We start from the raw sequence: 72,089 nt of genomic DNA on the forward strand, positions 1-72,089 counted from the left end.
GAGAGAGAGAGGGAGATAAAGAGAGGGAAAGAGAGAGAGAGAGAGAGAGAGAAATGAGGGTTAGAGCAGCCACCAGGTGGCGACATCTCTTCCTGCATCTGGACAGCAGGTGGACTTTAGCTCCTGCGCCGGGGGGATGCCCCAGACCTGCCAATGGGGCCCCTGATCGAGCTCTCAGGGGAAGCTATCGAGATAGGATGACCGAGGCTGCGCCTGGAAACTTATATCCAAGAAAAATTATGAGTCTGATACCTGATTGGTGATTATTATATGAGGAGAGAGGGTGATAAGAAAGAAGTCTAGAATGACATGCAGGTTTCTGGTCTGAGTTGCCAGGCAGTGCTCGGAGGAAGGTCTGGAGGAGGAGGCTATGGGGCATCTAAGCAGGAGCTGCTAGGAAGCAGACATAAAGGTAACTCTCGAGCGGAAGGAAACGAAAGGCAGAGGACGGTATCTGGAGGCCGGATGACCCTCCCTAATGTGAGGCCCAGCATAGCGTAGTGGTCTAGAGGAGGGGTTGGCAGACACCGCCCATGGAAGTGGCCTGCCACCCACCTTCTGTAAAGAAAAATTGTTTTATCGGAACAAAGCCACACCTATGCATTTACGTGTTGTCTATGAGTCATTTCACACTACAAAAGCAGAGTGAAGTCAGTTTTGGACAGAAGTCATAGGGGCTGTGAAGCTAAAATATTTCCTGTCTGGCCCTTTGGAGAACAATCCTGCTGATTCCTGGTCTCGGGCAGCACTGCTTAACTTTCAGTGTGAATTATGACTGACCTGGAGATGATGTGAGATGAAGAATCTGCTTCAGGAGGTCTGGGACCGGTCCTGAGACTCGGAGCTTCTATCGGGCCCCGGTGCTACTCATTGCTGCTGGTCCGGGGACCATGCTTTGAGAAGCAAGGACCTAGAGCAGCGCTGTCCAATGGAAATAAAATGTGAGCACGCAAGTAATTTGCAAGTTTCTAGTGTCCACATCAAAGAGGTAAAAAGAAACATATGACATTAATCTACTATTTTATTTAACTCAGTATAGCCCCAATATATTAGGTCTTATGTAACCAATACAAACTGAGATATCTTCCTTATTTTGTGGGGGATACAAAGTCTTTGAAATCTGGTGTGTACTCTGCAGCCCATCTCACTTAGGACTGACCACACTTCCTGTGGCCGGCAGCTGCCATACTGGACAGCCAGCTCTGGAGTAGATTGGAGCCAGGCTGCCCGACGCCAAGCCCCAGCCCCACCACTGACTAGCTGTGTAGCTGTGGGCAAGTGAGATCGCCTCTCCATGTGTGTTTCCCCACCCTATAAAGTGAGAATAATAAATGCATCTCCTCAAGATGTTGTCTTCAGGATTACGTGAGGTGATAAAAGTGCAGCCTGCCTGGCACATCATAATCTGTTGCTATTAGCATGATTCTGTCCAGGAGGTACTTTCCATACAGTAAAGGAAGTCCTTTGAGCCTGGTTTCCCTCCCCCATGCCCCAGGGACAGAGGGTAGAGTTAAGCATACACACTCCTCAGTTCTTAGCCCATTGCTGCCCCTTCCTGCAGGGATCTTCTTTTCCTTCATCCCACAAATGTTTATTGAGCCTTTTTTTGTGTATTAGACCCTGTGCCACATACTGGGGATCCAACACCGAAAGCAACACCGAGACCCTCCTGCCCCTGTGGATTATATTCCGGTAGAGGCCTCACAAAGAACACAATGAATAAAGAATATGCTAGGAGGTAGTACCTTGGGGAGAAATTAGAGCAGGGTGAGGGGCACGGAGAGGGCTGAGGAGGGGTGGAAGTGTCAGCTTTAAGTAGGTGGCCAGGTGGGCTTCCATGGGACAGGAAGTCAGGGGAGGTCCTGAGGCCAGTGGGGCTGGAGCAGAGTGAATGGGGAGAGAAAGAGATGTGGTTAGAGAGGGGTGGAGTCGGCGGAGGCCCATTGCGTAGGGCCTTACAGGCCATTTTAAACACTTTGCGTTCTTCCTTGGAGTGAAACAGCCAACCGGATGGGTTTGGCCAAACAAATGTCATGATATGAATTGCATTTTTCACAGCTGTCGTGCTGAAGAGAGACTGGGTAGGGATGGGGCAAGAACGATCTGTGCGGGCCCGGAACTGAGGCTTCACTGGGATGTGAGAACCAGGGCAGACCTGGGCAAGTGGGTGTGGTTGGTCAGCCTAAAACCAGAAGACCAGTTTTTCTTTTTTTAATTTTTATTTTCGATCGGAATGCAGCTGATTAGCAGTGTGGTGTTAGTTTCAGGTGTACAGCAAAGTGATTCAGTTACACCTATATCTGTATCTATTCTTTTTCAAATTCTTGTCCCGTTTAGGTTGTTACAGAATATTGCGCAGAGTTCCCTGTGCTCTACAGTAGGTCCTCGTTGGTTTTCTGTTTTAAATATAGCGGTGTGTATGTGTCATTCCCAAACTCCCAATCTATCCCTCCCCCGCTTCTCCCCTGCTAACCATAAGTTCATTCTCTAGGTCTGTGAGTCTGTTTCTGTTTTGTAAACAAGTTCATCTGTACCACTTTTTTAAATATTCCGCATATAAGCAATATCATATGATATTTGTCTTTGTCTGACTTACTTCCCTTAGTATGATAATCTCCAGGTCCATCCATGTTGGTGTAAACAGCATTATTTCCTTCTTTTTAATGGCTGCGTAATATTCCATTGTATATATACCACATATTCTTCATCCATTCATCTGTCGATGGACATTTAGGTTGTTTCCATGTCTTGGCTATTGTAAAGAGTGGGGCAATGAACATTGAGGTGCATGTATCCTTTCAAACCATGTTTTTCTCCAGATATATGACCAGGAGAGGGATTGCTGGATCATATGGTAGTTCTTTTTTTAGTTTTTTAAGGACCGCCATACTGTTCTCCACAGTGGCTACACCAAATTACATTCCCACCAACAATGTAGGAGGGCTCCCTTTTCTCCACACCCTCTCCAGCATTTATTATCTGTACACTTTTTGATGATGGCCATTCTGACTGGTGTGAGGTGGTACTTCATTGTAGTTTGTTTTTGTTTTGTTTTGTTTTGTTTTGCGGTACACAGGCCTCTCACTATTGTGGCCTCTCCCGTTGCAGAGCACAGGCTCCGGACGTGCAGGCTCAGCAGTCATGGATCACGGGCCCAGCCACGCCGCGGCATGTGGGATCCTCCCGGACCGGGGCATGAACCCGCGTCCCCTGCATCGGCAGGCGGACTCTCAACCACTGCGCCACCAGGGAAGCCCTCATTGTAGTTTTGATTTGCAATTGTCTAATAATTAGCGATGTTTAGAATCTTTTCATGTGCCTCTTGGCCATCTGTATGTCTTCTTTGGACAAATGTCTATTTAGGTCTTCTGCCTATTATTTTTTTTTAACTTTTTATTTTATATTGGAGTATTGTTGATTAAAACGTTGTGTTAGTTTCAGGTGCATAGCAAAGTGATTCAGTTATACATATACATGTATCTATTCTTTTTCGAATTCTTTTCCCATTTAGGTTGTTACAGAATATTGAGCAGAGTTCCCTGTGCTCTACAATAGGTCCCTGTTGGTTATCCATTTTAAATATAGCCGTGTGTACATGTCAATCCCAAATTCCCTAACTATCCCTCCCCTCCACCCTTCCCCCTGGTAACCATTTTTTGATTGGGTTGTTTGTTTTTCTTTGATAATGAGCCACATGAGCTGTTTGTAAATTTGGGGGATTAATCCGTTGTCAGTCTCATTGTTTGCAAATATTTTCTCCCATTCTGTGGGTTGTCTGTTTTTTTTTTTTTTTTTTTTTTTTTTTTTGTGGTATGCGGGCCTCTCACTGTTGTGGCCTCTCCCGTTGCAGAGCACAGGCTCTGGACGCGCAGGCCTAGCGGCCATGGCTCACAGGCTTAGTTGCTCCGGGGCATGTGGGATCTTCCCGGACCAGGGCACGAACCCGTGTCTCCTGCATCGGCAGGCGGATTCTCAACCACTGCGCCACCAGGGAAGCCCTGTCTTTTAGTTTTGTTTATGGTTTCCTTTGCTGCGCAAAAGTTTTTTGAGTTTAATTAGGTACCATTTGTTTATTTTTGTTTTCATTTCCATTTACTCTAGGAGGTGGATCGAAAAAGATACTGCTGCAATTTATGTCAAAGAGTGTTCTGCCTATGTTTTCCTCTAAGAGTTTTTATAGTATCCGGTCTTACATTTAGGTCTTTAATCCATCTTGATTTTATTTTTGTGTATGGTGTTAAAGAATGTTCTAATTTCACTTGTTTTACATGTAGCTGTCCAGTTTTCCCAGCACCATTTATTGAAGAGACAGTCTTTCCTCCATTGTATAGTCTTGCCTCACAAGGAGACCAGTTTTATCTGTTGTCCTCCTGTGTCCCCCATCACATCCATTTCAATGTGTAAGTACATACACCCTCGTAAGACATATAGTGTTGTGGGCCTCCCATTTCCATAAATGGCATTATGCTACCAATCTCGTATCTTTCTTCAGTATTCAGCACTGTCTTTAAGATCCATCCACCCTGCTGTACGTACCTCGAGTTGTTTCTAACGGCGGCACAGTGCTCACAGCACACACCTGCCACCTTTTACTTAAATAACACCGCTGAGAGCATCCTCCTGGAGTTCCCTCATGGGCCCAGGTAGAAATGTCTCTGGGGAACGCTGGGTCTTGGATGTGTGCACAGCTAACTTTAAAGTGCTGCCAGCTTGCTTCTCAGAGCGCCTGAAGTAGCTTCCATCACTACCAGCAATACTGAAGCGACTGTCCCCACGTCACTGACGACACTTAAAGCTTGTCAATTCCAGGGGCACAAGGTGGCAGCTCTTTATTTCCATTTGCACATCTCTAGCTCCTTCAGTTTCTTCCTTCGTGTGAGTCATTCAGGCTCACCCTTCTGTGGATCACCCATAAACCATTTTTTTTTTTTTTTCTCTTTTGGCTGCACTGCTTAGCTTGCGGGATCTTAGTTCCCTGAACCTGAGACCCCGGCAGTGAAAGAGCCTAGTCCTAACCACTGGACCGCAAAGGAACTCCCCCCATAGCCCATTTTTCTTTTGGATTTCCTTTTTCTTGCTGATTTACAAGAAACCTTGCATAACATATATTAATCCCTTTTCAATTTTAGTCACTGCAAATACCATCTTGGTCTGCCACCTGTTAGCTTTGCCTGTGATGGCTGTTAACAGAAATTATTACTTTTGATGCAGCTAAATCCATCCTTCCCCTCTCCTTGCATTTGGTGCTTTTGGGGGTGGGGTTTAAAAGGTGACTAACTTTAGGACGATTTAGAAGGAAAAAAAATTCTGAAACTATGCTTAGAATAAGATCATATACAGAGATTATTTCCTCCAAGCTGGGCTTGGAGAAAATCCCCATCTTATTTTGCCTCTACACATCAATACCTAATTTGGGGGGTTCTTTTTCCTTTTTTTTCCCCCAGACTAAATGGTTAAGAAGGAAACCACTTGAAGTAAATTTGGTTCTCCTAAGTTTTTCTACATAAAGCTTTAAAATGCTTCACTCTCTTAACAAACTTTATGGTGAGAGGGAAGAGAGAGAGAGGCCTGGGATTCCACCCACCCTTCACACCACACTGCATGTGGTTTTAAATCGGCACAGAACTCTGCCATCTGGAAAGAAGAGAGAAGATTGAGAATAAAAGATTTGTAAAATATGTGTTTCCCAAACCCTAGGGACCTAAAGAGTTAGTGACTTGACAAAGCAACTAGCTTTTTTTTATTAGACTACAGATATTTATGAAACACTGTGCGCTATGTGGTGTTTTCTTTGTTGGATTAGTTATAAATGTCATGATCCATGTTCAAAGGGATTCAGGGATGGAACGGACGGACCGATGGACAACAGGGCCACAGGAGGCTGAAAGAGGATTTTAAAATGTAATTTGAACGTTATGGAGAATGGCCAGAAACTTCCAGAAAATTCTGGTTTGCTGCCAGGACCCAAATAAAGAACTTGACAAGGCTGGGTGGAGCCCATTGAACGTTGAAGTGTCTCAATCTTTTTGAATTTAAAATCTAGGTAATAAATCAAGCTTGTGCCAGGTGGAGAAGATGGACTGGTAAGAGGAGAAAGTGCTGAGTCTGGTTCCTGGAGTTGAAGTCTTGTGCAGTCACAGGCAAGAAGAGGATGATTAATCCTTCCCGAACGGCGCACTTCAAACTCTGATGATCAGGAAAAGGGTGGACGGTGGTATCAAAATGACCAATTATAAACCTGGGAGGACAGCGAGAAGAGCCAGCCTGGGACTTTTACAGAAATAATACAGTGAAAGAGTATGTCCCACACTGGGAATTAGGAATGCACTCTGTCTCCTGCTGGTGACCTGGCCACAGACCAGCTTTTCCCCCTTCTCCTTTTTTCAGGAGAAGAAAAATCTCCTTTTCCCTCCCTTGAGTTGAGTTTCTGTGTTTACATAAGAAGCCTGTCTTCTGTGCTCATCACCACCACGTTCTGTGAGAAGCTTTCAGCAGTTTTCTCAGGGTGGAACTCTTAAGGCCGGCCTTTCTTGTTTGGATCTCTGACACACAACGGGGCTGTTGACAGAAATGGTTAAGTGGCCGTGAAGTCTGGAGCCCAGATGCAATCCACCTGCCAAACAGGATCAAGGGTAATGGCGGAGACGGAAGGCCAAGCAAGCTCTTCAGCCTCAATGGAAGTGTTAACAGAAAGCAGGAGGGGGAGCTAAGCTTGCTGGGGACAAAGGAAAACGCAACAGATCAATCAACTCTCCTTTGTCAAGAGGCGGCAGCAGATCACAGGCTGAGGCCATCAGGCTCCCAGACGAGATGGGGCTGGGAGGGCCCTTTGGGGTGTCGCGTTTCCTCGGGTGCGACGCTCAGCTCCAGGCAAATCCCCACTCCGCACGTTGGCCTTTGCAAAGGGTGCTCCTGTGTCTTTGATGACTTTCCATAAGAAGACAGTCTGTCTCGGACAGAGATGACGTTCATTTCCCTGCTCCCAGGCCAGTGAGAGCACCGCACCCCCGCCCTGTGCAAACTATTAGCATTTCGGGATCTCAGGAAAAAAAAAAAAAGATCCACTTGTGCATTCCAGACTCATGGGGCAAACGGAAACAGATGAAAAACAACCAAAACCCAGAACTGCCACCTTTCAGATCTGTTAACAGGGGCAACCACTGGAAGCAGGTACTTAACTTCTTCTCTAAGAAACGGAATAAAATGTAGACGTCTTTAGATGCCTTTGGTATATTTTAATGTATTTACCCTTAGACACGGAGGCCTATATTTATTGAGTGCATTGCCTCAAAAATTATTTAAGCAGGTTTTCTTTTAACATTATTATTCTTTCCTCCCCGTGGTCACAGGCTGCGCTCACCATACGCCCACATTCCCATTTGGTTCTGCCTCCCCCGAACCTTCCCTGCTTTTATTTTTGTTGTTCTTAACAGCCAGTCCCCTTCCCTTTCCATCTGTCTCTATCATCTATTTTCAGGTTATGGCTCAGGCCCTTCCTCCTGCAGGAAAAGCTCTATTTATATATTCTCAAATAGCTGAAGAAGAGGGGCCGCGTCTAACAGTTGTTAGCAACATGAACAACGGGATTCATGTTTCTCTAGAAATAAGCCAACGGCTTTAAGCTTAGGTCTAATTGCAAAACTAGCAGCAATGATTTTACCATTTATAAGACAAAATACATAAGGTTGGATAATTTCTTTTCTTTTCCTTGTACACACACACACACACACACACACACATATATATATGTGTATATAGTTAACAGGTACTTTAAAATGATAACCTTAAAAACAATAGTCTCAGGATGGCCTTTGTTGCTGAGGAAGGGGTTGCCATTACACCATGGTGTATATTTCTCCTTGTGAAATGCTTGGTTTCCCTGCACACAGGGAAACCCGCACACAGCAGAGCTTCACTACACGCACGCCAGATACAGCAAAGGCACGGAGTGCGCGGTCAGACTCAGACAATTTATTTTACTGGATGTAGATTCAAGTTCAACTAAGCACTCTAACAGGTAACACGATTCAAACATCAGAGAAAAATCTCTTTAAATCCCAAGAAAGCAAGCTCACACAGAGTCTGTGGGCCACCAAATGAACTTTTTATTCTCGACACCCATCCGCGTGGAGTGTGACAATGTGAGGTTGCCAAATATAGAAAGTGATAGACACCACAACCATCTCCCGAAGATGACTATCCGTTGAATGGAAAACATCATTTAAATAAAAAACATTTAAAGATGCTCCCTTAGCTTGTATAATTCCTAAACGTAAAATATAATCTTAGTAACAGAACAAAGAATTCTCCTTGGTTGGTCACATCACTCATTACGGAAGGGGAAAATCAATAAAAATCATAAAAAACAAAACCCTGAAATAGAAATAAATAACGAAATAATTTACTCATAGGTAGTTTTGCTGCATTGCACATTACCACACAACATTCTAAAGCTGATTTTTTTTTAAAAAGCTTGGAAAACACATTTGCCTGTTGCAGTTTCTTGCTGAGTGGTGCATGCTTCTCAGAAGGAAAAGTATTCTACGTAGGCCTGAGTTTCAAATTTAAACACTGGGTAATCTAGAGCTTGCCCTCCTGGGTGCACGGCTGTGATGACGGGAGAGCAAGCGTCTCCCCAGCCCCCTAGGTGGGGAGTGCTGCCAAAAGCCAGCAGTTTAGGGTGAGAACGGGCAGAAACCACCGGTACAAATCAGTCTGTCTGTAGTACTTTTAAATGGATTGTAAAATCTCTGAGAACATCCTCTGGAGGTTCAGAAAGCAGCGGCACAGGTATGATGATGGAACAGAAGCGTTTACTGGAGGAGGCTTTCCACCAAGAGTTAACACAGAACATGGTTCTTTGCGAGGCTTTTAGCAAGTTCCCACCCGCCCAATTTTCTTGCTTTCTGTTGCTAAAAGTGTTCAGAGTTTACTGCCTTCTTGGCCAGCCCTTAATTGATATTCTTTGCTTCATGAGTTAAGCCCCCCGGGTGCTTGCCTGTCACCCCAGCCTGTACCTGCATCGCTGAGAGGGAGTTGCTGGCCGTCTTCTCGTCCCTGGTGCTGGGTGGGAAGAAGCTACTGAGCCCTTCTCATGACTGCAGACATCTCAGCACAACACTGTGAGCCCTCCTGAACAGCACGTTTTAAATTTGGGCGGGGTGGGGGGGGGAAGGAGGAGTATGCTACTTGGTTTATTAGAAAACCGATCTTGAAAAGAATCTAGAGGAAAAGGTAAGTGAAATCCTGGTGCACGAACAGCTATTTTGAGATTGAAGTTTGGTCACTTCTCTTGCCCCTCTTTTTGTGCTCACGGGTGGTAACTACCTTCCTGAGTGAAGAGGACGAGGCTGTATATCTGTTCTTGAACGGGACTCTCCATGCAGGGCCAGCAGATGTCTTCTGTAAAGGGACACTTAGTAAACGTTTGAGGCTCTACAGGCCACATGCAGTCGCTGTTGCATATCTGTCACTTTTTTTTTCTTTAATGACCCTTTAAAAATTGAAAAACCATTCTTAGCTCAAGGGTTTCCGAGATTTTCCCTGTGGGCAAGTTTGCCAGGCCTGCTCCGGGAGTTCTTTGGCAGAGGACACGGCACCGAACTGTGCAAAGTCCAAGGCTGCTGGGCCTGGGAACCCTAATTTGGGGACTTCTTTTGGAGAGTGAGTTAGGTCCTTGCAGATGGCTGCTCAGGCTTCGCTCCTCCAAGCTGGTTTCTCCTGCGCTCCCCAAGTGGAACAGAGCTGGGCCAGGTTAGCATCCTTTATTTTAAAAGTGGCTATTTATCGTAGGAGGTCTTCATTTAGGCCTGTTTAGATCTGTGCCTATGCTAGCTTATCCTTGCTTTGATTTGAAAGGCAAAATCACATATTCTAGGCATTGGAAAATTTTCATTCTGCAGGTTAGGGCCTTACTACTCCAAATGGCTGGCGGCAGAGAAGCTAACATGTAAACTTACTCTTCTTCACCACTAATGCCACCCACAGTCCACAGGGCAAACCTCCTTTAAGAAGTCAAGGAGAAGCACGCCAGCTCACTATGCCCCTGGGGTACCCATGACACGGCTCGTGTGTGGCTGCCTCTTGAAAAGGAACAGTGTTTGCCAGGGACCAAGCATTTAAATAGCTGGAGACCAGCATTTCAGAAGCTGGATTTTTCGAGAGACATCTGTCTCCATCCTCTCTGAAACAAGTCTCTCTACACATCAGATGCTATACCACCATACAGCTCCTCTAACCTTCTTTATATTTGAGAGGCAAACTTTCTACCAATAATTTTTCCGTTGTTAGAATATTCACTTTGAAGAGCAGAATCACAGGATTTGCATTTCTTTCATAAATTTGTAATCTTTTCATAAATTTGTAATCTTTTAAGTCATCAATATACTGTATGCCACGTTTTTAAGTAATTAATAGACGAGATGAAAATCTAAAAAGTTTTTCTAAATTAAATAAGGGCTTCAGAACGTGAGTTCTTTCTCTCATCATTGATTTTTTTAAAAAGGCAGCTGATGATTCTCGAAATATACATTTGTTACCAACTAGACGAATTTAGCTGTTTTGGAGTTAAGAAATAGCTTGTGTGTGCGTACACACACACACACACACACACACACACAGAACATCGCCTAAAAAACTATGTATGAGAATTCCCAAAGCTTCTAAACTAAACGAACAGGTGAAAAAACACTAATCTCATACATGCCAATCCAGTTGTCCTTTTTAGGTTTTTGTTTAAAATGTCAAGCGTGTTTTCTTCAAAATGTGAGTTGATTTCTTGTGTTCAGTTCTTCTCTTCGTTTGGATTTACAGTGGCCCTGCCAGCACAGCCTCAACCGCGACAGTCAAGCTAGGTCTCTGAAATCCGAGGGCAGGGGGACACCAACTTGAAGAGGGAAGCAACCGGAGCACAAGTAAACAAGCACAGACGAGCTACTGAGAAATAAGGACGTGCCTGTCGACAAGCACCAGCTCCAGTTCTAACAACACCGAAACCAGTGAACTATGAATTTTCCAACTCAAAAACGTAGTGTTCTAAGGCCGCTGAAAGATGGCATGAAGAAAGTAACTACCTGTGGTCAGAAGAAGTAACGGTAACGGGGAATGATTCTTCGAAGTGAAATGAAACAGTGCATTCTGAAGTGTGTGCTTTTAAAAGTGAGAGCCCTGCACTCCCTCACTCTCCCCCATCAGTGGTTTTCATACACAAACACACACATGCACACACACGCTCTCTCACACACACACTCTCACCCTCACACACACACAGAGCTCTGGCCATCATTTCACATTTTTCAGGTCTCTTCACTATCAATTTTAAAAACTGTTACCTCCTGGTGCCTGTACCTCTCTATTTTGGATATAAACAGTTTTGATTTTTTTAACCGGCAAAGAAAACAAACAGCAACAGCCCTGAACAATAAATAGAACTAAACATCTCCCTCTTTAGGTTAGCGCTTTCAAGACAGAGAGAAAAAGGGGGCGATCAGTCCAGTCGGTATGTGTTCTGGTTCTGTGAAAGCGTCACCCCTCGGTCCCACCTCCCCTGACAGAGAACAGCCTGCCGTTTCCCTCCAATAGTAAAGTGCATCTTTTTAAAATCAAATATACCTTAGAGAACAACCAAAAATTTTAGTAATTTTTGGCAGATATCCTATGCAGCAAAAATGAAGTGATGTTCCCTTTTCCCTATTCCGCAACTTAAAGCTGGACACAGAACGGCTAAATGCAGTGCTTCTAGGACAGCAGAGTTTACGAACAGTGGATTTTGGTTTGGTTTCACGGAACAAAAAGGGAAAGGAAAAACAAATGAGAATGAAGAGGAGAAACCCTGAGGCAAAAATGGCTTTTCCTTTAGAGTCTTTCTGGGGCTCCAACTCCGGTTCATAAGGTACCGGCGATCTTCTGGGACGGAAGGCCGTCCTCCAGCCAGACGGTGGCGGCCGAGCCACTGCGCGGGGCCCGCCTGTGAATGCGCCGCAGCCGCAGCAGGTAGAGGAGGATGGCGAGCAGGACCACCAGGAAGCAGCCCGAGAACAGGTAGTGATTGTACACAAAGGAGAAGCCCCGCCAGTGCGCGTGGCTGGCCCGGAAGGTCTCCTGCTGGATATCTCTGACCACACGGGAACAAGAACAAACACGAGAACTAGGCAGGCGGGAAGTGTGATGGAATGTCGCGCAGGGTCGGGTGGGACGGACCTGGTTTAGGACTCAGCTCTGCAGACAGAAGCTGGAACCTCAGTCTCCCAGACTCAGTTTCCCCTCCTCAAAAATGTAGGGTAATGTGGCCCAGCAGAGGGTAGTTGTATGAATGAACACGATAACGTGTGAAAGGGTATTCTTAAGTCTGTAGCTGTTACCGGCGTTATAATTGGGATAACAAATCAGAGAAAGTTAGAACTGTAAGTGTTTCACTAATACATAGAAGCTAACGTGGAATCAAACCACATTTATGATCAGTGACCCCCACTACTCACAAGTTTTGCAGTTAACCCGGCTAAATGTGCTGCTGGGAGATGCTTAATTAAACGAAGGGAAAAAACAAAAACAAAAACAGCTAATACCTCATTGGTTAGTGAACCAGGGTTCTTATGGGGGTGTCAACTGACAGCTAAGTCTGTGAACTTGAGTGGGGAAAGAAGGCGCATCTTTATTTTACCAATCTCTGGTAGTAATGCAGTATTTTCACGGAATGCGAATGCAGACAAAAAACTATTGCTACTATAGTATCAGCAGAACTAGTGACTCTGATCCTAGTGAAACGCACAGACCTTTTACATCACATTGTGCTGTTTTGCAGATGCCTCAAAATATCATCAACAGGCATCATTACACTGAACTTACAGGAAGTACGAATTCTGCTGCCAGGTCTTGCTATTTAATGTGCTAATAAAGAAGAACGTATATCACTACATCACAAATTTGTCTTCTGTAATATTTTGATAAATGTACTGCAATACAACGGTTTCCTCTACAGCCTATGTATTTATATTATGCATTAAAAACAAGATTTTGAGAAGGGGTCCAAGGCCATAAAGGTTAAGGACCCTGGAATGGACCCTTCTGCGCAGGGACTAGGGAACAGGCAGCTGAGAATAAGCACTTTTGTGACGCCTTTGCTGGGATGGTGGGCTGGGAAGGGAGGAGGCTCCGGTGGGGAAGACCAAGTTAGACCTCCCCGACTCTCCCATTCTGCCCATGGCCAGCGCCAACGACACCCAAAACAGCCACACCCACGGCCCATGATGCCTCGGATGCAGGGAAGCATCTTCTGTTGGATTCTCATTACCAAATTCCCAGCCATACCTTAAGGGTAAGAAGCGGGTCCTGTAGAGGATTGCTCCGAGGGTCCACTGAACCTCCTTGTCGTAAACTTGCAAAGCTGTCTTTAAATTTTTGTAGTTGATGGGAAATGAGAAGCCCCTGTGGAACACCTCAAACATCCAGGCGGATTTGAAGCACTGATACCTACAAACAGCACAAATGTGTGAGTGGGACTGAGTCACTGGGTGGGTCCAAAAGCACATTTGCGGCGTTGGCCTTGCCCTCTGTGAACAACGGGGGTGCACAGGCTTCACGAGGCCTGCGCTCTGAGGGCGAAACCATCCGTACGCATCTCCGGCTGATTTGCTTGCTTTACACCCTCTGTCCCACACCATTCACCTGTTAAAATCAATTTGCTCACGAAGCTTGGTCTCCGTGTAATTTAATACGTGGCTGCGGGAGATTTTTCCCCTCAGGCCTTCCATCACTTACTCAATTCAGTTCTGAATAAATACCGAGCAAGTTCCACCTTCTCTGGACCTCAGTTTCTTTATTATAAAATGACAAGACAGGTGGGTCCTTTTCAGCTCTGATAATCTATGATTCTAAATATTTATCAGAGGGTAGCTTTTTGCAAAGCACTGGGCTAAGCAAGTAACAAGACATCATAATAAATAATAAGATAGCCAACGTGCTTAAATGACTTATAATGAAAGAGGATTTTTAAAAAAGCTACAAATAACTATAAAACCAGAATATGATAAATGCCACAAGAGGGACAGAATGAGTGCTCTGGAGACTCGCAGAGAGGGATGGAGCCTAGCTAAGTGGACAGAGGAAGACTCGGAAGCGACAGCATCTGACCTCTGATGTCTGGGCAGGACATCAACGAGGAGAGGATGCACAGGGGAATTCCAGGTGGAAGGAAGAGCAAAACTGAGCCCCAAACTGCAAGGTACGTTTGAGCACGAGTATCTGCCATTCATCTGAAAGGAGCCTGGAGGAGATGAGGAGGAGCAGGGACTGATGAGGACAAAAAGGGAGACTGGGGCCACGGTATGGCCAAGAATGGACACACAGTTTCTTCAGCACACCCTGGGCTCAGCGGTCTACGACTTACTTGAGCCTGTGGAGGTCGGCGTGAGAGGCATACAGTCCTCGGTCAAAGCGTTCCCGCAAGATGGACCACTTCGTTGCGCAATAATCCTGAAAGAAATTTCACCCCAAATGAATCACTAGGAAAGGTTTATTAAATTTTTTTCATTTTAAAAGTTTTTACCAAATTCACATTCATAACAAACATATCCTTCCAATTAGGAGACACAAGCTTGTGTCTGTGTCCCATGAGGATGAGACACACAAACACTGTCAATGCTTAACCGATGAGCTGAGATAGTGCTTATGCTTTGTCTCAAAATTCAGCCAAAGTTACTGTTAAAGAGAATCTCACTGCCCACAACCGACCTCTTCAAAGCTGCTAAGTCTCTCCCCCCAGTGACTGCATGTGACAGGCACAGACTTTTGGAAAAGTGAAGCAGTCTTTCAGCCAGTTCAGACTGAAAACCTATGTCTGTGGCTATATGGTGCAAGGTTCTGGGAACACAAAGATGAGTACGAAAGGCTTTGTCTTCAAGAGAAGGGAAAGAGGTGCCACCTTTTCCTGAAGTTACTTGTAATGTTTATATGAACAGCTGACATTTACTGAACACTGTGTTGGCACCTTTTCTAAATGTAATGCTTCAAACAACTCCTTAACATAGCTGCTATTCCAACCTCTATTTAAAGGATGAAGAAACTGAGGCTCACAGAGGCAGTGAAACTCACAACAGGGGGTACAGAGAATGGCGCGCAGCCTGGGGTGAGAGGGTGAGGATGCATGTCAGGCAGAGGAGGCACGAGGGACAAAGACAAGACGGGAGGGAGACGAATAGATGTCTGATGCAATTAGAGTATCAAGTGCTAGGCGGGGAGATGAGGCTGCAGGGTGGGAAGGACGCACTCAAGCATTTGAAATTCGTCCTGGAAGCAAGAGAAAAGCCCCTGAAGACTTTCAATAGGAGAGCAGGTGGCCGCACTGGGTTTCAGACAGAGCACTTGGGAGTGGTGTGGGGGATGAACTACAGAAGGGGGACCTCTGGGAGGCTCCTGCATAGTGCAGCTGACAGACAGAGGCCAGGACGGGGGCAGTGAGGGCAGGACAGAAAGTAGGGAGAGCAGGGCTCCGAGAAAATATACGACATACAATAACATGCTTGATGATTGCTAGTATAGGGTGTACAGCGAGGGATGGATGAGTGACACGGAGAAGTCTGTAACTCCTGGGTTTGGGGGAGGGGAGCTAGATGGTTTAGTGATGCCATGACCGAGACAGCGTAGCAGAACAGAATGGGGAGAAAGGGGGGTTGTCTGCAGTCGTGAAATCTAGCAGGGCACTGGGCAGGCAGATGCAGAGCCTCCTCCCGAGAGGCAGCAGCAAACCACGAACGTGGACGAGACCATCCAAGAACCTGAAGGACAGAGGACCAAGGGAGGAGGTCTGGGATCACCAGTCTCACAGGGGACTTTCTGCTTCTGCTGTGACTATTCCTCTGGCCCAACCAAGGGAGCAGGGCTGCCGAGGCGCTGCACGCGGCCTTCGCCCTCCCCCTTGCCCTGCTCTGGACTTGGGCCCGTCGCCGTCTGCCCTGGCTTCCTGGCTGGTTACCTTCGCGGCTCTCGTAAACGCGGCAGCGCTGTAGTCTCCCCCCATCCGTAGCACATCCTCAGTGCAGTAGTAGAATTCGGAAAAGCCGTAGAATTCACTGTTCTGGAAGTGAATCGGGGGCTGGTAGACCCCATTGAGGGAGGTCTGCGTCTCGTTGGTTTTGTTCATGAAAGGCTGGATGGTCTCTCGGCACAGGTCGAAGTCTCCCGTCCCCCGCAGGTACAGTGTCTGTCCATTCTGCTGGATTTCATCTTTAATGTCCAGGGGTAGGCAGGGGTCCAGGTACGGAGTATCAGGGGTCAGCCCAGTCTGTTTCCCCAGGAGCCTACAGGACAAAGAGAACCTTCATCATGAGACCAACAGAAAACTGTGTGAAGAAGAAAGTGGCTGCAAGTCAGCGTTTCTCAAACTCTGCCCTATGGAACACATAAGGGTTCCGGAAAAAATTAAGTTGGGAAAACATGGACTCAAGCCCCTCCTGGAGATTCATGATACACATGTGCGTACAGCAGACAGCTGAACGGGGTCTGGTGAAACTATGACTTGGTCAGATTACTGACGCTTTCCGTGCCCTGTGACATAGCCTGGTGTCCACGGCTGCTGAGGGTCCACGGTTAACAAGCTCCTCCCAGTGTCCCGCTCACTGCAGTCCAACGCCCACCCACTGTGTTGTTTGCAGCCCCGTTTCTGCCACTAGTGCTTGTGATTTTAATTATATACAGATGAAATGTGACAGTGAAAAGAAGTCACTGGTCCTGTTAAAGCTAAGGTTAGATGGCTTAGAAAAATATGATAAAGGCAGATCGCTAGAAAACCAGTGTCAAATTAGGAGTTAGCAAGATTAAAGAAAAAAAAGTTGGGAAAAGTTAATAAAAATCTAGACGAAATTGGTATCAAATTGCTTCACAGATGTCTTTAAGGCCCTGGTATCCTTTAAAGAAAGCCAAAATGACATCAAGATGAGTGGGTGCAGTGCCTGCCAGAGAAACAGCCTAAGATATAGCCTAAGAAAAGCCTTTAGTCCAGAGCAAAAGATTGGCAAATGAATACATAAGTTAAAACAAAATGCTTGGGGTTGATTCTATTTTTATGATTCTGTTTTATCTGAATTTTTAAGTTAACCAACTATTGATCCCAACTGCAACAAATAAGTTTCTATTGTACTACAGACTCTGAGAAGTCCTGTAGAAATCTTAACTTGTTCACTGAAATGCCCTATGCTTACTAAGTGCCGATGAAATGTCCAGATCTGTCATCCTCCTATGTGTCCTCAAGTAGAAAAGAGCATACAACAGCTGGAGTTATGTTACTGTTTGATACCAGGAAATCCCATGGGCCTAAAAGGTGTTTAACTATTAGGAAGGCTCCTGACAGTCACTGACATTAAGTCAAGTTTTTACCTGCCACTCAACTGACAAGTTGTTTATTCCTAAGATCAGGGCAACTCAAAATGCACTAAAAATGTTTAAGTAATAAAAAAAAATCAATCATCACTACTAATGGCAAAGGGCTAAATATGCCTTTCAAGGCTCAGTTCATGACATATGCAAAAAGTGATGACTAACATTTATAATTATAATAAAAGTCCAAGATGAGTCAAGTGTATACTTCATGTTACAGTTTTTAGTTGCTCTACATCTAAATTAAAAAGTACCGGGCTTCCCTGGTGGCGCAGTGGTTGAGAATCCGCCTGCCGATGCAGGGGACACGGGTTCGTGCCCTGGTCCGGGAAGATCCCACATGCCGCGGAGCGACTGGGCCCGTGAGCCATGGCTGCTAGGCCTGCGCGTCCGGAGCCTGTGCTCCGCAACGGGAGAGGCCACAGCAGTGAGAGGCCCGCATACCAAAAAAAATAAATAAAAATAAATAAATAAATAAATAAATAAATAAATAAATAAAATAAAAATAAAAAAATAAAAATAAAAAGTACCACTGCAATGTCCATTATATAACCTCTTGACATTAAAACCAATTAGTAAAAATTAGGGTTGCAGAAGAAGGTGTTTCTCCAAAATTCTAACTTAAACATCACTTATAAAATATTTCTATTTTAAGACTATTACTAAAAATAATTATACTAAAGTGTGCTATATAACATACTATTTTTAAAAAGAAATGGGGACTAGTTAATCTCTCTTAACTAACGCTATTCAGTTAATGTCTGGAGCAGACAAAGAACAAGTTTTTATTGCTTCTCCTATTCACACATGTGAGTTTCTGGAAAATGAGGTACTGAATGGCTCTGACTTGGCCTTTCTTAAAGTTCAGGCCTCCACAGGTTTATTAAGATTAAATTGTAGCCATTATTTTATAATAACTATAAATGAACTATAACCTTTAAAAATTGTGAATCACTATGTTGTACACCTGAAACTTATATAATATTGTACATCAACTATACCTCAACAACAACAACAAAAGATTAAAACAGATCAAGGAAATACACGATCATTTATTTCTATGAATCAGGATTTTTCTCCTCAAAATTGTTTCGTCAAAACAAAACAAAGGGGCTTCCCTGGTGGCGCAGTGGTTGGGAGTCTGCCTGCCAATGCAGGGGACAGGGGTTCGAGCCCTGGTCCGGGAGGATCCCACGTGCTGTAATAACATTTTACAAAACCCCAGATTTCAGATTTTTTTTATTCATCCATATGGCTTTTCTGTTCTTGTGGACTAATTTCAAATAAATAATTGGTATACACTTAAACTTATAAAATAAATTTAAACTGTTAAAGTGTTTTTGCGTATTTTCTATACCAGAATTCTTCATGAACTCATTATTAAAATGCCAAAGAGGTTTAAAATCACTAACTTTGACTTCTAGATCGTTTCTTTCTCGTGAATAACTTCCTTCACTACGGTCTTATTCACTAAATAACTGCCAGGCTGGTTTCCCACAACACTGCCAGGACATCCCGTAACTCAATGCTATCATCGCAATCTGAAATAGCACCACCCAGGGTTCAAAAGTATTTTAATATCCTGAAAGTGAAACCTCTAATCCAGCAGGGGAGCCATGGGTCTGAGAGAATGAGAGCCTTCTTTGGAGGCCGGTGAGCTGGGGCCAAAGGCAGGACCCTGCTGCCCTTTCATTTCTTCTCCAGCTCAGTGGGCAGGGCAATAAACAGCTAACTGTGCTGATATGCTTCTGCTGACTGAGGTCTCCCTGCTTGGCCTGGATACATCTTCTGTGAGGACAAACTGTGGTTTCAAGGTGACGGCCGAGCAATGGAAGGTGCTTTACCTGTTCTTTTGAACTGTGCTGGCAAATATTCTGTCCTCATATCTCTGTCGAGCGGCATTGCCGCCAAACCCAAGAAACGTGGCCACGTAGACGCGGTACACGTGCTCAGTTTGGTGAACGTCACATCCCAAGTTAAATTCGGCCAATAAGTTCTTAGCTACTTCTTCCTACAGACGTAAAGATCACAAACTTTAGTATTTTAAGCAATACAAAAACAATTACCTCCTGTTAAAAAGAGGGATCTACAAAAATTCTCATAAAAAAGGAGCAAAAATTTCTGCATGTGCATTTCCCAAGGGTCCTTCTAAGCATCCCTCCTAATTCAATACGACAATCGTGACTTAAGAAATTTCAGATGGGCTGCACATTTGTGATACTGATATGACTTTCTGAAAAGGGACGTTAGCAATATGGTTTCATATCCTCTGATCTAGTAAATCTACTTATGGAGTCCTGTGCTTTGAAAATAATCCTAAACATTGAAAAGTCTCTATACACAGAGATGTCCTTTGCAATTCTGTGACAGAAAAAACTGGATGTCATCTATATATACAATTCCAAGTAGGGGTTAGTTAATAATGGTAATAAAGCTTATGGAGGAATAGGCTTATGCACTGCTAAATAAAGGACAAAAATTGTACAAAGATTATAACATATTTTTAACATATTTTTAAACACTTATAAACAGATAAAAAAGGAAAGAAATATGCCAAAAGGTTAACAATAATTTTTTTGGATGATGCATCCATGGGAAATTTTTATTCCTGATTTTTCAGTAGTTTTTTCCAAACTTACTTTTCTATGAGTTTCTTACTTTATTTGAGGGGAAAACATGACTTTGTACAAAGAGTGTAATAGTTTCTAGAGGCATGTCTGGATGGGAAGCAGGAAACACAAATTGTAATACTCGAATTTACAAAGCATTTTCTAAGGAGCTTAATAAATACTTCAATAATGTTTACTGAGCTGATACAAGGTGCCTAGTAGGCCATTAGATATACTATATGCACTACCTCAATCAGCCTTACGATAACCCTCTGTTAGAGGCACTTGCAGTCACATTTATAGCTGAAGAGGCTCGCTCAGAAAAACTAAGTGACTTGTATAAGGTCCCAGAACTAGTGAGGACAGGATGACAGTGCAGCTCAGGCTTGCCCAGCTCCACTCTTTTCTAACCACTCGCTCTGCTAGGTATTAATCTAGAGCTGAATGGAAACAGTAATAAAGACATAGAGCAATTCAGGCATGCATCTGGACACCCTCTACAGAAGGTCACCCAGCCTACTGGGAAACTACGGTCCCGAAGGGGATATGCAGAAATGACAGAGTAAACCATGAGTTCAGAAACGTGGAAGCAGTGGATACAAAGCTCTATCCTTTCCGGAAAAATCAAAAGCTGTCTGAACCACACACAAGAGTATTTCTCCCAATTACAACTTAAGAAATCTGATAACTATTATATTAAGTTTCACAATACCTGTTGAGAAAAGAAGTGACTGGAAATAGAAACAAAAACTCAAGTGTGTGGCTGACATATACACCAAAGGAAAATTCTAGGTTAAGTTCAGAAAACAAACCAGCTGACTTCAATGAACAAACACAAACGGCTTAGTGGAGGTTTGCCTTGGTTTCCTCCTGTCTCCTTTCTCCTGGGCTGAGAAGGTGGTACCCTCCGCAAGCACAGTAAAGATGTGTTCAGACTCAGAAAACAAAACACAAGTGGATGGAGACATGTTAAATGAAAATCAAACCAAACAGAAGGAAATTTGTACAGATAATAACCTGCTGTGAGGAGGCAAAGCTTACAGTTTTGGGGACTTCGTATGCTATCTGGGTTGAGACACCTCCCATGTCGAGAATACCGGCTGTTCTTTTACGGAGAATGGCTTTGCTGCTTTCGCTACCAGGGATGTTAACTTCCACAACTGCCTCATCATCTGGAAAGAACAAGAAACAGCCACTGGAATGGAACAAATGCAGAGAAGCGGGATCTTGTGAAGAGTCATCGTGCTTTGATGGTGGGTTCAAGTGTACCTAGGCAGACCCAGCTTGCTCCTCCCCACTAAGATCAAGTTTACTGTGTGACACAGCAGCACCTCCCACTCTGCTCCTACACACCCAGCTGTGTCACAACACTCAGCTCCTTTTTTATGCTTTGCATGAAACAGAAAAAGCCATAACTTCCAGTTAGATACATTTGTTGGAAACACGATACTTACCATCTTCAATATGCTCGAATCGTCCAAGGACAAAATTAATGCCAATCCAAGCATACACACCTAGAGACGTTATAAGAAGAGTAAAGTTTAAAAATATTTTATATAATCCTGATCATTGCAGTCAGTGCAAACATTTATTTCATTCCCTGATAAGCTGTGAAAACATTATCTGAAAAAATACATTTCTATTGATGTATTACCTTTTCCTAGTGGTTTTCCAAGAACTCTCAGCTGTTAATTTTGTAGTTTCATACCATTTGTGTGGGTTGAAAATGTAATTCCCTAGGCACTCCTGTTCCTTTGAAATTTATAGGTTGTTTTGAAATACTGGAGTTTTCACTTTTTATGAGGTTAAACCTATCAAGTACAAGGTTTTAAAGACAAGTGAACTCTAACCCTTCCATTCTTTTATCTCACACTTTCACTCAGTTCCCAAGTCTGATTCTCTTTTTATAACATTTTCTACATCGGATCTTCACCCGTTTTCATTACTGCCTTGATTTAAGCTGGTACAGAGATTGAATTGACTTTCCTGCCCCTACTCTCCCACTCCAACCCATGCTATCCTCTGCTGGGCTGATCTACAGAACAAAGACCAAACTCCACAGCCCAACAATTCAAGACCTGTCCAACTTGTTTTTAATTGAATAAATTTGGCATGTAACATTGTGTAAATTAAGGGGTACAGCGTGTTACTTTGATACATTTATATATCGTAATATGATTGCCCTTGTAGCGATATTATTATCACATTACATCATTATAGTACAGTATTATTGTCTATATTCACTACACTGTGCACTCTCTATGGCTTATGTACCCATTGTTACAAGTTTCTACCCTTGAACACCATCAATCTTATCTCCTGACCCCATCCCCTAGTAACCAACATTTTACAGTCTTTTTACACATTGGACTTTTTCAGATTCTACAAATAAGTGATATCATACAGTACTTGTCTTTCTCTGACTTATCTCGCTCAGCATAATGTGCTCAGGGTCCATCCATGTTGTCAAAAACAGCAGGATATCCTTCCTCTTTTCTCATGGTTGAATAAGATTCCATTGTGTGTATCTACCACATCTTTTTTAATCCATCTGTCTGTTGATGAACATTCGGGTTGTTTCCGTATCTTGGCTATTGTGAATAATGCTTCAATAAACATGGGAGTACATGCATCTTGTCAAAATTCTATTTTCATTCCCTTTGGGAATATATCCAGAAATGGAATTGGTGGATCGTATGGTAGCCCTATTTTTATTGATAACTTATTTTATTGAGGAACCTCCATACTGTTTTCCATAGCGTTGGACAAATTTTCATTCCCACCAACAATGTATAAGGGTTCCCTTTTCATCACATTCTCACCAGCACCTGTTGTCTCTTATCTTAAGGATAGCCAGTCTAACAGGTGCGAGGTGATAGCTCACTGTGGTTTTGATTTGTGTTTCCCTGATGATTAGTGATGTGGAGCATCTTTTCATGTGCCTGTTGGCCATTTTGACACCCTCTTTTGAAAATGTCTTAGTTCTTCTGCCCATTTTTTTTTTTTTTTTTGCGTTACGCAGGCCTCTCACTGTTGTGGCCTCTCCCATTGCAGAACACAGGCTTCAGACGTGCAGGCTCAGTGGCCATGGCTCACGGGCCCAGCCACTCTGCGGCATGTGGGATCTTCCTGGAGCGGGGCACGAACCCGTGTCCCCTGCATCGGCAGGCGGACTCTCAACCACTGCACCACCAGGGAAGCCCTGCCCATTTTTAAACCAGATTTTTGGGGTTGTTATTAAGTTGTATAAGTTCTCTATATATTTTGGATAGTAACCACTTACATGATAGATGGTTTGCAAAAAGTTTCTCCTATTCTGTAGGTTGTCTTTTCATTTTGTTAATTATTTCTTTTGCTGTACAGAAGTTTCTGAGTTTGATGTAGCCCACTTGTTGATTTTTGCTTTTGTTGTTTGTGCTTTTGGTGTCATATCCAAAAAAAAACATTGCCATGACCAATCGATGAGCTTCCTCCTTTCTTACTGAAGTTGTATGGTATTGAGTCTTATGTTTAAGTCTTTGATCTGTTTTGAGTTAATTTGTTTGAATGGTGTGAGACAGGGGTCCAATTTCATTGCTCTGCATGTGTTTCTCCAGTTTTCCCAGCATCCTCTGTTGAAGAGACTGTCTTTTATCCATTGAGCCTTCTTGGCTCCCTTGTCAAATAGTAGTTGACCATACATGCCTGAATTTAATTCCAGGCTCTGCACTGTTCCATTGGTTGCTATGTCTATTTTTGTGCCAGCACCATACTATTTTATTACTATGGCTTTGCAGTATAGTTTGAAGCCCAGATGCCTGATTGGCTTTGTTCTTTTTTCTCAGGATTGCTTTGGCTATTCAGGGTCCTTTGTGGTTCCACACAAATTTTAGGATTGTTTCTTCTATTTCTGTGAAGAATGTCTTTGGTATTTTCATGGGGATTGCACTCAATCTGTAGACGGATTTGAGTAGTATGGCTATTTTAACGATATCAATTCTTCTGATCCATGAACACGGGACATCTTTCCATTTGTTTATGGCTTTAATTTCTTTCAGCAAAGTTGTTTAGTTTTCATTGTACAGACCTTTCACTTCCTTGGTTAAATTTATTCCTAAGTATTTTACATTTTTAGTGCTTCTGTGACTGCGATCATCTTCTAGATTTCTTTTTTAGATGCTTCATCATTAGTATAAAGGAATGCAACTAATTTCTGTATGTTGATTTTGCATCCTGCCACTTTACTGAAATAGTTGATTAATGCAACAATTAACCAATATTTTTGACTGCATTTTTAGGATTTTCTTTATATATGAACATAACATCAGCAAATAGTGATGATTTTACTTCTTTTCTAATTTAGATGTATTTCTTTGCTTTGCCTAACTGCTGTAGCTAGGACTTCCAATATTATTGAATAGGAGTAATGAGAGTGGGCATCTTTGTCTTATTCCTGATCTTGGAGGAAATACTTTTGTTTTTTCTCCATTGAGTATAATGTTAGCTGTGAGTTTGTCATATGTGGCCCTTATTATGTTGAGGTATGTTCCTTCTACACCTGATTTATTAAGGGTTTTTGCTTATTTGTTTGTTTTACCATGAAAGGATGCTGTATTTTGTCAAATGCTTTTTCTGCATCTGTTGAGATGAAGTGATTTTTATCTTTCATTTTATTGATGTATTAACATTTACTGATTTGCATATGTTGAATCATCCTTGTATCCCAGGGACAAATCCCACTTGGTCGTGGTGTATAATCCTTTTAAGGTGTTCTTGAATTCAGTTTGCTAATATTTTGTTGATCTGTTGAGAATTTTTGCAGCTATATTTATCAGGATGTTCGTCTATAGTTTTCTTTTCTTGTGGTATCTTTATGTGGTTTTGGTGTCAAGGTAATGCTGGCTTTGTAGAATGAGTTTGGAGTGTTCCCTGCTCCTTTCTGGAAGAGTTTGAGGAGGATTGTTTTCTTTAAATGCTTGGTAGAACTCTCCAGTGAAGCCATCTGGTCCTGGAATTTTCTGTGTTGAAGTTTTCTGATTACCAATTCAATCTCTTCACTGATTACCAGTCTGGTCAGATTTTCTATTTCCTGATTCAGTCTTGGAAGGTTGTGTGTTTCTAGAAATGTATCTGTTTCTTCTGGCTTATGTAATTTATTGGCATATAATTGTTCATAGTAGTCTCATGATTCTATGTATTTCTGTAATATCAGTCGTAATGTCTCCTCTTCCATTTCTAACTTGGAGTCTTTTTTTTCTTAGTCTGGCTAAAGGTTGTCAATTTTGTTTATTTTTTTAAAAAACCAGCTCTTAGTTTCGTTAATCCTTTCTATTGTTTTTCTGGTCTCTGTTTCATTTATTTCTGCTCTAACCTTTATTATTTCTTTCCTTCTGCTAACTTCTGGCTTAATTTGGTCTTCATTTTCTAGTTCCTTCAGGTGCAAAGTTAGGTTGTTTGAACTCTTTCTAATTTCTTAATATATGCATTTATTGCTATAAATTCTCCTCTCAGAACTGCCTTTGCTGCATCCCACAATATTTGATATGTTGTATTTCCATTTTCATTTGTTCTGAGATACAGTAAGTCCCCTACCTACAAACCTTCAAGTTGCAAACTTTCAAAGATGTGAGCATGCATTCGCATGTCCAATCACATAAGTTAATTCACATGTCTGGCATACACTGCCATGTGTGTGCATCCTTTACAAGTAGCTGTGCTTTTGTGCACTTTACTGTATAGTACTGTATGGAATACAGTAGTACAGTATCTTTATTTCAAGCCCAGAACCTGTGCCATCAATGTCAGATGTGAGTGAAATTGCAGCTTGCCCTCCGTCTCCTATTGCTGACGGTCCTTCAGCTCTACCATCTCCCACCTCCTTTCCCTACTCCAGTCAGTAACTCTTCTTGCCTGTTCACTCCATGCCAGCCCCTGTATGCCAGCTGTTGTACCATACTACTGCTTTTCAGGGTACTATATTGTAAGATTTAAAATGTTCTTTATTTTCTGTTTGTTGTTTTTTATGTATTATTTGTGTGAAAAGTATTATAAACCTATTACAGTACAGTACTATAGAGCTGATTGTGTTAGTTGGGTACCTATGCCAACTTTGTTGGACTTATGAACAAACTGGACTTAGGAACACACTCTTGGAATGGAACTCGTTCATGTGTAGGGGACTTACTGTAATTTTTAAATTTCTCTTTTGATTTTGATTTCTTCTTTGACACACTGGTTGTTGAGAAGTATGCTGTTTAGTTTTCACGTATTTGTAGATTTTCCAGCTTTCTTCATGTTGCCGATTTTTTGTTTCATACCATTGTGGTCAGAAAAGATAGTTGGTATGATTTCAATCTTCTTAAGTTTGCTAACATTTGTTTTGTGTCCTATCACATGATCTATCCTGGAGAATGTTCCATGTGCACTTGAGAAGAATGTGTATTCAGTTGCTGTTGGATGGATTGTTTTGTATATGTCTGTTAAGTTTGCTTGTCCTGGTTCAATTCCAAAGTTTCCTTGTTGATTTTCTGTGTGGACAATCTATCCATTGATGATAGTGAGGTACTGAAGCCCTTACTACTGTTGTATTTTTGTCGACTTCTCCCCTAAGACCTGTCAGTATTTGCTTAATATATTTCGGTGCTCAGCTGTTGGGAGCATATACATTTACAATTGTTATATCTCCTTGATGTATTGACCTCTTTGTCATTATATAAGGATTTTCTTTGATACCTGTTATCCTTTTTTTTTTTTTTTATTGTGGTACGCGGGCCTCTCACTGTTGTGGCTTCTTCCGTTGTGGAGCACAGACTCCGGATGCACAGGCTCAGCGGCCATGGCTCACGGGCCCAGCCGCTCCGCGGCATGTGGGATCCTCCCGGACCAGGGCACGGACCCGTGTCCCCTGCATCAGCAGGCGGACTCTCAACTACTGCGCCACCAGGGAAGCCCCCTGTTATCCTTTTTGTCTAGAAGTCTATTTTGTCTGATATAACTATGCCAGCTTTCTTTTGGTTTCTATTTGCTTGGAATATCATCTTTTATCCTTCCACTTTGAGCCTATGTGTGTCTGTAGAGATGAAATGAGTCTCCTGTAGACAGTGTATAGTTGGGTCATTTTTTTTTTTTTGATCCATCCAGTCATTCTGTGCCTTTTGATTGGTGAGCCCAATCTATTTACATTTAGAGTAATTATTTATGTGTAAGGATTTACTATTGCCATTTAATCTTTTGCCTTCTGGTTGTCTCTCCATTGTTCCTTTTTCCTTCTGTTTCTGTCTACCTTTGAAAGTTCGGGGTTTTCCATGGTGATTTGCTTAGTTTCCCCCTTTTTTATGTTACTTATCTCTGTTCGGATTTTTACTCTGTGGTTACCAAGAGGTTTACCTAAAATATCTCACAAATAGTCCTTTTTCTGCTGATAACAATTTATCTTCATTCACCTGTAAAGGTCCCATCCTTTTACTTTTCCCCTTTTATATTTTTCATGTCACAAATTCTTTTTATGCTGCAATTTTGTTACCAAGTTGTAGTACCTATAGTTATTCTTAATGCTCTTTTCCTTTATGCTATAATTGTTTAATACACTATTCTAAAAAAGAGTTAGTTTTCTAATTCCATTTATCACCTTAATCAGAGTTTTGTGTACTTTCATCTTTTACTTCAGCTTGAAGAGCTCCTTTCCACATTTTTTGTAGTCTAGTGGTGGTGAACTCCCTCAACTTTTGTTTATCTGGAAAAGCCTTCACTCCTCCTTCATATCTGAAGGATAACTTTACTGGATAGAGTATTCTTGGCTGGCAATTTTTATCTTTCAATACTTTGAATATGTCATTCCATTCCTGGCCTATAGCGTTTCTCCAGAGAACTCTGGTGATAGCCTAATGGGGTTTTTTTGTAGGTTACTGTCTTTTTTTCCCTGGCTGCATCTAAAATTTTTTCATCACTGACTTTGGACAGTTTTAATATAAAGTGTCTTGGATAAGGTCTTTCATATTGAAATAACGAAGTGTTCCATCAGCTTTTGGACTTGTATATCCAGTTCCTTCCTCAAGTTTGGGCAGTTCTCAGCTATTATATCTCTGAATTCTCTCTGCTCCCTACTCTCCCTCTTCTCCATCTAGGATATCCATTCATCTTACGTTGGCTTTTCTAATGAAGCCTGACAGTTTTCATAGGGTTTCTCCACTTTTTAAAAATCTTAGTTCTCTCTCCTCTTCCACCTGAAACGTTTCTATATTCCTACCCTTGAGCTCACTTATTCTCTCTTCATCTGATGTGCTCTACTTTCAATGCTTTTTAATGCATTCTTCATCTCATTTATTGAGTTCTTCAGCTCTAGAATTTCTGTTTGCTTCTTTTTTAGAATTTCAATCTCTTTGCTAAATTATTCTGTTTGATAATTTTATTCCTGAGATCACTGTACTGCCTTTCTGAGTTTTCTCATACCTCATTGAATTTCTTCCTAATAGCTATTTTGAATTCTTTACCAGTTAGATTGCAATATTCCATGTCTTTAAGTTCTGTTGCTAGGAAAAGTGTTTTTCTTCTTTTTGTGATACCACACTGCCTTGATTTTTCATAGTGTTTGATGAAAAGTGCCTCTGTCACTGCATTTGAAGTAGCAAATGACTTTCCTATTTAAGTAAAGCTCTGTTTACTATCATTCTAACAATTCAACACACTGGTCACTAGAAGCCTTTGTTTTGTCTTCTAGAAGGTGGCGCTACAGCACAAGTTTTTGGTTTTTCTTACCTGAGCTGACTCATCACTAAGGTTGGGAGTAGGAACATAAAAAAAAGCCAGTGGAAAGGGAAAAAAAATGGATGGGGACAGAGTTGGGGAGATGTGTGCTTAGCACCTGGGGCTTTGGGAGTGCCATAGCCCAGAAGAGGATCCTTGAGTGGAGCGGGGGGAGGCCCAGAGGTCTGTGGGCTGTCCTCTTGCTAGAATCCCAGGGCAGACAGCAAGAAACTTATTCCTTCAGCTCTCTCTGCCTTCTTCTCTTTTCTTTCTCTGCCCCCAGTTGCTGTGGTTTCTCCTCACAGAATCCCTCCAGCTGCAGTACTCAGCCAGGTAAACTCCCCACCCCAGCTTACCACCTTCACCCTCCACCTCCTCTGCCAGAGGTCGTGCTGGCCCACTGCCACCCCTGCTGCTCCTGGCCTGGCTCTGTAGCCTCCTCTGAGGTCCAATTCACCCATTTTCTTGGGCACTGATGAGTTGATCTCTTGGGTGTCCTAGTGTGCTGTGCAGAGGCAATTTCTTTTGGTTGTGGATGTCCAATTAGTTGTAAATCAAAGGGGAGAGAGAAAAGGAACCATGCACACCACCATGATGCTGACATCACCAAGACCTGTCCAAATTTTAATATTACCACAACCTTTTGAAAGGTCCATCATCCCACCAAATTAAAATATTTTTATTCCTCTGTCCATAGTGCAGCTTTTCCGACCTGTGTTGACTCAAATCATTTCTTCTGCCTAGAATGAGCTTCCTATCCCTCTCTCAGAGTCCTAGCCTTACCATGATTTGGCATGCTGTGTTTATAATTTTCCCCTGAGGCCCAGTTCAAACATCACTTTCTCCATGATGCCCCTAGTTAGGAAAAAAAAAAGTCTTCTTCTTTCAAATTTCCATGATAGTTTTTCCTTATCTTCCTTATTGCATCTAAAACTCTGCCTTATATAAGCAGCTAACTGTGTACCTTACTTGTCGATAAACAGCATGATGGCAATATGTGAATTTTGTCCAATTACTGGCAAAATGATAGATGATTTTGAAATAAATGCTTTTTGGTCTCCATTTCTAGCAAGCTATTCCCCAAATAATTTCAGTGACTTGCCCTTTCATTCTCAAGTAGAATTATTTCTTTGAAAACAGAACATTTCCTCAGTGTATCAAAGTCAAGAATAATTTCCCCTTCCTAACAAGTAAATCAGTAGAAGGTTCCAACAGTTCAGTAATTATCATAATTCCAGAAAGCTGTATAACCTAGGCAAGGAACACAAAGCTTTTCCATCAAAACAATTCCAAAATATACTTCCTAAATGTGATGAAGACAAACCAAGTTATTTTCTAATGGCTTAATGTTTGGATTATAAAGACCAGTCATGTAAGAAACTGATTTTTCCATTAAAAAATTATAATATTTGAAGGCATGGTTTCCCAAATTTTAAGATGTTAAGAGTAATTTAATAAAGTGTACATGAGGAAGATGGGGAGGACTTAAAGGAATACCTTCACAAATATCAAGTTGAAGACTAACATACCAACCTTCTTGTTTCCCTGAAATTACTTCTGCATGAGAGTCAGAAAACAGAAAGTCGAAGTGCACAGGGATGTCAGTCAGAAGGTCTTCTAAAATGGCTTTCTGTTGACTGTAAGACAATCCAAAAATTTACATATCAATATATTATATCCTGAATTTTTCTGTTTTAGAAAGAAAAAAAAAACCCTATGGCTCTGGTGTATCTTATGTGAAAAAAATAAATTTTAAAACCAAAGCAGTTCATTGAAAAGACTGTTTATTTTAAGAAGGAATTTTCTTGTAAAATAGACAGCTAGTGGGAAGCAGCCGCATAGCACAGGGAGATCAGCTCTGTGCTTTGTGACCACCTAGAGGGGTGGGATAGGGAGGGTGGGAGGGAGACGCAAGAGGGAGGAGATATGGGGATATATGTATACATATAGCTAATTCACTTTGTTATACAGCAGAAACTAACACAACACTGTAAAGCAACTATACTCCAATAAAGTTTTTTTAAAAAAAGAAGGAATTTTCAGAAGCTGTGTAAATTATGTGATTCTGAGATGTAAAACTACAACTGCAAACAATCCTTAAACTAATAAAACAGAAAATCAGTTTTTTTATGACAACTTTACAGTTTACTATTTATAGTCATAAACAAGTACATTAAAAGATATTTGGTGAGTTCTGACTAAGGGAATAGGTCTGGTACTACTCCAGATTTGAAAAAAGAATTTTTAATGTCTTCCTTTTGATGATGATGATGGAAGAGGAAGACAAGGAGGAGGGAGATGAGGGGGATGAAGAGGGAGAAAACCCACCACAGCCAATACCACCACCAGGCTGGCTGGCCCTGCCCTCGTGGGAAGGATCACCTTTCGGGGAGGATTCTCATTCCAGCTGTGCAGAGAATGTAGAGAGGGGTCTCTTTGTGTTTTGCCCGTGGTACATGCTCTGCAGCGAAGTTCAAGAGAGGAGAAATGTAATCACTGACTTTCTCTGGAGAGGTAGCAAACTCTGAAATGCCTACGGAAAAAGGACACTCATGTTAACAAGTAGATACTTTAGCTTAAAAGGCAGCTTCTTCATAAACTGTCACTGTTTGCAGATGACATGATACTACACATAGAAAATCCTAAAGATGCCACCAAAAAACTACTAGAGCTCATCAGTGAATTTGATAAAGTTGCCGGATACAAAATAAACATACAGAAATCTGTTGCATTTCTATACACTAACAACGAACTATCAGGAAGAGAAATTACGGAAACAATCCCATTTACCATCACATCACAAAGAACAAAATACCTAGGAATAAACCTACTTAAGGAGGTAAAAGACCTGTATTCTGAAAACTATAAGACACTGATGAAAGAAACTGAAGACAACACAAACAAATGGAAAGATAATACTGTGTTCTTGGACTGGAAGAATTAATACTGTTAAAATGACCATACTACTTACGGCAATCTATAGATTCAATGCAATCCCTATCATTTTTCACAGAACTAGAACAAGTAATTTAAAAATTTGTAAGGAAACACAAAAGAATCCGAACAACCAAAACAAACCTGAGAAAGAAAAGAACTGGTGGTATTACACTCCCTGACTTCAGACTATATTACAAAGCTACAGTAATCAAAACAGCATGGTACCGGCACAAAAACAGACATATAGATCAATGGAACAGAATAGTGAGCTCAGAAAGAAACCCACGCACTTACAGTCACCTAATCTACAACAAAGGAGGCAAGAATATACAATGAAGAAAAGATAGTCTCATCAGTGAATGGTGCTGGGAAAACTGGACAGCTACATGTAAAAGAATGAAATTAGAACATTTTCTAACACCATATACAAAAATAAACTCAAAATTGATTAACGACCTAAATGTCAGACTAGTAACCATAAAATTCCTAGAGAAAACATAGGCAGAACACTCTTTGACATAAAAAGGAGCAATATTTTTTTTGGATCTGTCTCCTAAGGCAGAGGAAAGGAAAGCAAAAATAAACAAGTTCAACCTAATTAAACATAAAAGCTCTTGCACAGAAAAGGAAACCATCAACAAAACAAAAAAGACAACCTACTGAAAGGGAGAAAACATTTGCAAGTGATATGACCAATAAGGAGTTAATATACAACATATATAAACAGCTCATACAACTCAATATAAAAAAAAGCAAACAACCCAATTAACAAATGGTCAGAAGACCTGCAGAGACATTTTTCCAAAGAAGACATACAGATAGATGGCCAACAGGCACATGAAAAGATGATCAACATCCCTAATCATCAGGGAAATGCAAATCAAAACCACAATGAGATATCACCTCACACCTGTCAGAATGGATATCATCAAAAAGACCATAAACAAAAAATATTGGCAAGGATTTAGAGATAAGAGAACCCTTGTACACTGTTAGTGGGAATGTAAATTGATGTCGCCACTGCAGAAAACAGTATGGAGGTTCCTCAAAAAACTAGAAACAGAACTACCATATGATCCAGCAATTCCACTCCTGGGTATATATCTGAAGGAAACAAAAACACTATTAGAAAAGATACATGCACCCCAGTTTTCACAGCAGCATTATTTACAATTGCCAAGATATGGAAGTAACCTAAGTGTCCATCAACAGATAAAGATGTGGTATGTGTATGTGGTATGTGTATGCAATGGAATACTACTCAGCCAGAAAAAAGAATAAAATTTTGCCATTTGCAACAACATGGGTGCACCTGTAGGGTATCATGCTTAGTGAAATATGTCAGACAGAGAAAGACAAATAGTGTTTATTATCACTTATTTGTGGAATCTAAAAAATACAACAAACTAGTGAGTATTAAAAAAAAGAAACAGACTCACAGATATAGAGAACAAACTAGTGGTTACCAGTGGGGAGAGGGGAGGGGGAGGGGCAAGATAAGGATAGGGGATTAAGAAGTACAAAAGAAAAAAAAGTTATGCTTCTTTAATGAGGCTAATTTGAGAGCAATTCACACTACACACCATACACTCTTAGTTTTTCCCTACCCCTCTGGCAACTCCTTCCACAGTGTCTCGGCTGTAAGTGATGGTGGTACTACCTGTTCAGTCCTATGCTCTCTTCTCAGTCATCACAGACCTAATTGAGCAACTATTGTGTGTCAGACACTTGGGATCAGCTGCACATGAGCTCATCCCTGCCCTTGAGAAACATGCCCCTACTGTCCTCATCAAGTTCACTCACTCCCATGGCGGCCATCACCATCTATGCCTCAGATCTCCAAATCTTAATCGCAGCCATCCAGCTCTCTTCCCCAACCTCCAGATCAGTATGTAGTAACTGTCCACTGGACACATCCATGTGCTTGTCCTCACAGCAACATATGCAAACCCAAACTCAACTTCCACTATAAACCTGGCTCTTACTGCTCGTGACCTACCTTAGCAGCCCCAGCCAGTATCCTGGGTAAAATCCCTCTCCCTCACCCCAACGTGTGTTCTGGGTTTCACTGATCGCCTATCCATGGCTCTGCTCACACTATTTCACTTCTCATCTCTGCTGGACACCACCAGCCTCTGCCAGCCTGATGCAGCACATCCTACTCTCAAGTCCTGGCAATCCCCAACCACTCTCTGTGGTCTGAGAACTTCCTGGTCTGAGATCCTCTGGTGGCTCCTCAATGCCCTCCAGATAAAGCTCAGCTCTAGAACAGCATAACGTGCCCTGAGCGCCCACCTATCCCATCTCTTGCCACATTCTTTCCATTTGGCTTCAACTAGACTGCATAAAATTTCTGTAATGCATCATACTCTGGCCTTAGGGCACCTGCAGCTCCACCAGGAAGAGGCTTCTCTTTGACCGCCTCCCTCCCCCCACCCCTTCACCTGGCTGACTCCTGCTCACCCACTGAGCTATGCCCTCTCTGGAAGTCCTCCCTAACAGGACCCTGAAGGCGAGCTCTCATTACATTCCATGCTTACCCCTACCTCTCGGTGGAGTACTCATTCCACCTCATCGAAACTACCTATTTACTTGCCTGTCTCATTTCAACTGGAAGTTTCTTGAGGGCACAAACTGTGTCTTGTTCAAATTTATTCTCAGCACCTGACACGGTGTCTTGGCAAATAGCAGGGGCTCAACAAATATCTGTTGAATGAGTACATAAGTGAATGACTATTTCCAGCTGTCATTTAGCCTACAACATTAAAGCTGAGGGGGATTTTAGAAGTCCAAAATTTATTTCACAGATTAGGAAATTGTGGACTCAGAAAGATTAAGCGATCTGTCAAAGCAATCAGCATCAAGCAAACTAAAAGCTAGATTTTTTTGGACTCCACATACAATGCCATTTCAATGGACACCAAGCCCAAAACTATCCAGAATCTATTAAGTAAGGAAATTTCTAGAGCTTTGTTATAATGCTATACATAAGAGCCCATGCTTCAGGACAGAGAAGTACTATAAAAAGGTACCTGAATTTCCACTTCAAACATTTCCTGTAGCATCAAAGAGAATCATATTCAGCCTGATTTTAATGAGATTCTGGTGTATACCCTCGGATGCTGTTGTAGCTACCCCTTGTTCTCAGGGGATACTCCAAGGCATGAAAGTTTTCACCTTATTCCATGAGAGCAGGTAATCACTGATGGAACCTGGGATGTGAAGCCAGATGAAATGCAAAGTGCTTTACAGAGTTTTATTTTTTAATTTTCTGGTGAATTTATTTGGTCATAATATTGACATAAAAATGTAAGAAATGGGAAAATAGAAAACTAAAAGTCATTCACTAAGACTTACAGAGAAAATGATCTTCTATGAATAACTTTAAAAAAATGTTCACGGGGGCTTCCCTGGTGGTGCAGTGGTTAAGAATCCGCCTGCCAATGCAGAGGACACATGTTCAAGCCCTGGTCCCGGAAGATCCCACATGCCACGGAGCAACTAAGCCTGTGCGCCACAACTAGTAAGCCTGCGCTCTAGAGCCCGCGTGCCACAACTACTGAAGTCTGCGTACCCTAGAGCCCATGCTCCACAACGAGAAGCCACTGCAATGAGAAGCCTGCACACCACAACGAAGAGACGCCCCCGCTTGCCACAAGTAGAGAAAGCCCGCACACATCAACAAAGACCCAACTCAGCCAAAACTATATTAATTAATTTTTTAAAATGTTAATGGAAATGTACTGTGGTATCAAAATAATGCTTATACAAGAAACTCAGGGTAAGTTCCCTCTCTTTAACCTGAAAAATGAGGTAGAGATTTTGAATTTTCTGAGCTATATGCTGGTGCCAAGCTGCCCAAACCTCAAAGAACAGTCAACCTGTCGAGTGCTGCCTGAAGAAAGAAGTGGGACTGACTTATTCACTGAAGAATGAGTACGATGCAAAAGGTCTACAGTCCTGGTAGACTGTTTTATGAGGACAGGTTTTCTTATCAGTTAAAACTAACCTCTTTTTCACTTATATTTTTGAAATGGGAGATAATAAGCTATGACAGCTATTTTTTGTCAACATTCTCTAATATATTCAAAAATAAATTCTTCAGAATTTTTTATTTAATATTTTACTATTCAACACATTAACTAAATGAAATAAAAGTTCTGAAACTCCATTAAGATCTATGATCCGATCACATCAGTGATTATCAACCATCAAGATGTAAGGTGCCTATTTCAAGGTACTCCTGAGATCTTCCATTCCTATCACTCTTGACAGAAGGGTGCTGCCCGTGGAAATGATACAGATACAGAAAATGGTTGAGAACCACTGATTTAAACTGTCTAATGAGGAAGGCAAATCCCAATTTTTACATAACACACTGACTTAGAAATTACAGTATCTTTAAAACTAGACATAGTGATATCAGCTCTTCTAAGTCCTATTGTCACTCTTCCTAAATAACCTAGATGATTAGAAATGCACTGGGGTAGCAATTTTTTAAAATAACAAATACATACCAATGTATTCAAGTACAGATATCCATGAGTCATCTGAAATTACTTTGTCATTAAGGATAGAGACCAACGGCTACCAACTAGAAAACAATCCCTCCATAATTAATGTCAACTAGCAAACATTTAAGCAGACACCGTAAGTAAAGGCACTATGGTAAATGCTGCAGGAAACAAAAAAGACAGACAAGGGTTAGGCTATTTTATGAAGGTATTAGTCACCTTATGAAAGATGAATAGAAAAGGGAAAACAGAGTGAAACAAGGGGATCAACTGGGTCCTGGTGTGAGCTCTGAATGGGTGATGACTGCAAGGAGAGCAAGGGAAAGACGTGAAAGCCAGCACAGAGGATGAAAAGGCAGAGTCTGGTTACCAGTCAGATATTTATCATTTACATACCGGGTTTTATTTTCATAACCACAGGCTTTCGGTTTTTATCCCGCATTTGCCTGATATCCAACAGATCATGAGGATTGCCGTTATGCCGCGGCCAGCAATAGACAAAGATCCGAGACCCGCTGCTACCACAGTCCACCACGATACCATAGTTCACATTGGGGTTATTGGTGTCTGTAGCTTCAATGTCAGTAACTCGTGCCAAGTACCTTGTTTAGAGAAACAAACATATACTTTTAATGAGACGGAGACTATCAATAATGCAATAAACAAACACCAAATCAGTGATCTCTAAGCTGTGTGGTAGCACCACCGTAACACTTTTACAACTGCCAAACGCTTAAAAAGTCAAAAGGAAACAAAAAAGTGAGAGTGATAAAAGTAATCTAGAGCAGATACACACTCATCAATCCTTTAAATAAGTTCAAATAAGCTCTGAAAAGCAAAACTCTATTTCCAAACTATCAACATTAACTGAAAAATCAGCTTAAAGTTATCACAGGAGAAGCTTATGCTTAAATCCTCTTATGATGTGGATTTGGTGGTAAATGACTAAACCATTTCAAACAGTTTAATTTCTCATGCTATGCTGTGTTCGGTACAAAATCTGCTTCCTCCAGCCACCTGCTCCTTAAATTCCATCCAAATCCCCGAAGTCTGGAAGTCATAACGTGAAGGTATGGCATCCCATCTAGAAAACAAATGTTTTTTCCTCCTACCTTTGAAACTTCTTATCTCTGGAGAGCCGCCCATACTTATTTCGGATTATGACAACAGAAAAGTATAAAAGTGAAACAGCAGCAGCCAGAATGCTAATGACGATAATTTGGCGTAAGTTGGTGTTCAGAATTCGGGGACACCCCACTGGGGAGATGCTGAAATGCCAGGAAGCCGGAAAAAGACAGGAGATGCCGATCCTGAAATTTCAAAAGGCAGGTTTAGCTAAAGCAGTCTGCTCCAGAGAGGCCTCCCCTCACCTCCACTGATCTGAAAGTTAAGACATTCAGCTTGAGCTACCCCTACTTCCCTGCTGGTAGGTTATCAGTATACTGACATCGTCCACATTGCTATTTTGCTATGTAACTCGTTATTATAAAATTACATGAATGAGAATTAAGCCCTGATGACACTTCTGTGTTCCCCCTTTCTGGAGAGTATTAAGTAGTTTTATTTGTGCCCTGCTTTGTTCCAAAAATAGAATTATAGACAGCTTATAAGAATAAGTGCAATAAGATAAATAAATCTATAATGAAACCAGGTTTAAGGATGCTGAATTTAGAACCCAGAAACACATGTAATAAGGAAAGCCTGCAAAGGTGGCTGAGAGTGATAGCGACCAAAAACCCTGCCTGTTACAGCAGAAACATAAAAACAGCCCAGGAGGGATGAGATTTTCTAACACTGAATCCCAAGGCCAATCTCTCCTGTGCTGATTGCATGAGAAAAAGGGAAAAAACAGTATCTTTAACAACATCCCTGCAACCGTCAATAAATACATTTTGTATATCCTGTGTTTTTAGAAATATTCCTGAGACATTTTTGCAAATAAACTTTCTTCTCAGTTTGTCAGGAATGAGAGACTATTATTAGGCTTAAAAAAACAAAACCAAACAAACCTTGCTGCCTTTGGGATAAATTCTATTGACTGTTAATTTCTACACTCTTCCCTTTAGAGAGTGCTTCATGGACTAAAACATCTCACAGAAGGGGGAGGTATCCCGCTAACCCAATGGAATTTTCTATTTGTAGTTTCTGGTCTCCATGTGGGTTCTTGGGCCACGCCATGGAGTTTATCACCCCTCCCATACCTCCGAGGCTTACAGATGGTTATCCTGTGCTTAATACAACTCCTCCCAGATTCCAACATGGGTGCCCTTTACAGTAAACTACATGAACCCCACTTTCCTTCTGTGACAGGCGCCCCCCTGGGGCCCTGGAGGAACAAAGGTGTTAAACAGAAGTGTTGCACAACTTTGAACGCTTTTCACTTGGGATTTAGATTCTTCCCCCCCTCTCGAGACCTGCTTCTGTGGCACCAAATCTTGGGTTTCACAGGGCCGCTGATTCGGCACCATCACTCACCTCCCCATGCTGGCAGGTCAGAGGTCAGGCGAGGCCCTGGGAGTCAGTCCTCACACACCGTTACAGAAGGCCTCCCGGCGCCAGGGCCCTCCTGTTCCAGGAAGCGACAGAAGTCACAAAGACAGCACAAGCCAAGGAGACGCTATGTTCTTTATCAAGTGCCTGCTTAAATCCAAGCACACGTAATCTGGTCTGTGATCCTTGCGGCGGAGCTCTTAGCTCGGTTTATTTTGAGCAACGCACTTCAAAGTAAATTTTGTGCTATCAGAGACATAGGCCTAAGTCAAAAGAAATAATAACAGTCTGGCATTTTTACCTAAACGCGAGTCAGTGACGCCAAAATACAGGTCACCAAACAGGTCGTAACCACCTTACGGTGCTGAATGTTAAGGAAGATTAGGGGTGGGAGTAGGAGGCAGGCAGAAGGAATAACCGAATGGGAATCTGAACTCTCCGTTCATCTGATAAAGACCTACTAGGTTGCTCTTTTATGTACAAAGTACCATGTAAGGCACCATGTTCCGGGTGAGCTCTGTCACCCTCACCGTGGCTGCTACTCCTCCAGCTCCCAGACCTCAAATCACAGGAGAACAGGAGGCCGGGGCCTCGTTTCAACCTGCTGGATCCGAAGGATGCATGATCCTGGGTCTCCTTCTTGGTCTCGTGGCCCCACTGTACCTCTTCCAGGCCGCTCAGGCCAGCTGTCTCCCCTAGTCTGCTTCTTAGCTCTTGAATGATTCCCTCTCAGGACCCTCCACGTCTCGGCGTTTCTGCACATCCCGTCTGCTCTGTTCCCCAGGTTCTCTGTCTTGGCTCCAATCTCTTCTAACTCTAATCTCTGTTCCTGGTCAACTTCACTTACTGCTTCAGTGAGCCGGTAGCTCACAACTTCCTTCCTCCACCCCAGGCTTCTCCTCTGGGCTACCGATACATATCTTTAAGCACCTACCAACACCCCCATCTGAACATCACATGGGCCCTTGAGAAACACTTCTAAAGCGGAACGCTTCCACTGTAACCCTCACCCTGCCCCTCCTCTCAATCTCAATCCCACCTCCCACCGACCGCTCAAGCAGAAACTAGGCAGTCAAGCCTGACCCCTCCCTCCTCTTCATCCTCCAGAGCCAATTTCTTATGGAGTCCTTCCATTTCTTTAACCTCCGTTTCTCTAAAGTCTGTCCCTTTTCTTAGCACTTTTGCCTGAGGTGAGCTTCTTATCTCTTACTCTTACCTGGCCTAACAGGACAGCAGCCTAACTCCTCGGTCTCCCACCTGCAGTCTCAACCCAGTGGCTCTCCAGTTCCTCACCCCATCGCTTCAGGCAGATTCTTCAACAGAAATTGACATCCACCCCATCCCTGCTCAGGTCCAGGATCCTGTTAATCTTGTGCTGGAAATCCTCCAACGGCTCCCCTCGCAAGTAAATAAAGGCCAAAGGCTGTACCCTGACTCCCCGCCCTACGGGATCCGGACATCTGTTCCTGCTCTGACCTCACCGTCCCTGTCCCTTTCTCACTTCACTCCAGCCACACTGGTGTCCACACTGTCTTCATGCACGCCAGGCACTGTCTGGTCTCAGAGCCTCTGAATGTGCTGCTCCCTCTGCTTGGAAATAATCCATATGGCTTATTTTTTCACTCCCTTCAGATCTTTACTCAATGTCACCTTCTCTGGGAGGCATGCCCTGGCCATCCAATTCATAACTGCAAGCTCTCCCCTCCATCCAGCTCCCTTCCCTGGGTTATTTCTCCTCCTTAGCATTTACGTTATTTATTAACTTCTTTTTTTTTTTTTTCCACACCACATGCATGCAGGTTCCTGGTTCCCCAACCAGGGATCGAACCCACGCCCTCTGCAGTGGAAACTCGGAGTCTTAACCACTGGACCACCAGAGAAGTCCCTTTATGAACTTCTTATATAGTGCTTATTATGTGCTAGGCCCTGCTCAAATGCTTTACAAATACTAACCTATTCCTCCTATCAACCACCAAGGTAGGTACTATTTGCATAATATTTTACAGATGAAGCAGAGAGGCTAAGTAATGTGCCTGAGGTCACACAGCTAATAAAAGGTGAATATAAATAAAAGAGCTGGGATTCAAGCATGTGAATCCATACTCCTATCCTGTCCTCTAACACACTCTCTGTGTGTGTATGTGTGCGTGTGTGTGTGTGCATTTCTCTTGATCATATGTCTCCTCCTTCAGAATGCCAGCCCCACAAGGGGCCAGATTTAAGTCTGCTTGGCTGCATTCCCAGCGTGGCAGCCCCTAGGAAAGGGTCTGGCAAGAAGTCAAGTTTCAGAGTTCTGGGACCCAAAAGGGTTACAAACTTATACACTAGCGTAATCTTTCCAAAACAAACAGTAATCATGACACCTCCCCACCTCCCAATTTTTCTCTCTCAATCAGGAAAAAGTCCTAACTCCTCAGGATGGTAAAGGAGGTCCTCCTTGATCTAGTCTTGCGCTATTCCATATGGTAGCCATTGACACGTGTGGCTAAAGTAATTTAAATTAAAAATTCAGTTTCTCCAGACTCACAGGTATAGAGAACAAACTAAGTGGTTACCAGTGGGGAGAGGAAAGGAGGGAGGGGCAAGTGAGGGGTAGGGGATTAAAGATGTTCATCATAGTATTATGTATAATAGCAAAACACTGTTCTAAAGTAATGTGCCTTACAGGGAGGTGGGTTAAATTAAACATGGTCCAAGTATGCAATGGACTACGATGTGACTGTTAAAGGCACTGACACAGATCTACATTTATTGACATGGAAAGATACTCATGATAGATTAAGTAAAAAAACTAACATCATGCATAGAAAGGGGAAAATGGAAGGAGAAAAACCAAAATGTTAACAGTGGTTAGTTATTTCTGAGTAGTGAGATAATGGATCATCTCTATTCTCTTCCCTAGGCTTGCCTAGATTGCTTAAAGGGCATATATTAATTTTATCATCAGAAGAAACAACAGAACTGTCTTTAACAAGCTACCTTTGACTGATATCTCCAGTTTCCGGCATCCAATCCTCTTCTGGATATATCAAGAAAGCCTATCTTCAAAACCCTTCATGGCACAGGAATTCCAGTCTGAACATTTAAAAAAATCGATAATCATGTGATAGCTGAACTAAGAACAAAAGAAATGAAAGTTTAATTAACAGCTTAAAGTCAAGGTCCTTGGGGGAAGAAAGTCCTTTCCTGATTCAACGACTGTATTATGAAGTGACATGAAGGGCACAGAGGAGTAATAAGACTGACTCCAATCTCAAGGCTTTTGCAGATTGGTAATGGAGAAAATGCCAATACCCAAGAAATAATCAAGAGAGTAACAGAAGGCAATGTTAAATTATCTGGACTCCTGCTGTACCAGTTCAAAGAGCACGGTGAAGGCTACATGTTAACAGAAAGATTCCTGCAGGTGGGAAGTAGGCTTTGGATGGGGCAGGAGAAAAGAGAGTACCTTTCAAAGAAGAGGCACTGTTAGGACGCATCATGGCAAACTTAGTAAATGTTATTTAATCCGGCGTTTGTCTTAGGCCTTTTTTTTTTTTTTTTTTTTGAGATATGAAGTGACTTTGACAATGAGGATAAATAGATATTTTTGTAAGTTACAAAATTTGTGTTTAAAGACAGACAGAAAATAGGACAGCTTGTAAGTTGCTAAAGTAATTACTTTCATTTAGGACAAAAGTATGGCTGAATATCACCCAGCAGACAACAATACGGTAATTTGATCTTAAAATGTAAACTCCAGCTGTATTTGCAGCTATGAGTCTTGGCACCAGGGTTTAGGGTGGCAAACTCTTAGCAATATTACATAAAACTGCCATGTTTTTAAAAGGCCTAAGTTGTGTGAGGCCCATCACTAGAGAGATGCATTAACTCGAATTCTTTCAGCTGATGGGGTCCCCCTCAGCTGAACATTCTTTAGCAGAGTGAGGTCCACTGGGTCCTGAGTTAAAGTCTTTTCAGTCAGTTTCTCATTGACAGTCCTAAGGAAAACAGTGAAAACAATACAAGTCAACTGCAAAGTGAAATGGCTCTCACCGTGAAAATGCAGGACACAGTGATACAGACATTATAGCAAATTCTGAAATTACAGGCAAACAAAATCACAGACAAATGGGACTCTGGAAGAGCTAGACCTGAGTAAGAACAGGTAAGATGCCACGAAGGGTGCTTCAAAAAAGAATAATATGAACATCAAAAGATTACAAGAGAACCTGGAAAAATCAAAAGAAGCCCACAAACAGGCAGAATTCTGTAAGAAATGACCGTCTTGGTGAGTGAGAGGCCAAAGTGAAGTGAAGGATGCCGTGTGGCACTCAGTTGTGGGAAAAATACATCAAAACAACTTGATTCGTTTGTTGTTTTACGAAGAATGCATGGTAACACGTGTTGGCAAAGATGTGGAAAAACAGGAACCTTGAGCATTGTTGGTGGGAATGTAAACTGGTGCAGCCACTAAGGAAAACATTATGGAGGTTCCTCAAAAAACTAAAAATGGATCTACCATATGATCCAGCAATTCCATTTCTGGGTATTTTTCTGAAGAAAACAAAACCATTAATTTGAAGAGATATATGCACCCTTGTGTTCATAGCAGGATTATTTGCAATAACCAAGATATGGAAGCAAACAAAGTGACCAACAACAGATGGATAAAAAAAATTGTGGTGTATGTATACAATGAAATAATTACTCAGCCACAAAAAAAGAATGAAATCTTGCCATTTGTGACAACATGGATGGGCCTGGAGGGCATTAGGCTAAGTGGAATAAGTCTGACAGAGAAAGACAAATACTGTATGATTTCACTTATATGTGAAGTCTAAAAAACAAATGAGCAAACATAACAAAACAGAAACAGACACAAACATACAGGGAACAAACTGGTGGTTGCCAGAGGGGTAGGAAATGGGAGGAGAGAAATAGGTGAGAGAGATTAAGAGGTACAAAATTCCAGTTACAAAATAAATGAGTCACAGGGATGAAATTTACGTATGGAATATAGTCAATATTGTAATAACTTTGTATGGTGACAGATGGTAACTAGACTTATGGTGGTGATCTTTTTCGTAATGTACAGGATTATTGAATCCCTATGTTGTGCACCTGGAACTAACATAGTGTCGTAGGTCAATTATGCTTCAATTTTTTTAAAATAAGAGAAAAAAGAAGAATGCACGTAGTTGCATTTATGATCGACATTTTCTTAATATTTAATTTTTTTAAATTTTATTTATTTATTTTAATAAATTTATTTATTTATTTATTCTTTGGCTGCGTTGGGTCTTCATTGCTGTGCGTGGGCTTTCTCTAGTTGTGGCGAGTGGGGGCTACTCTTTGTTGCGGTGGCTTCTCTTGCTGCGGAGCATGGGCTCTAGGCGCGTGGGCTTCAGCAGCTGTGGCTCGTGGGCTCAGCAGTTGCGGCACATGGGCTTAGATGCTCCACGGCATATGGGATCTTCCCAGACCAGGGCTCGAACCCGTGTCTCCTGCATTGGCAGGCGGATTCTTAACCACTGCGCCACCAGGGAAGTCTCTAAATTTTATTTTTCAATAGCAAGTCCTAATCAAACCTCTTCCCTACCTCTCACTGTTCATTTGCAAACTTCTGGTCCCCATTTTAAATGATATTTTTCTGGTCACACTTTTCCCTGCATCTCTTCTGTAGTTTCCCAGATCTGCAACTCTGACTTCCCTCAAGTTTCAGTTCCACATCCTGAGCTTACCCAGTTACCACAAACTCATTTAGTCTAAGATTGGGCTCCCAAATCTTTTGACACAAACTAATACCACCTTCCAAATTCCCCAGGTCTAAGAGGAGTATCACCATGGACTGGGGTCACCTGATTCTTAACCCTGATTCCCAATTATCTGTGTGTTGCTACTTTATGTCATTCATCAGGTCCTGTCAATTCTTCCTCAAACTGTCCACACATCTAAAATGACCACAGCAGATATCCCTACCTCAGGATAGGTCTCTAGGCGGGTCACTGACCTTCCTCTTTCACCGTGAACACCATTCTTTGGAAACATTTCTTTGTAAAACGTTACCTTCACAATACAACCAGCTCAAGAAAAAATCTAGAAACAATAAATGCTGGAAAGGGTGTGGAGAAAAGGAAACCCTCCTGCACTGTTGGTGGGAATGTAAATTGATACAGCCATTATGGAGAACAGTATGGAGGTTCCTTAAAAAACTACAAATAGAGCTACCATACAACCCTGCAATCACACTACTGGGCATATACCCTGAGAAAACCATAATTCAAAAAGAGTCATGTACCAGAATGTTCATTGCAGCACTATTGACAATAATAGCCGGGACAGTGAAGCAACCTAGGTGTCCATCGACAGATGAATGGACAAAGAAGGTGTGGTACATATATACAATGGAATATTTCTCAGCCACAAAAAGAAGTGAAATTGAGTTATTTGTAGTGAGGTGGATAGACCTAGAGTCTGTCATACAGAGTGAAGTAAGTCAAAAAGAGAAAAACAAATACCGTATGCTAATGCATATATATGGAATCTAAAAAAAAAAAAATGGTACTGATGAACCTAGTTGCAAGGCAGGAATAAAGTTGTAGACATAGAGGATGGACTTGAGGACACAGGGTGGGAGGTGGAAGCTGGGTCCAAGTGAGTGTAGCATCAACATATATACACTATGGAATGTAAAACAGTTAGCTAGTGGGAAGCAGCAGCATAGCACAGGGAGATTAGCTCGGTGCTTTGCGTTGACCTAGAGGGTGGGATAGGGAGGATGGGAGGAAGGCTCTAGAGGGAGGGGATATGGGGACATATGTATGCATATGGCTGCTTCATTTTGTTGTACAACAAAAACTAACACGGTATTGTGAATCAATTATACTCCAATAAAGATCTATTGGGACTTCCCTGGTGGCACAATGGTTAAGAATCTGCCTGCCGACGCAGAGGACACGGGTTCAAGCCCTGGTCCGGGAAGATCCTACATACCGCAGAGCAACTAAGCCTGTGTGCCACAAGTACTGAGCCTGGGCTCTAGAGCATGCGAGCCACAGCTACTGAGCCCGTGTGCCGCAACTACTGAAGCCCGCATGCCTAGAGCCCGTGCTCCGCAACAAGAGAAGCCACCGCAAAGAGAAGCCTGCGCACCGCAAGAAAAAGTAGCCTCCACTTGCCACAACTAGAAAAACCACGTGCGCAGCAACGAGGACCCAACACAGCCAAAAACTTAGAAAAAAAAAAAAGATCTATTAAAAAAAGAACCTTCCAGAGCCTACGGGTCAACAACAGCGTCCCTGTGTGGCATCTGGGACCTTCCATCCGTCAAACGGTCCCATCTTATTGTACTAAACTGTTCTCAGCTCAGCCCCAGATAACATCTCTCTGCTCTAGTGAGGTGGGTCTCTCCTCTCCCACACAAGCTGTTCTCGTTCTTATCTTGAGCCATTACTTAAGTCACTTCCTACTAAGTAATATGTCCTGTTCACAATATTACACTTCTTTCAAGGCACAGGTCAATATTTTTCTTTGCCAAGATTTAACTTGTTATATTTCCCAATGTTTCTCCACACTCTGAATCTTCTCTTTATTCACGTGTAGTTGATTTAAAATAAACATGCTGAATAAATATGTAGAGAATATAAATACCTAGATAACTTTCATTTTGTTTCTTCTTTCTAGACTATATACGTAAGGGTTGAGATAATGCATTCCTATTAGGCCTGGAAGGATGTAAACCACAGATTCAATATGCAACAAATAAATCAATGTTAAGGTTAAAAATGGAATAAACAAACTACTTACACAGATTAATACTCCATTTTATAATTCTGCTAATGTGTCAAACAGAATGAACAGACCTGATACAAATACACAATAACATCAAATATAACATAATACAAAGAATATAATTCTTTTAGGCCTCTCCAAGGCTGAAAAATTATTTTTATTACACAAAGCAGAACACAGTAAAGGCTGTAATGTGAAATTAAACTAGGGATCTGAGTCTCTAATTTAGAATTCTTTAATAAACTAGTTTATCTTTCAGCATGGAAGCATCTCTTTTCTTTCCTAAACAGTCTACACCAGCGTTCTAACTGGGGTCTGAGAACCCCTGCGGGTTCTGAGTCAAATTCCAGAGAATGAGCGAACTGTCCCTTTAAGAGGTGTCACGCATTACTCGAGTTTGTGAAACACTGCTCCTACCATCATCAGTTTATTGCCCAACTAGCTCTATTTTTCCAATAGAGCTAATCAGATTTAGATTTTAGAGAAACCTAAAGCATGAAACTTGGTACAAGCAGAGTAAAGCGAAAACGATGCTGACTTGTAAATGTCATGACAAGGTGGCAGGTAAGACCCGCAGGGTCCTCGGTGCAGCATCCTTCTCCCCGGCCAGGTCCTTCCCCATGCGGCCCAGACCCGCGCCCACTACGTGTCAGAGGGGAAATCCAGTGTGGTCATCGGAGCGGGCGCGACAGCACGACTGCCAGCTTTCTCCCGCCAGGGGCTGGGGGACAGCACCTGCCGCCCGGGGTCACGGACGCTGACGGCTGACGCCCGGATGCGGCCACGCGGCCCGGGCGGCGGGGAGGCAACGGCGCGGGAAGGGCCCCCGGGACAGAGCGGCTCGTCCGCGGCCTCGCTGCCCCGTCGGGCCCCGTCGGGCCCCGCTCCAACCGTCCCCGCTTCGGCCGCCCACCCTCTCCTCGCTCGCGCCGGAAAGGCCGCCTCACCTGCTCGGCAGCGTCCGACTCGGCGGTCGGGGTTCCCGGGAGCGCAGACCCGCGAGCGGAGCGCATCACGGCCACCGCGGCGAGGCGGCGCCAGCAACGCAGTCGCGGCTTCCCGGCAGCACCTTCCCACTAGCTCTGCTCCTTTCCCGCAGCCGTACCGCCAAAACACCACCCCGTAGCCTCTCGCGTCGCGTCACCGGGAGCGGCGGGAGCGCGCACGCCGAGGGGCGGGGCCTGCGCCGCCGTGACTGGCATCCGAGCGCAGCGCTGTACCGCGGAACCACGCGGGTGCAGCTGAGCTCAGTGAATGCCGAAAGTGAAAGTGGCATCACGGAAATAACCAGTACTGTGGCTTGGTTACCGCCGATCCTAGGCTGTCCCGCTGACAGCGAGGCGCGAAGTGCTTACTGACACCAAAGTTCATTTTTTAAAAATTAATTTATTTATTTATTTTTGGCTGTGTTGGGTCTTCGTTTCTGTGCGAGGGCTTTCTCTAGTTGCGGCGAGCGGGGGCCACTCTTCATCGCGGTGCGCGGGCCTCTCACTATCGCGGCCTCTCTTGTTGCGGAGCACGGGCTCCAGACGCGCAGGCTCAGTAGTTGTGGCTCACGGGCCTAGTTGCTCTGTGGCACGTGGGATCTTCCTAGACTCGGGCTTGAACCCGTGTCCCCTGCATTGGCAGGCAGATTCTCAACCACTGCGCCGCTAGGGAAGCCCCTCAGTTCATCTTTTATTTGTGTTCTTTAGTATTATGGAAAACAGCGCTTGAAAACTTAAGAAGACCTAGGCATTTTTGCTCGACTCGACGTTTCATTTTGCAACTTTGCCAGTAGTTATCTCTATTTTACAAGCGGGTAAACGAATCTCAAACTCATTCAGTGACTCCCTTAAGGTCCACATAATTAGTAAAAGCCAGGATTTCATCCTTACCAAAAGTTGCATGTTTCAGAGCCTACTCTGGGTTAGACAGAGCACCTCCAACACAGGCATTGGTTATGAGAAGAAATAGTGAGGTGAACAGCACTAGTTCCAGAGAGTGACCCCAAGACCTGGACTTAGCTCAAGGCTCCACTCTAGCCTGACAAAAAAAAAGTGCCTTGAAGTCACAGAGCTGGAAGAGACCTTGAGAAACACAGCTTTTTATCCTTTTCTCTTTTCTTTTTTTTTTTTTTTCTAAACAGGTGAATGCACTGCTTCCCAGAGATAGAAAGTGACCAGCCAGCCTAGCCAGTTTCACGTATTTTTTTAAATGAGAGTCCTGGAAACGTCTACTCCATTACTTGTGTCAAGTAAAACAAGCTTGGCCAAAACTAGTAGTTATAAATTTTAAGCAGACTCCTTGGTCCAGCACCAGCTTGGGTTAAATCTCCTTGTGGTAGCATTTCATCCTTGGATTCAGATATTGTTCATGGAAGAAGGCTAGCAGTGACCAAGGAGTCTTGTGCTTTAGAAGTAAATACTGTCTTTTAACTACTGCTCCATACTAGAATCGTAAAGCCACAGAATATTCAAACAAAAAGACCACAGTTACTATCTAGACCAAACCATCTCCTTTTACTGTTAAGGAACCTGGAACCCAGAGAGACTGAATGTCTTGCCCAAGTGCCCTGGAGGCAGAAGGGGAAGCAGAACCTCTTGTTCTGACTCCTACTTGAGTGCCCTTTTATGGCACTCTGTTGCTATTTTTAAAAAATGACCAGTTTGGATAGCTTACACGTTAGAAACCTCTGTGACTTATACCTAAGGTTAGCTTTGAGAAGCTGAAGTAGTTGGCCACCGACATGCTATGATTTTAAGGCCAGGACCCCTCAAAATTACATGTGTTTCAAAATCCTTACCGTCTATGTTACTGGTTCGTATTATGATAGTCTCTCTCTCAAGGAGGCCTCTACCAAAATGCCAGACTAGAATTATCACACCATCAGTATTTCCTGATAATTCATATACAGCAATTTTCTGATAAGAGCTAGGAAAAAATAGTATAAAGTATGAAAACATGGAATATGCTGCATTAGTTTCCTAGAACTGCCATAACAAATTACCCCAAACTGGGTGGCTTAAAACAACAGAAATGTATTCTTTCATAGTATGGGAGGCTCGAAGTCTGAAGTCAAGGTGTTGGCAGGGCCATGCTCTCTCCGAAGAGTCTAGGAGATGATCCTTCCTTGCCTGTCAGTTTCCGGTTTTTGCCGGCAATCTTTGGAATTTCTTGGTTTGTAGATGCATCACTCCAATCTCTGCCTTTGTTGTCACATGATGTTCTCCTGTGTGTCTCTGTGTCCAAATTCACCTCTTCTTAAAAGGACAGCAGCCTATTGGATTTAGCCGCACCCTCTCCCCTCCCAACCAATACAATATGATTTCTTCTTAACATGATTATATCTGTAAAGACCCTGTTTTCTAATAAGGTCACAGGTTCTGGGTGGACATGAATTTTGGGGGGACACTATTCAACCCAGTACATGAGAGGACCAGCCCGGTTTTGGTCATCAGGGAAGGCTTCTCTGAGGAAGTGATGTTTGAGGTCACGCCCGCAAGATGAATAGGAATTAACCAGAAGATGGATGGAGTCTGGGCTTATATGAAGGAATAGCGCTGCAGGCAGTGGAAACAGCAAAGAGGCTCTGAAGTGGGTAGAAACACAACTGTCAGAGTGAGCCATCAACTTATTCTCCCTTATTAACAGGAGAAATAAAAAAATTAAGCTAATAGGAGACAACACTTGCTGCGTACTGTATGCCAGGCACAGTTCTAAGAGCATCAGAAAACATTTCAGATAGAGTGGTAATGAAAATACGTCGAAATTCATGGAATGCAGCCAAAACGGTACTTACTGAGAAATTTATAGCTTTAAAAGCTTATATTTGTAAAGAAAAAAAAGTTTGAAATCAAAGTTTCCACCTTAAGAAGTTAGGATACGAAAAGAAAATTAAAACCAAAGGAAATAGAAGGAAGGAAGTAATTTTTAAAAATAAGTCAGACAAAATTAACAAAACCACAGTTGGTTCTTTGAAAATATTAATAAAATTGATCCATTTGTAATGAGGTTGATCAGGAAAAAAAGAAAACACAAATAATCAAAATCAAGACTAAACGAACAACATCCTTACAGATCCTACAAAAATTGAAAAAAATAATAAGAAAACGTAATGAACAACTGTATGCTGGTTTCAACAATTTAGATGAAATGGAAAAATTCTTGGAAAAATACAATTTCCCAAAATTGACAGAAGAAAATATCATCTGAATGGCCCTATATCTTTTATGGTCCCCAGGAGAAAATTCCAGGCCCAGATGGTTTCACCAGTAAATTTTATCAACTGTTTAAGGAAGAAATCATACCAATCTTATATAAACTCTTTCAAAGAAATAGAGGAGGGAATATTTCCTAACTCACGAGGTCAGAGTAATCCTGATTCCAAGAGATAAAAAAGAAAGAAAATTACATACACATCAATATCCTTTATGAACATAAACACAAAAATTCTAACAAAACAGTGGCAATTCAAATCCAGCAATATCTATCTAAAGAGAGTAAGAGAGCTTAACCAAATGAGATTTTTTTCAAGAAATGCAAGGTTGTTTCAACATTTTAAAATAATCCGTATTATTCACTACATAAACAGAATAAAGGAGACAATTCATATGATCTCAATCAGTGTAGAAAAAACATTTGACAAAGTTCAGCACTCATTCGTGATTTAAACCAAAAACTTTCATCGGCTATGAAGGGAATGATCTTCCTTAGTTTGTTAGCATATTTACAAAAGAACTACAGCTAACATGGTTTCAAGGTCAAAGTATTATCGCAAGTCTGTGTTTTGAAAGTATTAAATCATTAGAGAAATGCAGATCAAAGCTACAATGAGGTATCACCTCACACCAGTCAGAATGGTCATCATCAAAAAAATCTACAAACAATAAATGCTGGAAAGGGTGTGGAGAAAAGGGAACCCTCTTGCACTGCTGGTGGGAATGTAAACTGATACAGCCACTATGGAGAACAGTATGGAGGTTCCTTAAAAAACTACAAATAGAACTACCATACGACCCAGCAATCCCACTACTGGGCATATATCCTGAGAAAACCATAATTCAAAAAGACTCATGTACCAAAATGTTCATTGCAGCTCTATTTACAATAGCCAGGACATGGAAGCAACCTAAGTGTCCATCGACAGATGAATGGATAAAGAAGATGTGTCACATATATACAATGGAATATGACTCAGCCAGAAAAAGAAACAAAACTGAGTTATTTGTAGTGAGGTGGATGGACCTGGAGTCTGTTATACAGAGTGAAGTAAGTCAGAAAGAGAAAAAAAAAAATACCGTATGCTAACACATACATATGGAATCTAAAGGAAAAAAAAAGGTTATGAAGAACCTAGGGGCAGGACAGGAATAAAGACGCAGATGTAGAGAATGGACTTGAGGACACGGAGGGGGAAGGTTAAGCTGGGACGAAGTGAGAGAGTGGCATGGACATATATACACTACCAAATGTAAAACAGATAGCTAGTGGGAAGCAGCTGCATAGCACAGGGAGATCAGCTTGGGACTTTGTGACCACCTAGAGAGGTGGGATAGGGAGGGTGGGAGGGAGATGCAAGAGGGAGGAGATATGGGGATATATGTATATGTATAGCTGATTCACTTTGTTATAAAGCAGAAACTAACACACCACTGTAAAACAATTATACTCCAGTAAAGATGTTAAAAAAAAGAAAGTATTAAATCAGAGTTTCAAAAAAGGATGTGATGTCTGGACTGCAGAAGCCATCCTGTAACCATGAGGCAACAGTGATGCAGATAAGAAGCCAATACTAAATATGTTGAAATAGAAAGAGAGAGTTGCCTAGGTCCATCATGGCATCACTAAATCACTAAAATAATACAAGCCACTGATGTACATCTTACTCCTTGTTATGAGAGGAGAATAAAGCCTTTGTTTGTTTAAATGACTTCTGGCTGGATATTCCATTACTTGCCATTAGGTCTCAGAGGCAACATGACTTGTTCAAGTTCCTAAAACTGGAAGGGATGCAGGATGATTGAATGTGAAGCTAACTGAACTGGAAGGTAGAAACCTGGATCTCAGTCCCTGCTATGCTATTAATTGATTGCATAAGCTTAGAAAAATTTAGTTTACCTCACTGGTTCTCACCATCCATAGGTAACTTTAAAAAGGGAGTGGCGAGGTGGCTAGGTTGACCTCTAAGGTCTGAAATCCATGATTTCTAAGAGGCAAAGGAGACCAGAGACAAGGTCCTCCCTTCCTCCTTCCCCTCTCTCCCTCCTTCTCCACCTCTACTTCCTCATTATGAAATCTAACATAAGATAGAAGAGCTCTTTCCTTTTTAAATTGAACTCCAGATTCTTTTAAAACTGTGCATGCGGGAATCTTAATGAATGTATTAGGGCCAGTGAAAACCACCAGTATTTAGAACCCAAGCAGGATTTCCTTTCAGTTATCTTTCTGGAAAAACCTCCAACATGGCCGTAGCTTGGCATTCTGTTGGCTTTGCTCTCCAAATGTTTTAACCCATCATTCCAGGGAGACTAAACTGGCAAACAGGCCCTCCTGGCAGTCTGTAAGTGTTGGGAGGAGGTGATGGTGAGGCACTGGATGTCATGGAAACAAAGGAATCAAGTGACCCTTGGAAACAATGAGTTCTACTGCCCTCCTCCGTCGCTGTTTGCCTTCCAATGCATGCATGCACAGACTGGTTTTTGAGCAACTTGGCTAATAATCCTATATATTTATACAGCATTTGTCTTCAAGAAGATCATAGCACTTTACAGACATGACCTCATTTATGAGCCCAGCATTAAGGCAGGGAATGGGCCAGGAGAATTCGTATTTTATGGTGTTTTGTTATGGAGTGAAAGCACTTGAGATTCAGAAAGAGAAAGGGACTTGGTCAAAGCAGCATCAAAATTCACAGGGTTTCCTTCAAACTTTTCTCATCACAGCATGTGACCAACTGTACCATAAAGGGGTCTAGTGGGATGTGGATCATTACACAGACATAAACATACACACACACAAAATAGGGAGTGGACATGGTTGCTTTGACTGCCTACAACCATCCTTCTCTTTTTGGTAACAGTACCTTGAATTTCTGAAGCAGTATGCCTGTCTCGCACTCAGTCCATTTGGGTCAGGACACATGACCCTGGCCTGGTTAAGCGAGTAATTTCATTCCCGGACCCAGTGATTGGCACATGAGTCATGCTGTACTGATCAGATATAAGCTACATTCTTCAATATCAGCTTCATCTGCAAAAAGATGATATTTTGATTTTTGTACAGTTTTTGTTTCATTTCTCAAATCGTTCAGACTTGGGCAGGAAGCAGCAGGTTATTTAGTGGCTCCCTTGAATCTCAACATTTCTGTGTTCCTTCCTCACCCCAGCTAACATATCATTCTCCTTCCCCGCATCCTTTGTTAATTCCTCATCCCCTCTAGGTTAGAGTTGAAATTCCTAGCAAATCAACTCTGGGAATCAGTGGGGTGGTTGGATTTTTATTGACAGGTTGGTCTAATACCCATCTCCTTAGCATGACACCCCAAGGCTGTCAGCTTTTTAAGCCTCATGTCATATATTCCCTGTGTTCTAACATGCTTAATGACTTGCTTGCTCCTAAATTGTTCCCTATTTTCATGCCTCTGGGTCTTTACACACATTTCCTATGGCTGGAATACTTTCCTCTTCCTTGACTGCCTGGAAAAAAACCCTCCTACTCATCCTTCAATTTGCCCCTTGAAATTGTGTGTTGTCATGTGCTCCCTGACCTCCCCAGGCAAGAAAGTCTTTCTCCTTTATCGCTCAGCACCGTTGTTTGGTGTAACTGTTGTTGATCTTTGCTGCCATCTTATTCCTCTGTGCATTCCTAGCCTGGAGCAAACATGAATTCAATTCAAAAACACATGCTGTGTGCCCACATGTGTCTCTCCCGTTCCCTGCAGAGCTGAGAAGTCTACCTTGCCTTCGGTAGAAAGAAATAGATTTCACCCCCCTCCTACTGCAATGGACTTTTTCCCTAGCTCCAAGTTCATCCCTGTTTGAAATCCATGCTGCATTTTTTAGGGGAGGAGCTCAGTAATGTCTACTGGAACTGAACTGAAGATTTCATTTTGTTCAAGTCAGGCTAAGCTTCATCTGCCAGAAACTTTGGAATTCCTATTTTGTTATCCAACTCACTCATTGTACTTCTTAGCTTTTTTTTCCCCCTTCATTCCAGACACCTCCCTAAGGAATGTCTTTTAAAATTTTATTTTAATTAATTAATTTACTTATTTATTTGGCCGTGCTGCACAGCTTTTGGGCTCTTAGTTCCCCAACCAGGGATCAAACCCAGGCCCCCTGCAGTGGAAGTGCGGATTCCTAACCACTGGACCACTAGGGAAGTCCCTGTCCTTCTTAGCATTGAATAATACTTATTTGCCTAGACACATCCGGTCTCCCATATCCTCTCCCATTAAACTGTGATCTCTTTGAAGACAGGGACTGTCTTAGAACAGAGCGAGGCACTTACGCGGTGCTCAAAACATGTTTGCTAAGTAATTAGTGAATGAATGAATGATATTACTTTCCTTCTTGATCAAAGGGAGACATTGATGAAGATAGACAGAGCTTGGCAAAAGAGGTCTCTTCTCTGCTCACCACCTTTCAAATTCACCGAAGAGAGGGGACAGAAAAGGGAGAAAAAGCAGTGGGTGATCCAGAGATAAGCTTTACCTTTCCTTACAATATTCTGATCCTTCTTGCCTTGTGTGCCTAGCAGGCAATTCTGGAGAGTTTCTGAACTTGGATGGTGAATTTTCCACTTGTATGATGCAGGTTGAGCCCTATTTTTACATTTTCTCATCATTTTAGTTGGAATTGGGGATGAGGAGTCAGATGTGTATTTTCAGCCCGGCCTCCTTCTCTGGGATGCCTCCTCTGACCCCCATTTACGATGGCAAGCTGTCCCCCTTGGACTCCACACCCTTTACACACATCCCCCGCTTTACTTTTTCTCCTTAGCTCATATCTATCTGATGTACTACAGGTTTTCTTATTTTGTTAGTTTACTCTTTGTCTCCCTGTATCAGTCAGGAGGTAGAAAGAGTATAAGCTATTAAAGGAAAACTTTAACATAAAGAGCTGTTAACTAGTAGAAGGTGGTTAATTACTAAAAGGTGTAAAAGAAGAGGTTTCATGAAGGGATGCAGAAGAAGCAGGTGCAGAAAAGCAGCTACTACCTCTGGCTGGGGCAGGGAGTGGACAGGAAGGAGCTGAGGACCCAGGGGGACATCCCCCAGCCCCCTTTCTGTCCCCATCCCAAGGCTGCGGTTCAGAACTTTTCCAGGAGGGTGTGGCTACCTAGGACTGCTACATAATACGCAGACTCAGGGCAAAATGAAAATACAAGGCTCTTTGTTCCAAAGTTATTAAGAATTTCAACACAATGGCAGCAGAACATGAAATCAATCAAATGCAGGGCTTTCCTGAGTGCCAGGGCCCACGGCTGACTGCGGAATTGTGCAGCTCTGTGGCTACTGCAGGAATGCATAGCCTGCTGGTGGCAAAGAAATTTGCCGGAAGGTATGGGCTGGCCTGGATCTGTGGAAGCTGCTGCTGTGGCCTGAGGGTGTGGACTGGCCTGGGTCCCGCAGCTGTGCAGAAATGGGCTGGTGGAGTGGGGAGAGCGTGGCTTAAGGAGAGAGCCAGGTCTTGACAGTTCACCGATTTTCAGTGTTATAGAAACCATAGCTTCATAGCCTTTGCCATTTTGTTGTCACAAAGATATATTTTCATGAACAATACCACATTCTATTTACTCGTGTGTTATCTGGATTTAAAATCTTGAACATCTCTAAACAATACATGTACTTTTACCCCCAGTCCTACAAATGTCTGTGGCAATTCTGGAGGGGAGAAAAGAGAAGGACCAGCCCACTGGAAATGGCGACGCGAGATAAGATTGCAGATGCAAAGAGAAAAATTAGTGTGAGGCGGAGGAAAGACTTTTAAAAAAAAACTTTTAAATTTTATTTAATTTAGTTTTTTATTCAGCAGGTTCTTATTAATTATCTATTTTATACATATTAGTGTATACATGTCAATTCCAATCTCCCAATTCGTCCCACCACCACCCCCCTCCGCCGCTTTGCCCCCTTGGTGTCCATATGTTTGTTCTCTACATCTGTGTCTCTATTTCTGCCCTGCAAATCGGTTCACCTGTACCATTTTTCTAGGTTCCACATATATGCGTTAATATATGGTATTTGTTTTTCTCTTTCTGACTTACTTCACTCTGTATGACAGTCTCTACATCCATCCACGTCTCTACAAATGACCCAATTTCATTCCTTTTTATGGCTGAGTAATATTCCATTGTATACATGTACCACATCTTCTTTATCCATTCGTCTGTCGATGGGCATTTAGGTTGCTTCCATGACCTGGCTATTGTAAATAGTGCTGCAACGAACATTGGGGTGCATGTGTCTTTCTGAATTATGGTTTTCTTTGCCTATATGCCCAGGAGCAGGATTGCTGGGTCATATGGTAATTCTATTTTTAGTTTTTTGAGGAACCTTCATATTGTTCTCCATAGTGTCTGTATCAATTTACATTCCCACCAATTGTGCAAAAGGGTTCCCTTTTCTCCACACCCTCTCCAGCATTTGTTGTTTGTAGATTTTCTGATGATGCCCATTCTGTGTGAGGTGATACCTCATTGTAGTTTTGATTTGCATTTCTCTAATAATGAGTGATGTTGAGCAGCTTTTCATGTGCTTCTTGGCCATCTGTATGTCTTCTTTGGAGAAATGTCTGTTTAGGTCTTCTGCCCATTTTTGGATTGGGTTGTTTGTTTCTTTAATATTGAGCTGCATGAGCTGTTTATATATTTTGGAGATTAATCCTTTGTCCAATGATTCATTTGCAAATATTTTCTCCCATCCTGAGGGTTGTCTTTTCGTCTTGTTTATGGTTTCCTTTGCTGTGCAAAAGCTTTGAAGTTTCATTAGGTCCCAATTGTTTATTTTTGTTTTTATTTCCATTACTCTACGAGGTGGATCAATAAAGATCTTGCTGTGATTTATGTCAAAGAGTGTTCTTCCTATGTTTTCCTCTAAGAGTTTTATAGTGTCCAGTCTTACATTTAGGTCTCAAATCCATTTTGAGTTTATTTTTGTGTTTAGTGTTAGGGAGTGTTCTAATTTCATTCTTTTACGTGTAGCCGTCCAGTTTTCCCAGCATCACTTATTGAAGAGACTGTCTTTTCTCCATTGTATATCCTTGCCGAGACTTTTTTTTTTTAATTGTGGAAAAGTAGACATAAACGTAAAATTTACCATCTTAACCATTTTGAAGTGTATAGTTCGAAAGTGCTAAATATCTTCACATTGTTGTGCCATCAATCTCCAGAACTTTCTCTTTTTGCAAAACTGAAGCTTTGTACCCATCTCCTATCTCCCCTCCCCTCAGCCTCCTTCAACCAGCCTTCTCCTTTCTGTTTCTGTGAATGTGACCACTCTAAATACCACCTATACGTGGAATCATACAGTATTTTATCTTTTGTGACTGGCTTTTTTCACTTAGTGTAATGTCTTCAAGGTTCATCCATATTGTAGCATGTGTCACAATTTCCTTCCTTTTTAAGGCTGAACAATATTCCCTTGTTTGTACATACCACATTTTGTTTATGCATTCATCTGTTGATGGATACTTGGGTTGCTTCCACGTTTTAGCTACTGGGAAAGATGCTGCAATGGGCCTAAGTGTACAGATATCTCTTTGAGACGCTGCTTTCAGTTCTTTGGGGTATATACTCAGAAGTTGGATTGTTGCATCATACAGTAGTTCTCTTTTTAATGTTTTGAGGAACCACCACACTGGTTTTTTATAAGGGCAGCACCATTTCGCATTCCCATCAATGATGCACAAAGGTTCCATTTTCTCCAAATCTTCACCAACACTTGTTATTTTCTGGGTTTTTGTTTTGTTTTGATAGTAGCCATCTTGATGGCTATGTCACTGTGGTTTTGAAAACTCCTTTTGTTTTGAAATAGGAGGGAAGGAGGGCAGGATGAGTGAAGAGGCAGAGCTAATCTGAAGCAAATCAGAGGGACGCTGAGGTAGCTCATAGCTGATCTCCATTTGGTCTGCTATTTTGGTGGCAAGAGAGAGAGGAAGGTGTGGAGCAGGTAAAGGCTGGCAGGGACTGGCAAGGGTTAAAATAGGAGCCAGTGGCAGGGATGAGACAGGTGAGTCAGCTGGTGATGATTAGAAAGATAAGTGAGCAGTTGTGGGGTTCCATCTGAGGTCAGGAGGCTTGAATACATAATGGGCCCAATCCCAGTTCTGTGACTGTCTCTAGCAGCCCAGAAGATAGGAAGGAGCAAACAGAGTTGGGGGGGCTGCCTGGACTGGTGGCTGAAAATCCCCTTCTTGTTTGTGATGGGGCGGGCATGGGCTGGCGGGGAGGTGGAGCTGGAGACACAGCCATGCTTGCCTTGGGTGTTTGGTGTGGAAATGGCTATTGGAGTTGGAAGAATAAAGAAATTGTGAGATGAGAGTGTTAGAAGTGCCAGTGAGAACCACGCTTCCTTGTCTTGTGATCAGGGATCTAGGAAAAAAAAAAAAAAACACCTGTGTAGAGGGCCTTGCACAGAAAGCCAGGTTTCCTTATGTAAGACATTGGGAAGAGTTTGTTTAAGGAGACATTCAGGGGTTCCCTGGTGGCGCAGTGGTTAAGAGTCCGCCTGCCAGTGCAGGGGATGTGGGTTCAAGCCCTGGTCCGGGAAGATCCCACATGTCGCGGAGCAACTAAGCCCGTGCACCACGACTACTGAGCCTGCGCTCTAGAGCCCGCGAGCCACAACTACTGAGCTTGCGTGCCACAACTACTGAGGCCCACGCGCCTAGAGCCCGTGCTCTGCAGCAAGAGAAGCCGCCACAATGAGAAGCCCACGCATCTCAACGGAGAGTAGCCCCCACTCGCTGCAACTAGAGAAAACCCACGTGCAACAACGAAGACCCAACGTAGCCAAAAATAAGTAAATAAAATAAATAAATTGATCCAAAAAAAAAAAAGTTCAGCAACACAGGAAAATATAGTGGAATGCAGGCTCCCCAGAGCAAGGATGATCAAAGTGTGATGCCAGGACCAACAACATCAGCTGTGTCTGGAATCTCGCGAGAAATGCAAATTCTCTGTCCCACCCAGGCCCACCGCATCAGAAACTCTGTGGATGAGGCCCAGTAATCTGTGTTTTAATAAGCCCTCCATGTGATTCTGATACACGCTCAAGTTTGCATCCTATATCCCAAGATATAGTATAATATCCTAGTAGAGGGTCAGACAGGGTAAAGTGAAGGAGAGAAGGAGTAGAACAGAAGTGCATTCAAATTGAGAGCTTGAGAGGAGGAAACAGAAGTCAGGGACATCAGGTGGGCAGCAACTACAGCCCGTAGAGCCACAAAGCCCAGGAAGTTGGGAGAGTGGTTAGAGGTGGCACAGTGGGGAGGCTGTTTTATTGGCTGGATTTTGAAGAATGATTAGAATGAGTCAGACACAAGATTCCAATGGCAGTGATAATCCACAGGGGAGAAGCCTCAACCAGGATTTCCAAGTCCTGGACCACTTACGGGTTATGAGAACTTGGCCAAGTCATTCACTTGCTTAAGCTCCTCTTTCGTCAAAGGCACAATGGAGATCATATTCCCACTTAATTTGGGTCGTTGTGAGGATTCAATGAAATCATCCAAATGAAGGGCTAAGCACGGGCCTGACATGTAGTAAGAGTTGATGAAAGTCAGCTGTTAGGGCTTCCCTGGTGGTGCAGTGGTTGAGAGTCCGCCTGCCGATGCAGGGGACACGGGTTCGTGCCCCGGTCCGGGAAGATCCCACGTGCCGCGGAGCAGCTGGGCCCGTGAGCCGTGGCCGCTGAGCCTGCGCGTCCGGAGCCTGTGCTCCGCAACGGGAGAGGCCACAACAGTGAGAGGCCCGCGTACCACAAAAAAAAAAAAAAAAAAAAAAAAAAAAAAGTCAGCTGATAAAGCTTTATAAAGTAACTTCTTGTTTGGTAGGAGAAGGTAAATCGAGAGAGAAATGAGATCTCTATAAATGCCTTTCCTAACCACACCCTACCCTACACATACATGTTGGACAATTAATGTTCATTGATAATTAGTCTCACCTTCACTTTTGTCATGTGCTCAGTCGTCGTTCAGTTGTCATGATTTTCTTCCTATCAGTACCATCATAAAAGTGTCTTTGGATAGGAAACTAGTGCTCGGGGCTGTGCCTTCTTAGGGCTTAGCTCACTCGGCCTAGAGCCCAGCACAGCTCCCACGGCTGCAGCCTTTAGGAGGCGCTTTAGAAATTAAGAAGCCCTGACTTTCCTCGTTCACACAGGGAAACTGAGGCAGGCCCAGGGGATGTGGCTCGCCCGACACAGAAGGTGGCATAAAAATGATGAGTAACGCGGCATCTGCTTCCCCAGTTAACCTCTCAGAGGCTGGGGAGACAGGTAGAGACAGGTGTCGCCAACCCTCAGGGCCCAGCCTAGTGCAGTGAAGATTTCCCAGATACACAGAGGGTGTCGGGTCAGGCTCAAATGTGGCCCCCCGGGAACCAACCTCACTGAAAAGGACCTGTGTGTACAGCTGGATTCCTGGTCCCCTGCTGGGGAAGAGCCTGGCCTCCTGACCTGCCAGGCTGTTGCTTGTTATGTTTCTAAACAGTATATTCCAACCCTGCTTCCTCAACCAGGAGCCTGCTGCAATTCCTACTCTGCTTTGGGACTTAGGTCTAGAGGTTTATGTTTCTTCCTGGCCTATCCTTTAATATAATGATTATAATCGAAGACATAATTTAAGAAGGTTAAGGAGAATATTTACCACACCCTACCATTGCTTCCTTTTTGGGTACATCTCCTTCCACGTGTATAGATCATTTTACATTTTTGCAATCATGGCACACCTCGGTCCATAAGAGCAGTGAGTGTACATCTACTGTGGCTCCCATTAATTACCTGGTGCTTGGTACACATAGCATGTGGTCAACAAAGGATTATTGAAGGACCACCATTCTATAAGATGCTGCTTCCATTTAGCATAATAAGAATATTTCCCTATTTTCCATAATACGAATCACTGTAATTTTTAATGGTTGCCTAATGGCATGGAATGTATTCAAGGGCTTCCCTGGTGGCGCAGTGGTTGAGATCCGCCTGCCGATGCAGGGGACACGGGTTCGTGCCCCGGTCCGGGAAGATCCCACATGCCGCAGAGCATCTGTGGCCCGTGAGCCATGGCCGCTGAGCCTGCGCGTCCGGAGCCTGTGCTCTGCAACGGGAGAGGCCACGACAGTGAGAGGCCCGTGTACTGCAAAAAAAAAAAAAAAGTAATGTATTCAAGGTTTCCTTCCATTGCAATTTTGACTCTTTTCTTTGTCATTGTTGTTGTTTTTACTGTTACAATTGTATTGTAAAAATTTCATGCGTATTTTATTTAACTTCTTTGGAATTAGTTTCAAATAAAAAATTCCCAAGAAGAGTATGATTGCATTAAGGAGGTTTGGATAACTTCATGATTCAGTGAGTAATTTCTTAAGGGGACCGTCCTTCCTGGTAGAGGCAATCCATTTGTGCCCTCTCAGCAGTATGTACTCATGTATCTATTTCCAGAGTGTGTCCTAGTCAATGATGAGAGGCACGGAAGCCATCCCCAAGAGCCCCTTAATTCAGAACTCTGCTGAGGAGTCTGAAGACATTCATCACAGGCTCACTTGGTGGGACAGAGTAGATCTTTCAGTTTCTGAGTAATAAAATAGATTATTAATAGACATGGTGCTTTTCCCACAGGTCCTGAAACAAAAATCCAAAAAATATGGCTCTGATCAAAGCAAAGTCTCTAAAGGCAACACAGCTCTGGGTGGTCCTTGCTTTGACACGGAGTGAGACTTTGAGATCTCAAAACCCCAAAAAAGGCCTGTATGAGCTTTTCTTTCTCCTCTAACAAGTCCCCATAAATTTAGTGGCTTAAAACAATGCAAATTATCTTACAACTCTGCAGAAGTCTGACATGGTCCTTGCTGGGCTAAAATCCACAGGGCTGCATTCTTGTCTGGAGACTCTACGGGAAAATCCTTTTCCCCGCCTTTGCCATCTTCTACAGGTTGCCCACATTCCTTGGTTCGGGCATGGCCTCCTTTCTCCATCTCCAAAGCCAGCAACATCATATCTCTCTCACGTCCTTCTCCCGTTGTCATCTCTCTCTCTCTCTGACCGTAGGCTGGAAAGGTTCTCTGCTTTTTATTTTTCTTTTAAGAGTTGATAGTGATTTTATTCTGCTACAAGCCACTTTCTGTAAATTTGACTCTTATCCCCATTGCGACACTTATGCCACTGGCAAAATTATTTCCAGGTTATCCATCTGCTTTTAAAGAGCTAATGTAATTAGATTGGGCCTGCCTGGATAATCCAGGAGAATCTCCCCATCCCAAGGTCCTTAACCTTAATCACATCTGTAAAGTCTCTTTGGCCATGCAAGGATGAAAGGTAATGTATTCACAGGTTTGGGGGATTAAGAGGTGGACATTTTTGGAGGGAGGGATGATTCTACCCACCACAAGATCTAAAATGGACATATATTTTTAAATTAAAAATATATGCATTCACAGAACATATTTGTTATTCTGAATATGAATTTGGAATACATACACATTACATATGCTCATATACATTATTCATTCACTTGTATAATGCATGATTAAATTGGGTGAATCAAGTACAAAAGTATGAGCTCGGAGAACTCTTCATCACCCAGTGGTACTCAGAGAAAATCCTCCGGGATGCCTCTCCCTCACCTCTGACACCAAGGTTAAGCCCGCATCTCTGGACCACTGAAACTGCCAGTCTCCCTTCCTGTCCAGATCCAGGCTCTGCACAACTGCCTGCCCTGTTGGGGGTTGGGGGGCTGGAGCTGAGGGGTGGTATACCAGTCAAAGAGAAGGGGCAGGGGAGCACGAGGGAGACCCTGAAGGTGGCCCAGTGCCTTGAGAGCCTGCTGAGGATGCCCCTGTTTTCAAAGCTCTGTTTATGGGGATTCCTTTTGCAAAAACAGCATTTTCTTCCTTGGTGGTCCTCATCCTTTTGCCTTCCCAAGCTGCTGCATTCTCCCCACCTGGATCTTGTGTTTAGGAAAAGTTCCCCTGGAGAGGCTCTCTGATGAATGACCCTGCCAACAGGTGGTGAGTGTGTGTGTGTGTGTGTGTGTGTGTGTGTGTGTGTGTGTGTGTGTGTGTAGCTGAAAGACTAGATTAGCTGAAGTTTTTTTTTTTTCCTCTATTTGTAACTAACATGAATGGAAATACAAGGGAGAGTGTAGAAGGGCATTCTAATTTCTTTCCAGAAGGTCTGGAAGGTGTGACCTGAGAGAGGACTCGGAGTTCAGGGATATGCATCTGATGGCAAGCGGGCAGCAAATGAATTTCTTTGGGCATGCTACGGTGGTTCTGGACCCACCTGTTACAGCGAACTCTGAATCTGAGCTCTACAGGGATCCTGAAGCTATGTTGGTCCCGGAGCCTTTTCGGAGCCGTAGAGAGAGAGGCTTCCGGCTCACCACTAGATGGCGCCCGAGCTGGGCTCACCGCCACCGCGCAGGAAGAGGGGCCGGAACCGGGTTGGTCTGAGGCTCCTCTGAGGCTCACGGACATCCACCTGGTAAGACACAGCCGCTCCTGTCCCTGCATCGCTGAATTTCATTTTAGTATCCCCCAGGACTAACCTAGGCAATTTTTGCTCTATTCTGTGGATCGCATCATAGATTAAAAAATGGTCTTTTTGTTCCTGGGGCTCCAGAGAGAAAAATGAAAATTGCAAACCGATTTGCTTAGTAATCATATTTTGTTTATTTGTTTATGGACAACATGGAACCAGAGTGATTTGGGTTTAAGTTTTGGCTCTCATTTTCTGGACAGTCCTTTCTGGGCCTGTTTTCTTACATGTCAAAGGAAAATAGCCATCCCTGCCTGATGCCGTTGTCTACGAGTCGAACGTGACAAGGATGCAGTGTGTCTAGCACAGCGCCCAGTGCTTAGTAGGCACTTGGCAGGGGGCCAACCCCACTCACCTTAAGACCCCCTCAGCTATCTCAGTGCCTGGGGTGTAGACGGTAGGTGTTGTGAGCAAGTGAAAAAACTAGCTCATGATTAGAGTTTACTCACCTTGATTTTACTCCACGAACCTCCTATTACTGAAATATGAAGTTTTGTCCAGGGTTCAGAAGATTATATCACAAAACTCCTTCCTGCAGATTCTAGCAATCTGATTAAAGGAGACAAGATTAACCAAAACACATTTAAGACAGAACACAGAAGCTAATAAATGAAAAATGATTCAGAATGTATGATACAGACTGGTTATAGTTAAATTTGTAGTTCCTCCAACAGGGCTCAGTTTCTCAAATTCTGACGTTCACGCTAGTTTACATCTGCATTGTTTGTCAATAGTAGGCTGTTTGTCAGATCCCGGATATGTTGCTGGGAAAGAAGAGGCCTCATTTTGCAGCAGGGACATTATGTCTAGAAGGCAGACCTGCCTGGGAATCCAGGAGGTGTCATGAGAGCGACAGGTTCCCGGGGATGGGATGGAGGTGCCTGGAGACAGAAAAAAGGTGTAAGAAAAGGGAAGTGAAAGGGTATCAGAGGCAACATTTAGCCACTGTACTATTTGGCTGATGATTTCTTCCTCCATTTGAGTATGAATCAAGTCACAGAGTTTAAATCTGGAAGCTACCTTAAAAATGTCTGGCTAGATCTCCAAAATAGGAGGCTTTATAGAATATCTCTGACTAGAAGCATTCAAATCACTGCTTGTACACTTTTAGGGACAGGGAACTCACTGCCTTGGAAGAAAACAACTTTTTAAAAAAAATTTAATTTAATTTACTTTTTATACAGCAGGTTCTTATTAGTTATCTATTTTATATGTATTAGTGTATATATGTCAATCCCAATCTCCCAATTATCCCACCTCCACATAGCCCCTCCCCGCTTTCCCTCCCTGGTGTCCATACGTTTGTTCTCTACATCTGTGTCTCTATTTCTGCCTTGCAAACCAGTTCATCTGTACCGTTTTTCTAGATTCCACATATATGTATTAATATTCAATATTTGTTTTTCTCTTTCTGACTTACTTCACTCTGTATGACAGTCTCTAGATCCAACCACATCTCTACAAATGACCCAGTTTTGTTCCTTTTCATGGCTGAGTAATATTCCATTGTATATATGTACCACATCTTCTTTATCCGTTCGTCTGTCGATGGGCATTTAGGTTGCTTCTGTGACCTGGCTATTGTAAATAGTGCTGCAACGAACACTGCGGTGCATGTGTCTTTTAGAAAGCCACTTCTTCATTAGACAGTTCTACTTGTAATTATTAGCTCAAAATTTTCCTCCAACTTTTACACATTGGTGCTCTGATTCTGCTCTGGAGCCACGTAGATTACGTAATGTACGTTTCCTCCCTCTTCCAGAGGTCGGTTCTTCAAACTGCCAAGAGCCGCTGTCAATCCCATGGTCCTTAACTTTTTCTCTCCAAACTTCCCCACATCCTTCAGACATTTGCAAATGACCCCTTGCGTCTCCTAGACCACAAACTCAACGGTGCCGTGCCGAAGGAGTGAGCCATCACAGGGAAACCACCTTGTGTCTTGGCTTCCCCCCGCTACGCCATGACACAGCACTAGATGGCGCCACGGCCAAGGCGCCATTCTGGTGCTCTGGGTATTCAGGACGAACGCGAAGATTGCCCACTTCGTCTAAGAGTTATCCGTGCCGACCTCATCATGCCTCATATCCTTGTTTTCCTCAGCGACCACCAGAATCCAAAATCCTAGGCTCTGCAGTTATTCAACGTCGCCCGGACTCTCATCCCCATCCTGCTCTGGATGTACCCAACGTGGACATCGTCTGTTTGCCCAGCCAGGACCCTGCCCTCCTGCTCTTGACGACAGCATTGCAGTTTTCCTCCGAAGAACCATTCCATTACTTGCCAACGTGAGGTTCTGGTGGGTTCTGTCTACCAGGGGTGGACCCAGGACCGTGGCCGCTTAGAGACACCACCACACTAACCACAGTGGATGGGTCAGGTGGGCGTTTCACTGGGGTGGAAGGGAAAAAGGAGGTACTGAGAACCATAGCCTCCTCTAGCTGTTGGGCAGCCAGCCGATGTTGGGTGGGGAGACGCCGCCTGAGCGCACAGCCTAGAGAGGAGACAGGAGCAGAGAGGTGGAAAGGGAAACACTCACCTAAGGCAGCGAACTTAATCAATACATGCTGAGTGTGTGCTGACTGCTCCACCGACTGGCTGTTCCCCCGTATCTCTCTCTTTCTTCTCTTCTCTTTTCTTCTCCTCCTTCTCTCTCTCTCTCACCTCACCGCCCAGGCCTTCCTATTCCCTGAGACACAACTACATTGAAATTAGGCCAATTGGTAACCCTACAGTGGCCTCCAAGTGTTGAAGGGAAAGGAGGAGTCGCATGTCTCTAAATAAAAAGCTAGAAATGAGGAAGCATAGTGAGGAAGATATATTGAGAGCTGAGATAGGAAAAAAGCTATGCCTCTCTGCCAAACAGTGAGCCAAGTTGTGAATGCAAAGGAAAAGTTCTTGAAGGAAACGAAAGGGGCTATTCCAGGGAACATACGAAGAAGAGAGCAAAACAGCCTTACTGCTGATATGGAGAAAGTTTCAGTGGTCTGGATACAAGTTCAAACAAACCATGACATTCACTTAAGCCAGAGACGAATCTAGAGCAAGGCCCTAATTCTCTATAATTTGATGAAGGCTGAGAGAAGTAAGGCAGCTGCAGAAGAAAAGTTTGAAGCTAGCAGAGGTTGGTTCATGACGTTTAAGGAAAGAAGCCGTCTCCATAACATAGAAGTGCAAGGAGAAGCAGCAAGAGCTGATGTAGAAGCCGCAGCAAGTTATCCAGAAGATCTAGCTCAGATCATTCATGAAGGTGGCTATGCTAGACAACAGCTTTTCAGTGTTGATGAAACAGCCTCAGATTGGGAGAAGGTGTCATCTAGGACTTTTCATAGCTAGAGAGGAGAAGTCAGTACCTGGCTTCTAAGCTTCAAAGGACAGGCTGGGGCTTCCCTGGTGGTGCAGTGGTTGAGAGTCCGCCTGTCGATGCAGGGGACACGGGTTCGTGCCCCGGTCCGGGAAGATCCCACGTGCCGCGGAGCGGCTGGGCCCGTGAGCCATGGCCGCTGAGCCTGCGCGTCCGGAGCCTGTGCTCCACAACAGAAGAGGCCACAGCAGGGAGAGGCCCGCGTACTGCAAAAAAAAAAAAAAAAGGACAGGCTGATTCTCTTGTTAGGGGCTAATGCAGCTGGTGACTTTAAGCTGAAGCCAGTGCTCATTTACCATTCCAAAAAGTTTGCTAAACCTGCTCTGCCTGTGCTCTTTAAATGGAACAAGAAAGCCTGGATGACAGCATATCTGTTTACAACATGGTTTACTGAATACTTTAAGCCCACTGTTGAGACCTACTGTTCAGAAAAATATTACTGCTCATTGACAATGCACCTCGTCACGCAAGAGCTTTGATGGAGATGTATAGCAAGATTAGTGTTGTTTTCACTCCTGCTAACACAATGTTCATGGTTCAGCCCATGGATCAAGGAGTCATGTTGACTTTCAAGTCCTATTATTTAAGAAGTACATTTTGTAAGGCTATAGCTGCCATAGATAATGATTCCTCTGATGGATATGGGCAAAGGCAATTGAAAACCTTCTAGAAAGGATTTGCCACTCTAGATGCCATTAAGAACATCATGATTCATGGGAAGAGGTCAAAATATCAACATGAACAGGAGTTTGGAAGAAGCTGGTTCCAAACCTCATGGATGACTTTGAGGGGTTCGAGACTTCAGTGGAGGAAGTAACTGCAGATGTGGTGGAAACAGCAAGAGAACTAGAATTAGAAGTGGAGCCTGAAGATGGGACGGAATTGCTGCAATCTCAGGATAAAACTCTAATGGATGAGGAGTTGCCTCTTATGGATGAGCAAAGAAAGTGGTTTCTTGAGGTAGAATCTCCTCCTGGGGAAGATGCTGTGAAGTTGGTTGAAATGACAACAAAGAACTGAGAATATGACATAAACGTAGTTGATTAAGCAGCAGCAGCGTTTGAGAGGATTGACTCCAATTTTAAAAGAATTGTGGGAAATGCTATCAAACAGCATTGCATGCTACAGAGAAATTGTTTGTAAAAGGAACAGTCAATTGATGTGGTAAACTTCGGTGTTGTCTTATTTTAAGAAATCGTCACGGCCGCCTCATCCTTCAGTAATTACTACCCTGATCGGTGAGCAGCCATCAACATCGAAGCAAGACCCTCCACCAGCAGAAGGATTATGACTCAGATGATGGTTAGTAGTTTTTAGTAATAAAGTTTTTTTTGGTTTTTTTTTTTTTTTTGCGGTACGCGGGCCTCTCACTGTTGTGGGCTCTCCCGTTGCGGAGCACAGGCTCCGGACACGCAGGTGCAGCGGCCGTGGCTCACGGGCCCAGCCGCTCCGCGGCACGTGGGATCTTCCCAACCCGCGTCCCCTGCATCGGCAGGCGGACTCTCAACCACTGTGCCACCAGGGAAGCCCCAGGCTGTATTTTTATACTGATGATTCATTTACACTGGGAACTGTGTTTCCCAGAATCCCTTTCTCTGAATAGTCCAGGGTTCAAGTTGGCCAAAAGCAAAGTCGTGTAAGATTTAGGAGGCAGAGGGAAACAGCAGTCATAACACCCTGAAGGTGGTTGTTTAGAGTCAGACACAGAAGTGCCGGAGGTTCTCTCTGGGTCTCTCTTCCCAACTGCTGGCCCCGCTGTCCAACAGTGACCCCAAGCCCACCCCGGACACTTAGGTGTGAGCTCACAGAGGCAGTAGCCATGGGGAACCAACAACCGTGCAGACTTCTGTCCTAGCCCCCTTTGTGATCCTGTTGCAGCAGCTGGATGTGACTAGCTTACAGCATTCCTGCAAATCCCTATTTGTTCACCAGTGCCAGAGCTGGTTAGTGGCTTTTCTCTGATCTTTCAGCTCCAAATTTGGACTTTTCTTTCCCAGCTCCTCCTATTGTGTAAGGTCTAATTACTATAATAAGCTCCTATCCGACAATGTTTACTTAGCTCAATCCTAATGGCCCATTTTCTCTGAGCTTGCCCCAAAGAGGCTGAATGTTGCTAGAGAAAACACACAGTCATACTGACTGGTTTCACTTGAGTTCATGACCACATGGTAGCCCTCTGGGTTTTATCTGTCCCGTATCCTTTCCCTCTTCTTTGGGTAATAACGTCACAGATTTGCTGGACGAAGCATCGCTCATGGAATACCGCCTTGGTGACACTTTCAATTAAATCATTGTTCTTTGCCTCCATTCCCTTCCTCTATTGGATCCTTCCCATCAGCACATAATTGTGTCCTAATACCTCCCATCTTTTAAAATACAGTTGACCCTTGAACAACATGGGGGTTAGGGGTGTGGACCATCTTTACAGTAAAAAATCCGAGTATGACTTAAAATCCGTGCTTGGTATCCTCAGTTCCTCCATATCTGTGGTTCCACATGCACAGATTCAACCAACTGTGGATTGTGTAGTACTGTAATATTTACTATTGAAAAGTAACCTGTATAATTGGACCCACACAGTTCAAACCCATGTTGTTCAAGGGTCAACTGCATATCCTTCCTTGACTCTATGTATATATCATTCCATTTCTCTGCTCCCTGTTCATGGCAAAACTTGTGGGTTTCCATTTTCAGCACTCCGGTGAAAGCTGCTCTTGTGTTCTGGTAACAAATGACATCCATCTTGCCGAATTTTGTGGTTACTTCTCTGGTCTCATCTTCCTTTTCCTCCCAGTGGCCTCCACACAGTCAACCTTTCCCCTCTGTTTCTGTGGCACCCCAAACTCTTGATTTTCCTCTACCTCACTAATTGCTCTTGAGATTATATCCAACTCTTCACCCTACCCCCTTTCTTTCAGTGTTTATCGTACTGTAATTATCTTGCTTATTTTTTTTATACTAGCTTATTTTCAGTCTTTTTTAACATTCACAACAGAATGTAAAGTTCTTTGAGACAGGTATTTAGTTTTTGTTGTCTTTACTGTTCAATGGGCACATAGTAGGTACTCAATAAATGTCTTTTGAACGATAATCATGACATGTTTCCCAGACCTTTTATCATCCAGCTCACCTTTCTTCCAGTGTCCTCAAGTTGGTCACTATTCCTCTAAAAATATGGCCCTGTTTGGAGGCCCATATGAGCTTAATTACTTTGGACCCTGACGAAGATTCACTCCTTGATCAAATTCTAGTCTGGCTCCTCTGAACCCTCTTCTCAACCAGGCCCTGACTCTTGGGCTTCCGTGTTCATCTCTGCTTAGTCTAGTTTTAGCAAGAATTCTGCTGTGTCAGTTTAGCGACAATCCCCCATCCTTGATTTCTGAGCAAATTCCACACTCAATATCTTAACCACCCTGGCCTGCCTTTAGCAAAAATTTTGTTGAGTTGGTTTAGCCCGAATCCCCCTTACCCCTGATGTTCCTTCTTAGTCATTTTCCATCCTCTGACACTGCTCCTTGGCTATAAATCTCCACTTGCTGTATTCAGAGTTGAGCCCAATCTGTCTCCCCCTCACTACAAACCCCCACTGTATTAGTCTCCCTTACATAAATTCTGCCTTATCACCTTTAACACGTATCATGAAAAAAAAAATTTAACAACCCTATAGTTCTATTAATACAGCCAAAAATCATTGCAGGTCTTGGGCAGCCATATCCAAGGCTGTCCTATTGAAGTACATGTAAATAGTGCCCCCTGGAGTTGTGCAACTTGGTGGTTCCCTATATTATTATATTGTTGACCAGCACTAATTTGGGGGAGTTAACTGCATTTTCAATTTTTTTTTTCATAGACATGCTATTAGGTCATTTTTTCTCCTTTCTGGGTATAGTTTTTTCTTTCCTTTTTTTTTTTTTTTTTTAATTTCTTGGATAGAAAGGAAATCTTCATACTTCTTCCTACTAGGAGGAGTTTTAGTCCATCCTTGAGATCCATTGAGTTTGGAATCTTGCTTTTGTCATTCAGCATATTAATTATACGTTACCTGAAATGTGTATAAGTCTGCTTTATCCACCGTCATCAAAACATTGGGCAGGATAGAGTCAAGGGTAGAGACGTGTGACACACCAATAGAGACCTTCCCTCAGGCTGATATGAATAAAAGATCAATCCTCTTTAGGCATTCCTTAGCATATTATCATCTCTTGTACACTTAGTTCTCAAATACACAAAAAACAAGAATGTTTCAGAATAGAAAACAATCCAGTTGATTCACATGTGGAAGCAGCATTGGACCCAAGGCTTTTACGTTTTTAGGTTTTAGTTCTTCTCTTTGGTACTTACTAGATCTATGAACTTATATAACCCAGTCAAATTCTCTTGAATGCAGTGTACCTCATCTGTAAAATGGGGATCAAGTGATTTTGAATCTAGTTACAGGGTGCTGGATGAGTGAATCTCTTGAGGTACAATAGATTTCTCGAGTCTATACTTCTGTGACTCCCACTGGGATGGGGTCCTTCTCATGAATGTAGTGACCTTTTAGCATCTGCTTTATTGTCATTTATAACAGTGAAGCATTGGGGGGA

At 42.9% G+C, this 72,089-nt stretch overlaps 1 protein-coding gene across 12 annotated transcripts; it reads right to left on the reverse strand.

Moving 5' to 3' along the window:
* Positions 1–4,805: 4,805 nt before the first annotated feature.
* ENTPD4 (ectonucleoside triphosphate diphosphohydrolase 4) lies at positions 4,806–47,608 on the reverse strand. Of its 12 annotated transcripts, none has more exons than XM_067039901.1 (14): positions 47,359–47,576; positions 41,618–41,713; positions 38,624–38,714; positions 37,261–37,458; positions 36,545–36,750; positions 31,080–31,230; positions 30,231–30,334; positions 21,431–21,490; positions 20,994–21,148; positions 19,212–19,378; positions 15,968–16,292; positions 14,384–14,469; positions 13,306–13,467; positions 4,942–5,634 (listed from the first exon to the last, which is right to left on the reverse strand). In XM_067039901.1, the coding sequence occupies exons 3-14, from the start codon at positions 38,629–38,631 to the stop codon at positions 5,610–5,612; spliced, it is 1,647 nt and encodes a 548-aa protein (XP_066896002.1). In that variant the 5' UTR covers positions 38,632–38,714; positions 41,618–41,713; positions 47,359–47,576; the 3' UTR covers positions 4,942–5,609. The 12 variants fall into 12 exon arrangements, with proteins under 12 accessions (XP_066896006.1, XP_066896002.1, XP_066896004.1 ...); XM_067039903.1 differs by having other exon boundaries at positions 38,624–38,901; positions 47,359–47,561; XM_067039904.1 differs by having other exon boundaries at positions 5,077–5,634; positions 21,018–21,148; positions 47,359–47,565.
* Positions 47,609–72,089: the final 24,481 nt, after the last annotated feature.

The sequence above is a fragment of the Kogia breviceps genome, chromosome 8 (genome assembly GCF_026419965.1).
Source record: "Kogia breviceps isolate mKogBre1 chromosome 8, mKogBre1 haplotype 1, whole genome shotgun sequence".
Taxonomy (NCBI): Eukaryota; Metazoa; Chordata; class Mammalia; order Artiodactyla; family Physeteridae; genus Kogia; species Kogia breviceps.

Excerpts from the sequence above, each read along its gene's own strand:
- ENTPD4 (XM_059072062.2), bottom strand. Across the intron at positions 30,335-31,079 it reads ATGAGAATCCTCCCCGAAAG|TCAACAGAAAGCCATTTTAG; the intron begins GTGATCCTTCCC and ends ATTGTCTTACAG. Across the intron at positions 21,149-21,430 it reads ATTCGAGCATATTGAAGATG|ATGATGAGGCAGTTGTGGAA; the intron begins GTAAGTATCGTG and ends TGTTCTTTCCAG.